A 72,089-nucleotide genomic window follows, 5' to 3' on the forward strand; every position below is an offset into this window, starting at 1 on the left:
TATTACTGTACACTTTCGGTCTTGGTATTTAAGACTACACGTCATTCATTTCGGGATTTTCCCTCAAATTAAAAAGGGTTTTATGCTGATTTAAAACCACGATTATATCATTAAGTATGGAAAATACTTGTTTACTCTTGGTCCTAGGGTTTAGGACCACATAACTTTTATAAGGAAAATATTGGATTTTTCTTGGTGACACACAACCCATTACAAAGAGCGATTTCCAAACTCTTTATCTCAAAAACTTATGAACTCACCAACCTTTGTGTTGACACTTTTTCAAACAACTTGTATTCTCAGGAAATCACTAAACAGGTAACCAAGTGCTTTTGAGGATGAGGCGTTAGGGCGTCAAACATTTCACATTTTGTCAACATATTGTAATTGATTTGGAAACATGTAATACATACAATGATGTAACTTTTTCAATTATATATATGTTGGTTGTGTTTGCTTAAATCACTATTGCAATTGTTTTTATGATACTATACATGAAGTCCTCCACCCCCGAACGTTTCCATCATCCTTGGTTTGGGGGTGTGACACGCAATACCTTAATGACTTTCAATTTGGAGTAGGTGTGTCGGTGGTGCTGAAGTTGTACTTCATAGTGTTAATAGGGTGTTGAGTGCACGACATGATGTCGACTCTCTTGCAATGCTTATTGTGGATTTCTCAAATGACTTCAATTTAGTGGATAGATTTGCCTTACTTCACAAGGTCAGGATGAGATGCCCTTCCATTTCGTTATGGGTCGAATTCTTATATGCCATGCAGCAAGGTTGTATTTGGGAGATAAGCATATTTGGTGCACTGCTAGGGTCCAGCAAAGTGACCCTTTGGGACCACTTCTTTTTGCTATTTTACTACACCCACTTATACATCAAATTAGAGACAATTGTAAGCTTCTTCTTCATGCTTGGTACCTTGATGACAGGACAGTCATTGGACATTCATAGGAGGTGGCTAGAGTATTGGACATCATTAGGGTGGCAAGCCTAGGATTGGGGCTTAAGATGAATATCAAGAAAACTGAGCTATTTTGGCCTTCATGCGATGGTAGGAAGCTTCGTTCAGGTTTATTCCCTGTAGACATTGGCCGACCGTCAGTGGGGGTGAAGCATCTTAGGCGAGCTGTTAGTAGAGACGTGAGTTTTATTAGCGGGTTAGCCATGAAGAGGGCTGCCAAGGCTGTTGATTTGATGCGCCTTCTACCACAGTTACATGACCCCCAAAGTGAGCTTCTTTTGCTTCGATCTTGCGTGGGCATCATCAAACTTTTATTTGGTATGAGAACGTGCCAACCCACTCACATGGAAGAAGCTGCTCTGTGATTAGATAAAGGGTTACATGAGTCGATTGAAGATATTGTGGTTTGTGGGGGTCCGTTCTTTGGGGACCTTCAATGGCGACTGGCTTCGTTACCAATTAAATTTGGTGGTTTGGGGTTGTACTCAACAGTAGAGGCTTTCTCATATGCTTTTGTTGCCTCACGGGCTCAATCGTGGGTGTTACAAGACCACATCTTACGAAATAGCGGCATATGTGGTATGGATTCAGATTATGTTTGTGCTTTAGCCTGTCTTCATGATACGATTCTAGGCTTTGACTTTAGCGGTTTCACTAATAAGGACACCGCCCCTACAAAAACCCAACATTCATTGGCGAGTGCCCTTTTTAGTAAAATTGTCCAAGACATGGAAGTTCACTTCGACATGATGATTAGGCAGAAAGCTATATTTGAGTGTCTAAGGGCCCCACATGCTCAGGATTTTCTTATGACTAGTCCTATTGATGGTCTTGGCCAGCATATGTCTCTAGTGGAGTATCATGTCATCCTCAAGTATCACCTTATGATCCCTTTATTTTCAACTGACGAGACTTGCCCTGTTTGTTGTAAGGCGTGTTTGGACTCGTTTGGAGAGCATGCAGTTCATTATAAAGAGCTCCTAGGTTTCAAGTACCGACATGATCTGGTTAGGGATGTTCTGTTTGACATATTTAGATTCGCTGGGGTTTCTGCTAAGAAAGAGGCACCTGTGAACTTTCTAAATGACCCATTGGAAGGAAGATCAACACTTAGACCAGCTGATGTTTTAGTATTTGGATGGGCTGGAGTAAAACATGCATGCGTGGATCTAACAAGGGTCTCCCCTCTTGTGGGCTTGGGGAGTGGAGTTTCCACAGTGGGGCAAGCTGCTTTAAAAGCTGCATCAAGCAAAGTGGCAAAACATGAGAAAGCGTGCATGGAAAATCAACACACGTTTATACGTTTTGCATTTGATACTTTCGGTTTCCTTGTGCCAGAAGTTGTGGAGCTACTCAATAGAGTCCAATAGGTCATGCATTGTAATGTTATGACTCCAAGATCTATAGATGTTGTTTTTAAAAGAATTATTTTTGTCATCCAAAAAGGGGTTGCGGCACAGCTTGTTGCTCGTTTACCCACTACGCCTATGTAATTTTCAAGTTGTAATCAAAATCATTAAAACAAAAAAAAAAAGATTTTTGTATTGTTTGGAAGTTATGTGGGAATAGGAGAGAAGGAAGAAGCACAATTTTTCTACTACTTTGTTTAATCAAAAAGAAATCCAGAAGACCCGCTCTTATTTTATCTCGTCGGAGGTCCTCGCTGTTCTGCTATCATTACTTTCTTCTATCCAATCGGTATGATCCTTTATGTTTTTGTTCATGCATTATTATTATTATTATTATTATTATTATTATTATTATTATTATTATTATTATTATTATTATTATTTTTAATCTCAAAGAGACCATCTGTTTATAAAAAACCTTCATCTGCAATGTTAAATTCCAAAATAAACCGCCAAACCCTGACAGTTAGACAGTTGCAGCGAGTTAGATCTTTCCACATTTGACCAATGTTTGAAAACCCGGGTCGACCCGGCCGGTTCAACTGGTTGGACCGTGATCCAAGGTAGAAGACGGGTCAATTGAGAACGGTTTTTTGTAAAAATACGGACCAGATCGAACTGGGCTGGTTTCCCCTAAACGGTGGTCGAACCGCTACGTTGAACTAGTTAAAACCAGATTGACCCGTTTTAATATGGCTTGGATACAAATAGTGAACGCCAAAACTATGTTTTGTTTTGTTTTTTGTAATCTATGTGGTTGTTTATTGTTTTTAGATTGATTTATACCATGTTTGATATGTTTTTCAATGTTTAAACTTTATGGACATCAAATTATTGGTTTTATATGTTTATGCATATTGCTCGAAATTAAAAATTAAAAAAAAAAAAAAGAAACATCAACCGGGTTGACCCGTGAACCGGTCATTACACCGGATCAACTAAAAACCCGGGTTATAAAACATTGCATTTTACACCATGCACCCTGTTTATACTTTATAGATATCAATCCTTGTAGTTTTTGCTTAATATAATCCTTGATTGTTTTGGTGTTAATGAATTTAATTGAAAATATATTTATAAATTCTTAATTAAATACTTGTGGTAATAAAAACTTATTTATAAAAATAAGGATTTTATTTATTTAAATGACGATCTAATTTGAACAACAAAAACATTAAAACAACTACTAATACTGAAATAACGCGCTTCTAATATGTGCCCGTATCTCACTTACAGTAGGAGCTTGGACGGGGTTCTATGACTCACTAGTAACAGGATAGGGGCGAGGCCCAAGACAGGTGAGGCTGTAGGACAAGAATATAGTAGGGTATGTTCAGCTATGTGTTATATGCTATTTTGTATTATGTGATTAGCAGGTGGGGCTTAGAGACAGATGGGGCCTGGAGCGGCGATGCCATTATAACGGGCATGGCCCGAGGTAGGGGCGAGGCCCGAAATAGCGGGTGTGGCCCAGTATGTGCTATATGTGTTTTGTGCAGGGTATGTGGTAGGTTGGGGAACTCACTAAGCTTCGTGCTCACGGTTTTCACTTTTGGTTTTAGGTACTTTCCGGTAGCGGAGGGAAGAGCTCGGGGTGATCGCATGGCACACACCATTAATTAGACAGCCTGGGATGTTTTACTCTGATAATGAGAAGATGTTTTGAATTAATACTCTGAACGTATGTTACGAATTATTACATGGCTTTTATAAATATGGTTTTAGTAATATTTAAAGAAAATTTTCAGTCGTGATTTTTGGGGTGTTACAAGTTGGTATCAGAGCCTTGGCTTGAGGGATTCAAACATACTCTCGGGTGTGTCTGAACTCAAACTAAGGAATTGGTATAGAAGTTTTTAAAATGAAAAGACAGTTTTGTAAAAGAGTTTTGAGAAATGAAACAGTTTTAGAAAAGCGAAAAGAATTTAGAAAGAAAAGAACTTTGATAAGAGAAAAAGGTGTGGTGCCTGCAATCAGCCGAGCTCAAGTAATTACCCAAAAATACCCATACAAGTTTATGTTATGTTTATCAGTTAGTAGAACAGCATGCTAGATTAGGACTAAGGATCTAGGGAGGATGCCTTATGTGCCTGTTATATGTGCTTTTGAGCTGCATGATAGTACTGGTTAGAGAGTAGTAGGGTAGCCTGTTTTGGTTATGCTTGAGTATATGAGATTATGTTGCATGCTAGTACAGATTCTTGATATGCGATTATGATTGCTTGAGTATGTTATGGTTAGATTTTCCCTTGTCTGAATGCTGCTTGCTTTGTGCATTGTGGGATTCTGAGTGATGGGAGTTATCCATTAGGTGAATACGTCACGTCACATGTGATCAGGGTTGAATAATCTCAGAGTGCTAGATTTGGCCCTATTGCACAGCTCTCATTTGAGTCTAACCGTTGTAGGGATGAGTTTCTTACTCGAAGGATTATTTGAGCCTCGTCACATGTGATGGTATTCAGGTGATGACTAATTGGCATCGCAAAGAGGCCTTCAGCAGCTAATGAGTGGTTTGAGTGGAGTCAGAGGTTTCCCTAGGGTAAGCCTAGGATGAGATAGTGCTGGGAGCAATAGTAGTAGAAAAAGGGACCTGGTGGAGTCGAAGCAGTTCTTGAGGAAAGTACGGATAGATGTGGAAGGTAGTTTGGGCCCGTACTACTGAAAGCAGACGATCCGTACTTGATTCGAGAAAGACTGAGATGAGACCGGGAAACTTGTAGTGTGGTGCATGATCCTTCAGCAGTGATGAGTATATTGATAGTTATTGTGATATCTTTTCAGTATGGTAACATTGCGTGAGAGACAGTGGGCGGGTTAGGCGCCGGAGAGGGATCAGGCTCAGATTCAGGGACCGAGCAGCTCGAGGAGCGTATGAGAGAGTTTGTATCAGCGGAGGTTATGCGCAACATACTAGATCAGACTCCTGTGATCTTTGGCACGGTCAAGGAGGGTATACTGGAGATCTTGGATGAAAGGCTAGGAGCCTTCCGTACCGAGATGATGGCCTTGATGGGAGCCCATACTTCGACATTCCGAGATTTTAGAGCTTGCGGAGCACCATATTATCATGGGGCCAGGGAACCCATTGCCAGCAGTAGGTGGTTGGCCGATGTCGCCAATGCATTCCATACGAGCCGGTGTCCTGATAGGGACAAGGTCAGACTCGCCTCCTATCTTCTAAAGGACAGAGTGCGGGATTGGTGGGAGGAGGTTGGACATGCCATTGGTGATGATGCCGCGTTGGACGCGATGACATGGAGAGATTTCTCGGTCAGGTTTAGGGTTGAGTTTTCACCAATTATTGAGGTGCAGCAGTTGGCACGGGAGTTTCAGGATTTGATGTAGACTACTGAAACTGTAGCGGAGATCACTGCCAAGTTCAGGGAGAGGGCCCTTCTTGTTCCGCAGTATGTCGCGGATGAGGATATGAAGAAGGCATGATACCACGAGATGTTGAGGGATGACATCAGGCAGTTTGTGAGCAGGTCCAGCTACAAAACGTTGGAGGATATGATCGCTCGGGCTAGAGAGAGGGATATTGATTTGGAACACATCTGGAAGATAAAGCCAGATAAGGTTCAGGTAGCCACAGGTTCGGGCAAAAGGCCCAAGGGGTGAAATTCAAGATCGAGGGATTACTAGAGCCGTTGCCGATACGGGAAGTGCGGCAGGACGCACAAGGGAGTGTGTAGGAGTAGTAGTGGTGAAGATTCAGGCTGCTTCAAGTGCGGCCGGACTGGTCATTTTAGCAGAGATTGTACTGCTACCACCACACAGGGATTAGACCTGATATGTTTCCACTGCAGTCAATGGGGCCATAAGAAGGCACAATGTCCTCATTTGCTTCCGGCAAGACGGCTGATAGCACCTGCCCCTGCAACTCTGAGGATCATAGACGGCCGTCAGGGCCGAGCAGAGGCGCCTGCGGTAGGAGGCAGGGCTTTTTAGATGACTATCATGGAGATGCGAGTAGCTCCGGACGTTTCAGGTTTGTGTGTTTTTCGTTTTCTGTTTTCTTTATTCATGATTATATTGTTATGGTTCTGCATTGTTATTGGTATAAGTATTTTTAGAATTGGACGGCTTGCTTGTGATTTAGTTATATGCCATCTGCATACCTTGGATAATAAAATGGTAGTTAGGGGGTTGTACCCTATGGAAGCAGGTTACTTAGGATGCAGTAACTATAGCATACTTGCGTGGAACTCGGTAGTGGTCCATTGGATTCAGGATGGTGTTATTGAGTGATGGATTAGTTAGAACCCTACTTGTGGCAAGCTTGGGATTTTCAGCAGATTAACTGTGGTATAGTAGAGAAGATTGGGAATTTCTCTCAAGCATTGAGTAGCGAGGTATAAGCAGGATCAAAGTAGGGGAGAACCCTCCGAGTGTACAAGAGTAAGAGCACGCAGATCCAGAATGAGTACATGGCCTCTGAGAAGGAAAGGAAGTAGCTCAGTGATTGATGGATTGAGGAGTTTAGCGTTGGGAGTTTGAGAAACTTCCCAATAGTTAGTTCATGTAATCAAGATGGTTAGTATCTGGTTTGGAATTCGAGTTGGAGGATCGCCTATAGGACTCGAGAGAGTTGGAATGAGGATTTTGAGAACGGTTGGCATGGGATGTTTTCGTGTTAGTAATCAGAGGCAGAGACACTATGTAGAGCATGGTAGAGCGGCGGGAGAGCCGCAACATTTTTCCATCAGCGAGCCAAAGGTGGAAGGTGTTATAAGACCATGGAGTAGCCGTAGCATTCACCAGTGGTCAGTTAGCATGGAAGGTGTTGTAAAACTACGGGTAAGCCGTAGCTTTCCTTAGCAGCTTAGTTAGCGAAGAGTGGGCAGGAGCCCGTATCTCCTAGTTAGTGGAGTTTGGGTGAGGCCCTTACCTCCTAGTAATCAAGGTAAGGATCAGGAATAGGTAGTTGATGAGAATAGTATGGAACTAGCCAGCATAGCACTAGAAAGGTGAGGCTTTGGGAGAGGGCGCTCCAGGATGTAGTTAGGTGAGACCCGTGGGTGAGGCCCATATGTGAGTAGCCGTATAGGTGAGACCTAAGAGCAGGGTTGCTAGGTAGTATAGTCGGGTGAGACTCGTGGGTGAGGCCCGTGAGTTTTAGTAGCACAGGTGGGACCTGGTAAGGACCTTAGGGTCAAGTTAGGGACCGAGGATCCCATGACTTGTAGCACCAGAGTGGCAGGGTAGATGGAGTAGTATTAGGTGGTCGGAGTTTCTTCGGAAGTCCCTGGGAGCGACTGAGAGATTATGATGGGACTAGCGACTGGTAGGAGTCCGGTAATCCAGACATTGATAGATTAGTAGGGACTAGGGTGGTCTCGGTTCATCTGCAAGGTGGATAAGTGATAGAAGAATTTTTAGTCAGTGCCAGTGATGGTAAGAAGATGATGGTATAAAACAACTAATTGATCGGGGAATGTTATGCATCCCACAACATGGTTGGATAATCTCAGAGGGAAGGGTTTGACTCTGTTGTGCAGCTCTTGTTTGAGTCTAACCATTACAAGGATGAGTCTTTTACTCGAAGGATTATATGAACCATTCGCTGTGGTGGGTGCTCGACACTAAGATATAGTAGTAAGAAGTATCCAGTGAGTACTGGCAGTAATGACCCGCACTATAAACAGCGGGAGTAATGGATTCGGTGAAGGATAGGTCCTTCCCAGTGACAGGGGAAGTAGTCGGTTATGGAATGTTGCTTTGGGAAGGCCAGTAAATGCGCAAGGAAAAGGAGGTGAACCCCTAGGATGTCTAACATAAGTACTCGGGGAGTACCGGAAGGATTGTTGGTTGAAAGAGTTATATTCGCAGGATTGTTATTTGCAAGGTCAAGTGTCATTCTGAGTGACTGGGCGGAAGGCCAATGGAAGTGGTCAGCGGGTGTTAGGCTTTTCAAGCAGAGTGTTGAAAGCAGATTGCAGGGCGTTTGGCCATAGAGAAACTTCGAGGACGAAGTTTAGTTTAAGTGGGGGAGAGTTGTAACACTTAGAATCAGAAAGACCAAGAAAGGAAAGGAAAACCCTAAGTCAAAGGGGTCAACTCGTCGAGTCCATAGGTGAACTCGACGAGTTGGAGCTGGTCCGTGTTGGGATTTAAGTGAACGACTCGGCGAGTCGGAGGGACTGACTTGGCGAGTCGGGTCTGGGTTGGGAAACCATGATTTTCGGGCTTGGTGCCCTATTTAAGCCTCATTTCAGGCCTTCACCCCAGCCTCCATCACTCCCTTTACCTTCCCTCAAAACCCCAAGCCTCCATTGTAGTACTCTCAAGCTTTCTTTGCCATTTGGGTGCTTAGAAGCAAAAAGGAAGAAAGGAACCTTGGTGATTCAAGAAGTGGCAGTAGGCTCTGATTTGGTGTGCTATTTCAGATCATTAGAAGGTATGGAGCTCATACCTTGGTTGTTATTCATTTAGATTCCCTTTCCTAGTTAGATTTTATCATTTTGGGCCATTTCCAAGGCCAATTCATGTATTGTGTCTTTATGAGCAAACAGAACTTCGGATCTAGAGTTGTCTTGGCCTAGAAACCCATAAAGTATTAGTCTTTGGTGTGTTGGTGAAGCATGCTTGTCTTAAACCCTAGCCCTAGAGAGTATTAAGCCTATAGCTCCTTGGTTTCACGTAAAGTTTGCAACTTTACGTGAAGGATGGGCCTTAGAAGAGTGGATCTATATCTTGGAGCCCCTGCATGGCTCGAAAATCCACTATATGGATTAAGAACTGAAACCACTTGGCGAGTCTGTTCTTGGACTCGACGAGTTGTGTGCAGATTGGCAGGAACTCAACGAGTTGGAAGAACAACTCGGCGAGTCTGTTGAAGATTGTCGTGGACTCGATGAGTCTGTTCTTGGACTCGACAAGTTGGATCTCAGAACCTCAACCTTTTCTGGTTAAGACTTAGATCGGTGAGTTGAGTGGCGACTCAGTGAGTTGCACAGGATGGGACTCAGAGATAGTTGAACTTGACGAGTCGACGGGGTGACTCGGTGAGTTGAGGCTTATTGTTAGAGTTTCTTAGTATAAGGACTCGACGAGTCAACGGGTTGACTCGGCGTGTAGAGTCAGTCAGGAAGGTTGACTTTGACTAGGACTTTGACTTTGTCAAGAGTGGACTTAGTTGGCTTCTAGAGTTCAGTTTGGATCTAAGTGAATTATTGATATTGGTAGCTCGGGAGCTAATGGAGCAGCAGTTCAGAGAATTGTCGGTCAACATCCAGAGGGTTACTAGCAAAGTTCAGCAATGTAGATGAGTAGGAAGACCCGGGGGTTAGCCATAGGCACTCTTTGCTATTATGATATTCAGGACCAAGGTGCAATGTCGGGCGGGTGCCCAAGGAGTGGTTTGCATGATAGAGTATACTTGTTGTCTGTGTGATGCATGTATGTGTCTGGTAGGGAGGTAAGTGTGGGAAAGGTCCCATATCTCACCAATAGTAGAGTATGGATGCTATTCCATATCTCATTAGTAGCAGAGCAAGGGCGAGGCCCGAGATAGGTATGGAGTAAGTGTGGGCAGGGGGGTCGTATGTCACTTACAATAGGAGCTTGGACGGGGTTCCATGACTCACTAGTAACTGGATAGGGGCGAGGCCCAAGACAGGCGAGGTCGTAGGACAGGAATACAGTAAGGTATGTTCAGTTATGTGTTATATGCTATTTTGTATTATATGGTTAGTGGGCGGTGCCCAGAGACATGAGGGGCCTTAAAAAATAGATTTGTATCTGAGCGGGGCTCGAAGCCAGGTGGGGCCTGGAGCGGCGGGGTTGTTGTAGCGGGCAAGGCCCGAGGTAGGGGGCGAGGCCCGAAATAGCGGGTGTGACCCAGTATGTGCTATATGTGTTTTGTGCATGGTATGTGGTAGGTTGGGGAACTCACTAAGCTCCGTGCTTACGATTTTTAGTTTTGGTTTTAGGTACTTCCGGTAGCGGAGGGAAGAGCTCGGGGTGATCGCATGGCACACACCATTAGTTAGATAACCTGGGATGTTTTACTCTGATAATGAGAATATGTTTTGAATTAATACTCTGAATGTATGTGATGAATTATTACATGGCTTTTATAAATATGGTTTTAGTATTATTTAAAGAAAATTTCCAGTCGTGATTTTTGGGGCGTTACAGATCGATTGAATTGGGAGGAAGAACAAGAAGAAGTAATATAGGCGTTAATAAATCCTTTCCCGTAACTGATCCACGGACAATACCGACCTATCATGGTCACTCTTTCCCGATCCTGATCCGGATCCCGTCTCAAATCGATTCTCCATCACCATACTGAACATATACGAAAGAGATATCAGATAATTTACATAAATGATGGAGAACCTACTCCTGACCAAACCCTAGGGGTTGTGACTTCCTTGATACGCGTATGGGTCCTGTGCGTTCAGTAGTACGAGGCCATACTACCTTCCACACCTACCCATATTTGTCTCAAGTATCACCAGAACACCCTAACAATATACATATACATAGCGAGCGCTTAATTCTCACTCCTAGAGGAATGTTAAATATCTCATAACTGGCCTCCCGGCCTCTCACTACCCACCCATCCACCAACTGCCACACGACCCTCTATTGGTGCCAGTTAACTGTTGCATGAATACAATCTCATACCGCACAGCTTAAACAATCTTAGACTAAAAGATTTAATCCCACAACGGTTGGACTCAGACAAGAGATGTGCAGCAAGACTAAATCCCTTACCCTAAGACTATTTAACCCATGTAGCATGTGACTTGGAGCATTCATCCAATAGTTAATTCAGTCACGAAAGAGTCATACAACAATTAATGAGGTACTTTACATAAGATAAAGGATCAAAGATAATACAATTCTATCATACGGTTCCTGAGGATCCCTATCTTATCACTAGCATGTTGTTCTAACATATCACAAATCAAATAACTACATGGTATTTTGGGGTCTACTTACTGGCTTCGGCTGATCGTACACTTCGCATCCTCTTTTACTTATTTTGAAAACCATTTAAAAAATCATTTTGAAAATCTTTCCTCGATTTGAGACTGGATTCACACGAGTGTTCCTCCAATTCACTCAAACCAAGGCTCTGATACCAACTTGTAACACCTATAAAATTCGAGCCAATTTAAAATTTTTAAAATCATTTAAAACTATTCAGTCATTACAATTTGTTTTCAAAATAGTTTAAACATCAGAGTTCCCAGAAATCAGAATCATCAATCGAGGAAGTGTACAATCACGCCTTCGCCTTCCTGTGGCCATCCACTGAACCTAAAACAATTAACTGAAACTGTAAGCCTGAAAGCATAGTGAGTTACCCCCAAAATACCAACGCCATACGGATAACCATATCATATAAACATATAAGCAACAAAACAACTATGGATAATGAGCCTTCAGCCTGATTGGACCGCCTTGCAGGCCTTCAACCTATTTGGATCGCTCTTTGAGCCTTCAACATGTCTGGACTGCCTCGCAGGGCCAACAACTTATCCGGACCGCTCGCTTGGCCTTCGGCCTAACTGAACCCCTTTGTAGGGCCTTCAGTTTATCCAGACTGCCCTGTGTATGTTGGCCTTCAGCACAAAGCAGGACTACCTTAACCAAACATGTGCACATACATATCATATATAACATTCAAGGCGATCTAACATATCACTAATCATAGAAACATCCTATTACCAGGGTACAAACCTAACTAGGTCATTAAGAATATCACCATCCTAACTACCAAGATGTAAATCAATAACCATATCATACAATAAACCCGGATACAAATCCGACAAGTGTCGGCATTGGTGCCTTAGACCCATTAGATATAGTGAGGCTAACTCACCTCGCAACTGACGTGCTGCAGTGATAAGCTCAACTCTCAGATCACTGTCAAAAACTCCACCACCTATATCCACCATAAAACTGTTGGAATAGCGTCTAAGGCTACAACTATTTTAGGCAAGTATTTGACACGATTGTGCATGGTCCTTTTGGGTTGCCTTCTACATAGCAACTTGGTAGGATGATTTATTATGAGAGAATAGATATTATTAATATATTATGAGAATAATATAATGAATAATAATATTGTTATTTGATTAATATAAGTCATAGATTAATTAGTATTAATTTAGTGACTTAAAGAGATTAATTAAATAAGAGGGTATAAACTATCAATTGTTTGATAGTTACACTTTAGGCTGTAAATCCTTATTGGAAAGAGGGTGGACGATTTCTAGGGCTAGGATAAGCCTAAAATCGTCCATGGCTTATCTTTGGTAAGGATTAGGATTACTTAGAGTCTAAGTTATCCAATTAGGGTTTAAGGGTGAAACCCTAGGATCCTTACAAGTATAAATAGACCCCTTGGGATAGGGAAATCGGCACCTCCTCTACAGCAAGGATACCCTGGCCGATTTCCTCCTCTCTCTTCTCTCTCAAATCATTCTATTTAATAGTTGGTGTTTGTAAGCCATTAGAGGAGTGACAATTGTGACTCTAAAGCTCTAAGAACAAGAAGATCAAACAAGTGTTTCAAGGTTTGCTTCTAACTCTGGTTTGTATTATTCTTATACCTAATTAGCCATTAGAAGTCTTGGATTCAATGCATGTTTAATTATAGAAACCTAGATCCAAGCATTAGGGTTTGTATGTGCATATAGGAATGTTCTTATGTACAAAACCCATCAGCGGTATCAGAGCCTAGATTGGTTTCTATTAAATTGATGCTTGATTGTTTGAATGTCAACTGCAAAATTCGATTTTTGTGTTTCTGAGTCATGGACTCGGCGAGTCCCATAGTGGACCCGGCGAGTTGGCCTGACTCGACGAGTCCAGTTTGGGTACTCGGCGAGTCCGAGCGTCAGGAGGAGCCAAAATCAGGATTTTTTTTCATATTTATCTTATGGAAACTTACCTTTATCATATTAGATCAACCCAAATCCGATTTTGTGATATATATGACTATATTTTTGATCTAATTGAAGATATTTATCAATTAATAAAATATTTAATTTCGTTATATGATAATTATTAATTATTTTGATTAAATTGGTAAATTGTTTTTCAAGAAATCATAAATAAATCAAATATGGATAATTATGTGATTAATTGTTAATTTGAATTATTTGTTATTTGATCCTTTATGTTTTAAATGCTTAATACTTGCCCTCAAGTTTTGAAATTTATGTTTTGTGATTAAAAGTTTAATTTAGAAAATTTAAATTTCAAACCCTAGAATTTTTTCAAGTTTAAAATCCAACCCTATACTAATATAATATTACAAGATTAATATCTATATATGTATAACTTAAATGCTAGTCTTACCGTTAGTAGGTCTCATTCACGAAGCCGGTCTATAAGGTGGGTATAAGGTTGCAGCCTATAAAATGGCGCTTAATGGGTGTACACTCACACCCACCGCTTGCTTGATCGGTGGAGGGTCGTTAGCCGAACGGGTAGGATAGGGCAACCTCATCCTCTCATTAAAAGTATAATATGAAATACAAAGTAACTACATGTTTTCTTCAAATTTCCCAATCTTAGTTACTTTAGGAAAAGTAAATTGATGCAATCCCATGAAATTACACTTTGCACCTTGCTAAGAAGTTAGTGGAGCGTGTGTGGTTTACCGGCACACTAATTGGTTCTAAGCGAAGGTGGCAAAGGGTGATTCATTGTTTATCATAGTTCGATGGAGCGTGTGTGGTTTACCGACGCATCGAATAGGTGATCGTTACAATGAAGGCACTATGTGAATTTGCACGGTAATTCACACCCGCTTTGTGATCCTCGGTATCCCAGTCACAAACAAGAGGGGCATATCGAGATTTAAACATGCCATTGAAAAGTTTCAATGAATCTCATCCGAACCTAAGAATTCTCAATACATTTAGGACTTAAAGTTATGTTTTTCATGGTGGAGAATTAGTGAATCGTTATTCACTTACCTTCAAAATTGTTTGCATATTAGATTACGACATCCCTTTTCTAATGTGTAAATATTGTTGTTGGATCCTAGCCCTAATTTTTCTTATTGGGTGATAATTAGGGATTCACATTCTAATCAATCTTTGTCCTTTCTATTGTAGATGTCGAACGCTAACAACACTGCTCCTAGTTCATTCACTTTGATGAGCCTTTGTCAAAAGGTCACCTTTGATGGAAAGAACTTTAGTGAATGGATAAGATACATTCGCACGATTGCTCGCTATGAGGATAAGGAGTATGTCCTTGATGAGAAACTCGAGAAAATCAACCTCGAAATCGCTACTCCCGCCGAAATGACCGCTTTTGAAACTCACGAGCGTGATGCAACGAAGGTACATTGCATCATGATCGCAACTATGAACTCCGAATTCCAAAAGTCCTACGAGGACATGTATCCGTACGAAATGCACCAAGACTTATTGGAGGGTATACCATCAAAACGTGAGACAAGAGCGTTATGAGATTTTCACTAACATGATTTCTGCTAAGATGGGTCATGGAGAGTCTCTTAACGTGCACCTGCAAAAGATGCAAAGGTATGTCGACCGCCTTCGCAAGTTAAATGTTGACTTTGGGGAAGACTTGGCGATCGACATGGTGCTTCACTCTTTGCCTCCAAGTTACAATCAATTTAGGATGACCTATCACATGAACAAAGAAGAGGTCACCCTAAGCAAACTCCAAGGTCTCTTGAGGGTCACTGAGAGCAACTTCAAGGACAAGTCTGTTGCACCAACTCCCAATCCGCCCGCCACTCCTGTCTTGGCAATTGGACAAGGAAAGGGAAAGAAGAGGAAGGCTTCGTCTAAGAACTATCACAAGGTTAAATCCCGAGATGGTGCCTCTTCTAGTGGGACCAAAGTTGATCCCGCTAAGCCATGCCCTAACCCGAAGGAGGCAGAGTGCCACCACTACTACAAGATAGGACATTGGAAGAGAAGCTGCCCAGAGTACCTACAAGCCATCAAGGAAGGAAAGATCAAGCCATCTTTCGCAGGTATACACACAATTAAATATAACGATTCATCTCATGATATTTCTTGGGTTCTTGATACCGGTTGTGGTTACCACATTTGTTCTAATGTGCAGGGGTTAAGAAGAAATAGAGACGTGGAGCATGGAAGAATAAATCTAATCATGGGGAACAGAAGATCATCGCCTGTGACCAAGATTGGAGTGTATTCTTTAGTGCTTAGGAATGGTTTGTCCTTAGATTTGAACAATTGTTGCTATTCGCCAGAAATGGCTAGAAACATCATTTCATTTCATGGTTTGTTTAGACAAGGTTTTAGATTTTCTTTTAATAATGAGAATGGTTCTATTTTAGCTTATCTGAATGGTGTCTTTTACTTTGAAGCTATACCATGTAATGGAATTTATGAAACTGTTAAGATTGTTGATAACTTAGGAAATGATGTTTTATGCATGGATTCTTCCAATAGTATGGATAAGGCATCCTTATGGCAATGTCGTCTTGGACATGTCAACAAGAAACGCATAGCCCAACTCCAAAAGGATAGAGTGTTGGAGTCATTCGACCTTAGGGAAGATGACACATGCGAGTCTTGTTTACTTGGAAAGATGACTAAGTCACCCTTCGCTGGTATGTGCGAAAGGGGTGAGGGTCTATTGGACCTCATACATACCAATGTGTGTGGACCGTTTAGATCTACCACGAAGGATGGAAACCGCTTCTACGTGACTTTTACCGATGACTATAGTAGATATGGGTATATCTACTTAATCAAGCAAAAGTCAGAAACTTTTGAAAAGTTCAAAGAGTTCAAAAATGAAGTGGAGAATCAATTGGGCAGGAAGATCAAGATGCTTCGATCCGATCGAGGAAGAGAGTACCTAAGTCTTGAATTCCATGATTATCTCAAGGAGTGTGGAATAGTTTTACAATTAACGCCACCTAGGACACCACAATTGAATGGTGTGGCAGAAAGGCGTAATCGAACCTTGTTGGACATGGTTCGCTCTATGATGAGTCGTGCTTCGCTATCTATCTCTTTTTGGGGGTATGCCTTAGAGACTGCCGCCCATATCCTTAACCGAGTCCCTACTAAGAAGGTTGCCAAAACACCTCACGAGATGTGGACGAGGAAAGCTCCTTCGTTAGCACATATCAAGGTTTGGGGTTGCGAGGCTTTCGTAAGACGAGATACTCACGACAAGCTCGAACCTCGTAGTGAGCGATGTATTTTCATCGGCTACCCACAGAAATCCTTTGGATATCTCTTCTTTAGACCGAAGGAAAATGTTGTCTTTGTTGCGAGGAGAGGAGTTTTCCAAGAGCGAGAACTCATAGGCCAAGGACACAGTGGGAGGAAAATCGAGCTTGAAGAGATTCAAGAATCGATCGGTGAAGGAACCTCTACCGCTGGCGCTCAACCCGAGGAGGAAACTCCGGTTGAACCAATTGACATCTCATTACCTCTTAGAAATTCCGAAAGAGTTAGAGTTCAACCCCAGTTGTATGGTTTTCATATTACTACCGAAGGGGACACGTATATTAGTGATAGTACATTAATAAATCTTGATGAACCTAATAGCTATAAGGAAGCCATGGCAGGCCCGGAGTCTGCAAAGTGGAAAGAGGCAATGGATAGCGAGATCCAATCCATGTATGACAACCAAGTTTGGAATTTGGTTGATAATGTGCCTGGACGTAAGACAGTTGGGTGCAAATGGATCTTCAAGAAGAAAACCGACGTGGATGGAAAGGTACACACGTATAAAGCGCGATTGGTTGCGAAGGGCTTTACTCAAACTCCTGGAGTTGACTATGAAGAGACCTTCTCACTAGTTGCGAAGATAAAATCTATTAGAGTGATGCTAGCTATTGCCGCATTTCATGATTATGAGATTTGGCAAATGGGTGTCAAGACCGCTTTCCTTAACGGGAAGTTGGCTGAGGATGTTTACATGGCTCAGCCAGAGGGGTTTGTGGATCCGAAGCATCCGAATAGAGTGTGTATGCTTGAGAAGTCCATTTATGGACTAAAGCAAGCGTCTTGCAGATGGAATCTTTGCTTCGATGAGAAAGTCAAAGAGTTTGGATTTGTACGAAGCGAAGATGAATCGTGTGTATATGTCAAAGCCAGTGGGAGTATAATAAGCTTCCTCGTTCTATATGTCGATGACATATTACTCATAGGAAACGACGTCCCGACTCTGCAGGAGGTTAAGTACTGGCTCGGGAAGTGCTTCGCTATGAAGGACCTCGGAGAGGCTTCCTATATTTTGGGAATAAGGATAGTGAGAAGTAAGAGACTAATAGGACTTAGTCCAAAACACTTACTTAGAGAAGGTACTAAAACGTTTTAGTATGGAAAACTCAAAGAAGGGAGAATTACCAATAAAAAGCAATGCCAAGTTGAGGAAGACTCAAAGTCCGAGTACCGAAGTCGATATAGTTGAAATGAGCCGAGTTCCATACGCTTCCGCAGTTGGCTCAATCATGTACGCTATGACTTGTACACGCCCTGATATAGCATTTTCTTTGAGCATGGTTAGTAGATATCAAGGGAACCCTGGTAGAGCCCATTGGATTGCGGTGAAGGATATCCTTAAGTACCTTCGGAGGACGAAGGAATGGTTCTTAGTCCTCGGAGGGAGTGATGACTTGAAGGTGCGAGGGTATAGTGACGCCAACTTTTAGACCGACAGGGATAACTACCGTTCGCAGTCGGGCTGGGTCTTTACCCTAAATGGAGGAGCAGTAACTTGGAAAAGTTCCAAGCAGGAAACCGTAGCTGATTCAACGTGCAAATCAGAGTACATTGCAGCGAGCAAAGCGTCGAAGGAGGCAATATGGCTGAAGAACTTCATTGGTGATCTTGGAGTTATACCTGCCATAAAGGAGCCCATGGAGATTTTCTGTGATAATGAAGGAGCAGTTTCCTTGACCAAGGAACCAAGAGATCATGGTAGATCACGACATATCGACAAAAAATATCACTTTATTAGACATCGTGTAGAAGAAGGACAACTCGTAGTGAAGAAATCATCAGAAGATAACCCAGCAGATCCGCTTACGAAGGGACTGAGTAGGGTTAAGCATTTGCAGCATGCTAGGAGTATTGGGATGAAGGATGATATTAGCATAGATTAGATAGTATTAGAAACGTATAATAGATAAATGTAATTAACATTTGATGATTAAATAAAGAAGTTTTATTTATAAGTAATGTTACTGTCTTATGTTAATTGTTTAACTATTGTTTCACTTTGCATGTTTTGACTTCCAGAATAATTGAGTTTATTAAGAATAATCGAATTGCTCAAATTGTCCACAATTGTTCATATATCGGAAGTAGATTTGAATGAAGATTGTCATGAATATGTGGGTAGATTGTCTAAATGGTTTTAGACATAGCAAAAGATTGTTGCAACGTTCATGAGTGCTTATGAACTGGTTTTGAGCATTGGAACAAACCCACGCTTGCTGGAATCACCTTATGGAATGTGATAAAAAGGGTGATAGCAAGACGATAATATCATATAGTCTTAAAAACCTAGATATATGGTTTGTTATTTTCTAATTGATTGTACATTGATAATGCGAAAACGCATTGGTAACTCAATGTTATAAAACACATTATTGTGTATAGTTGGTTAATGAATAAGTAAATGCATATAAGTCAAAGTTTATATGTAACTTTTATCCTAAGAAGGAAAAAGTGATATCTCGGCCGCTCGATGATTTGATTTGACTTATGTGTCGGGCCCGGTCAGAACTGAATTGATGTGTTCGATTAAGTTCTATGTCAAATAAATCGGAGATCGAGAAACCAAATGCTAGACTAATCATTCCATAGAATTGTCAGCATGATATCTAACAGAGGATTGTACGATCTCTTATCTAAAGGACAAGATTGATTAGATCAAAGTTTGACAGCGTCTTTGAGAGCTACGATTGCAAATCGGATTGTACTTGTGCATATAGTTACTAGACTTATCCAAGTGGGAGACTGTTGGAATAGTGTCTAAGGCTGCAACTATTTTAGGCAAGTATTTGACCCGATTGTGCATGGTCCTTTTGGGTTGCCTTCGCCATAGCAACTTGGTAGGATGATTTATTATGAGAGAATATATATTATTAATATATTATGAGAATAATATAATGAATAATAATATTGTTATTTGATTAATATAAGTCATAGATTAATTAGTATTAATTTAGTGACTTAAAGAGATTAATTAAATAAGAGGGTATAAACTATCAATTGTTTGATTGTTACACTTTAGGCTGTAAATCCTTATTGGAAAGAGGGTGGATGATTTCTAGGGCTAGGATAAGCCTAAAATCATCCATGGCTTATCTTTGGTAAGGATTAGGATTACTTAGAGTCTAAGTTATCCAATTAGGGTTTAAGGGTGAAACCTTAGGAGCCTTACAAGTATAAATAGACCCCTTGGGATAGGGAAATCGGCACCTCCTCTACAGCAAGGATACCCTGGCCGATTTCCTCCTCTCTCCTCTCTCTCAAATCATTCTCTTTGCTAGTTGGTGTTTGTAAGGCATTAGAGGAGTGACAATTGTGACTCTAGAGCTCTAAGAACAAGAAGATCAAACAAGTGTTTCAAGGTATGCTTCTAACTCTGGTTTTGTATTATTCTTATACCTAATTAGCCATTAGAAGTCTTGGATTCAATGCATGTTTAATTAGAGAAGCCTAGATCCAAGCATTAGGGTTTGTATGTGCACATAGGAATGTTCTTATGTACAAAACCCATCAAAAACCGTATCCATAAATTTCCAATTTCCCAAAATGCTCCCAGGAGTCAAATAGTCCACCCTTGTTCAAAGTCCAAGTCAATGGTCAAGGTCAACAATCCATGTTGGCCTAAACTCGTCGAGTACAATTAGCCACTCGTCGAGTTCCTCGCATAACTCTCCAACTTGCTGAGTTACTTGAGTGACTCATCGAGTTCCTAATATTTGTAGCCGTAAAATCCTTGCCAACTCGTCAAGTTTCCCTGCAACTCGCCGAGTTCATGCGTGCCCAAAAGTCGGGAAAACCCTAGATGACTCGCCAAGCTCACGAAAATCTTCATCGGACTCACCGAGTTGACCAAGCAACTCGCCGAGTCCCTTCAGTCCATATCCAAACAGATGCTTATTAAGCCATCTTAAGGTTCCATATTGCAGATCCAGCTTCCCAAGGCATGTTTATCACGTAAAGTTGCAAAGTTTACGTGCATGCAAGGCTCTAAAGACTCTAAATGACAAATCCAAGGTTGCAATGGAGTTTTACACTTAAGGAGGAGTTCATACTTGCCAAAATTGAGAGCTTTATGGACTTAGAGACCAAAGAGAGTTCATATCTGAAGTTACAACTTCAGATTTGAGCTCATACCCAAGAATAGCTTCATAATATGCTAGAAAAGCCCTAATCTTTAACCAAATGCGATCTAGAATGAAATGAGGCCAAGGTAACGACTTGATACCTTCCAAAAGATGCCAACTGAGGTAGATTCCTAATTCCCACACGTTCCTTGCTTCTAGTCACTTGTTCTCCAAGCTCTTCTCAGTAAGAACGCTCTTCCAAAGTTTAAAACACACAAATGGAGCACACACACGTATTAGGGTTTTATGAGCTCTCAAGGGACTGCAAGGGGGCTGAAGGAGGCTTTTGATCCTTTAAATAAGGTGCAAGACCTCGTAAATTAGGGTTTCATCCTCCAGCTCCTACTCGTCGAGTCCTATGTTGGACTCGACGAGTAGATCACTTAAACACGTAGCCCAACCCGCTGCTACTCGACGGTAGACCTTGAATTATGAAAATTAAAACCATAAATTAATACTTGAGAATCGGGGCGTTACAATCGGTTTGAGTTTTTAATGTTTAACAATTATAAAATTTTAATTAAGAAGAATATTAATGATCATAATATTTTCCATTTATACTTTTTTTTGAATCATATTATTTTTGGTTAATAGAATTTTGAATCAAATTATTTTGAATCATAGTATTTTCAATCAAATCATTTTTGAATCATATTATATTGGATCAATAACATATTTAATTAAATATAGGTTTTGTTCAAAAAAATTATAGATTATTATATATTATGAATCATTTAATTTTGAACCATTAAAAATATAATTGAAGATTATAAAATATTTGAGTCAAAATATTTTTAGATCATAACAAATTAAGGATGATAAAAAGTTGAATCAAAATTTTTTTTGAATCATAAATAGTTTGAATCATCATATTTTGGATCATATTATGTTCAATATATATATATTTTAAAATTAATATTTCTTAAATTGAAAATAAATACTTCAAAAACTTATTTTTGGAAAATTCTTTTTACAAAGTCACTAGTATATTGAGCAGAAGCATCCCTTAAAATTTTATGATTTTTAGAGAATTTTTTTTCTGGTAGTATCCCTTAAAATTTTATAATTTTTTTTTTTTTTTTTTTTTTTTTTTTTTTTTTTTTTTTTTTTTTTTTAAATATGTGGGAGCAAATGAGTTCTTGGAGAATTATGGTTGAGTGTGGCATGACAAAATTGTCAATGTCTATGCATGCAAGGTATATTTTATAATTTTCAGAATTATATATATATATATATATATATATATATATATATATATATATATATATATATATATATATATATATATATATATATATATATATATATAATTTTTTATATTTATTATCTACACATTTTGGACACTTTTTGTAGGAGGGTTTGTGAATGCCCTTTAGTTGATGGTACAATTTAAAGGAGATGATTATACCTCCTATAACTCCATGTAAAAAAGACACCTTCAAGAGATGCCAAAGGAAGTCCAAGAAGAGTCGGAGTATGTTTGTAACCAATATGAAGACATATAGTTGTTCTTTCAAATTAAATAAACTCAAAGTCAAAATAATTAAAAGATAGATGAGCCTCATTAGAAAAAGCACTAGTGCAACTAAGATTGAGAATAGTGAAAATGAAAGAAAGAATGTCGAAAACAAGATTTCTTGATTATGCATCATACTATCCAAAACAATTATAATGTTTTGTGATTAAATTATAGATTTGGCCCTTTTGCTTTGGTTTATTTTAAAAATCTTAGTCCAAAAAGAAATATATTTTTTTTAACATTTGTGCCATTATTTTACTGTTTTTTTAAAACTTTTGATCCTTTACAACAGGAGCATCCAATATGATAAGAATAAATCTTTCAAAATACAATGTCCTAATTGAAAAAAATATAAAAATACAATCATGGTGATCCGACGCCCATAATTGCTAATAAAAAATAACACACTAGACATTTTTTTTTTTGAATTGTACACAACATATTTCCACTAATCTTTGTGAAATTTGGTATAACACAATACCAAAAAATTAAAAAAAAAAAAAAAAACCCTTAAAGTTTAAAAATTAAATCAAATTTATACAAAATTTAAAAATTAGGCAAACAATATAATATGTAAATGAATTTATAAACTTGTAATAAGCAAGTCAAAAACACAATCTTGGTAATCCAACGCCCATAGTTAAGAATAAAAAATAGCGTACCAAACAAAAAAAATTCTTGGAATTGTACACAACATATTTTCAGTAATCTTTGTGAAATTTATTATAACACAATACAAAAAAATTAAAAACAAAAAAACACATAAAACTTAAAGTTTAAAAATTGAATCAAATTTGTACAAAGTTTAAAAATTAGGCAAAAAATATAATATGTAAATGAATTGATAAACTTGTAATAGCAAATTAAAAACACATAAACCTTAAAGGGTTGTTTGGTGGCATTTTAAATTTTCAATTAAGAGAAAAACTCAAATTTTTTTATATTCAGAGCGTTCGCGTTCGATAGGCATTTACTTATTCAACAACCTCTTAATTTTTAAGAGAATGCGTTGTATCTAAATAAAAAAAAAGGAATGTGTTTTAGAAATACCCTAAGTTTTCACCAAAACTTTTTCCTTCTTCATTTTCTATTTCACACGACCACCATCTTTCCTCTCATCATATCTTCGACCTCTTAAAAATTTAAATTCTAAAAATTCAAAGCCTTTAAAAAAATTCAAATCTTGTCAAACATCCATTAAATTCATTATCTTTTTATACGATATAGCAAATTTGTTAACAACTTAAAAACAATTTAAATAATTATTTTATAAAATCAGTGATAACCTTCTCATTTTGTTTTACCAACTTTATGATAAATTTTCTTTATTATTTTAGAATATTTTTAGTCCAAAATATTGTTTGGGACAATTTCGTATATGCTCTTAATAAACGTCAAAATATTATATTTCTCCACGTGTCACCTTATTAAGCCTCATCTATACTAATAAATAAAACCTATTTTCTGCTACATGTCATGTCCTCATTAATTTGGACACATGACATTTTAATAGATTTTTAGAATTTATTTATTTCTACATGGAATTTTCTGATTTGTTCACATATCATAACTTATTTCGGTTACAATTAAGAGAAATAAATGCTTCCTTGAAAAAGAAATGATATATTTATAATGCAATAAATGACATAATTAATGAGAACTCTAAAATTGATATTGATATTAAATTTAATGTTTAAATATTGATATTAAATTTTTATTTTTATTAAACCCGTGTAGTACACGGGTCTTACATCTAGTATTCTAATAAAAGAATATATTTATTCTTCTTTTGTCACGTGTCACCTTATTAAGTCTCCTAATTAATATCATGCCACTTGTCAACTTATTCATTCTCCATTTCAAATTTCAAATTTTAAAATTTCTCACTCTAATTACATTAAATTAATAACATTAAAATAAAGTTAATACAAATTATAAGATCACGCATTTATTTAAATAAATGTTTATAATTTTATATAACTAAAAAAATATCTCTCAGTTAATAATTTATTTAAAAAATTGATTAATAATTTTGAGTTTTTACTATGAAAGTTTAATTAATTTTGTAACTGTTATTCCCACGGGTTACAAACTAGTTTGTAATACTCATAATACCCTTCCTATTTTCGTACAAATCCCTATGAATAAGTTCTTTATGAAATTTGTTATCATTTGCTATTGATTTCTAAGGGGCGTTTGTTTCGCATAATGTTTTTTGAAGGAATGGAATTTGTCCAAAGAATTGGAATCCAAAGGAATTAGAATCTGAATGTACTAGAAGTTGAAATGCGTTTGGAGGACAACGAATGGAATCTGTTTTTTAATTTGCTGATTTTACAAAGAAATTAGAAAATAAATTTTATAATATGACAGAAATACCATTTATATTTTTTAATAAACAAGACAAAGTTTTATTTAATTACAACATCTTTTATTAAACTATTCTATAAAATATAAATTAAAAAAATAAATAACATTTCGTTGAACACAATTAAATAATAATTTTTTTTTTAAATTGAAATAAAATTATTATATATCATAATATAAAGCAACAAGTCATTTATTATATAATAAATATAAAATACGTAGATGATATTTGTTACCAAAATCTTACATTGAAGGATAATTATGCAATCCGAAGAAGAAAATATAATAAAATAATCAATTGAATGTAGATTCTTGATGCATGGGGAATGAATTGAAAATCTTTCATATAAGGAATTATAAAGTAATTATGGAAATTATATTCCATTCCTTGTGTAAACCAAACACATTTTGTATTGGATTTTAGTTTACAATTCCTTTAAATTCCTTAGGAATCCAACGAAACAAACCATCCCTAAGAGAAACCGAAACAACTATTGTACATTGTAATATCTCTTAATTCTTCATTTCTGAAAGCTCAGTGGTTAGTTTCCCAAATGATTATTGTTACAAATGTTACGACTTTTTGAGGCATTTAATCTTCCAAAACTCCACAAGGATCTCCCTTCTAAAATTGTTATTGAATAGTTGAACTATTTATAATTGGTTTAACATTCCTATTTCATTAAGGATCAACTAAGAACTTACAATTCCAACCTCAAGCAGAATCTTTCAGAAGAAATCCCTTAACAAAAAGATGGAGGGTGGTCAATGAAGTGAGATGACCAAAAAAAGAAGGAACAGGTTAACCACATCTAACAACAAGAAGCTAGTTTCAACTACTATAATTTCCTAATTCATGAGGAAGAACACCATGAAATTGGTCAAAACTTGAAAGAAAGATCCAAATTTACCAAATCCTTACAGTTACAGCCATTAAAACGAATGTTTCCTTCTAGACTGTTGTTATGAACATCAAAAGTAATAAGGGTGGCAAGATCATTTATAGTAATATATAGCCATCTGATTATATTAATAAAAGGGTGCTCATGCTACCTATTTTACCTATCTTGAACGAAATTAGACCACTAAGCATATCCACAATGGGAGTTCAATGAGGGTTAAATAGAATATACTTCAATATAATATTAAGAGAGAAAGTGGAGTTGCATGCTCATTGAAGGCATCATACGATTTATAATGTAAAATTGTGAGGATTTTAAGAAATTATGAGTTTCTATCATACTTGGCACTCTATTCGAATCTTAAAATTAAGATAAAGTGTTATTTGCTGTATAATGAAAATTGGGGTAAATATCCATAAAGAGAATTACCTAAACACTCAAGACTTTTAATTTTTGTAGATTCCATAGGCTTTCTTGAGGTGGTTTAAGGATATATCTAGTTCTTGAAGACAACCGTTTCGGTATTAGGGGTTTTCCATATTTTCTTATAGAGGGAGGGAGGGGTATTATGGGTATTTTATATTTCTTTATAATTATAATGTTAAAAAAAAAAGTTAGGCAAATCTAATATTTTAAATTTCAAATGATTAGTATTTGAAGATAAGATTGAGCAAATAATACTTTTATGTTTATTAAGGATATATGTTCTCCCATTTATTTATCCACGGTGGTGGAACTTTGTGCCGGCGTCTGTAGAATTCGCGTTGCTGAGTGTTGCCAAACATAACCAGATAAATGACAAATCCATTTTCTTTTACCCCACCCGAAGAACTAACAAAAGGCCTCCTCGATGAACAAAGCCAAACAAAAGCATAATTGATAATACTCTTGTTGATCATCTAAGTTCTTCGGGCAAAGAAGAAGGAAACACCACTTGACTTCACAGTTCACTCCTCCTCTCTTCAATCCCACTCGTAATCAGACCCAAATCATGTTCGATTCGAAATTATATTTTCTAATTTTACTTCTTCTACTACCCCTATCATCATCAACGTCATCGTCATCTCCACAAGCAATAGAGTCTTTGGTCAAACGGTTGGATACCCAGAGACCATCTCCATTGTTACAAGAATCTGCTGCTAAAGCTCTTCTCAAGAGATTGCTTCCTACCCATTTCTCCAGTTTTCAGTTCAAGCTAATCTCCAAGGTTAAATTCCCCATCTTACTTCTTATTTTTCTTGTTTTCAAATAGAGGGCTTTCACCCCCACCTTGAATGTGTATCGAAGACGCATACCAATCGAACACCAATAACTTTGTATTTGTACGCATTTTGTAAATTAACATAGTAATCAATCTAACACCAATGATTTGAATTCATCTGAACTGTTAGGATGCTTGTGGTGGATACAGCTGCTTTCGGATAACGAATTATCAGAATTCAAGCAACAAATCTCCAGAGATAATGTATGTATATGTATATTCAACTTATAGCTCCCCTTCTCCCATACGAAATCTAAAACCTTCCGGATTCGATTAACCATCAAAATTGTTCAATTGGAAAAGATCAAAACAATTCTTCTCACTCTTGATTTCCATCATCAGGATTCAAGGGACAACAGCAGTTGAAATTGCATCTGGGCTCCATTGGTACTTAAAGTATTTGTGTGATGCTCATGTGTCATGGGACAAGACAGGTGGCATTCAAATAGCTTCAATCCCTCCTCCTGGATCTTTGCCACCTGTAAAACAACACGGGATTATGATTCAGCGTCCTGTTCCATGGAACTACTACCAAAACGTCGTCACTTCTAGCTGTAAGTATTCCATAAAAATGCCCCAATTTCATCATTTCGCTTATGCCACTGTATTCAAAAGATGATAAACACGATTTCATATTCTAATCAACATTCAACAGATTCCTATGTTTGGTGGGATTGGGAAAGATGGGAGAAAGAAATTGATTGGATGGCACTTCAAGGAATTAATCTGCCTCTTGCATTTACAGGGCAAGAATCCATTTGGCAGAAAGTTTTTATGGTGAACTGAATTCAAACTCTCTTTTCTTTTACACATTTTCAATTAATAATTTTATAAAACTATTTCTGTTTCATCACAGGATTTTAATATCAGTGCACAAGATTTAAACAATTTCTTTGGTGGACCCGCTTTTCTTGCATGGGCACGAATGGGAAACTTGCATGCGTGAGTCCATTTATTCATCAATCTTTATTAAATCATTTACACTGTATATATAAAGTATATATATTACATTAACATGATCAAATCTTTCTTAATTTATCCTTTTATAACAAATGCATCAGATGGGGTGGCCCATTATCTCAAAACTGGCTTGATCAGCAGTTGCTGTTACAAAAACAAATATTATCTCGGATGATCGAGTTAGGCATGACGCCAGGTCATCATTTTACAATATCAAAATCATTCTTATTTAACTTTTAACAATTGTTTCTATCCATTTACATATACATATGTTTTTTTTGATATTTATGCTTTATAGTGCTCCCTTCATTTTCTGGAAATGTACCTGAGGCGTTAAGAGAGATATTCCCATCTGCAAATATCACTAGGCTTGGAGATTGGTATGTTATCTTTAATGTGACACTTTTTTTTTTTTATTTATTTTTTTTTATTAAGTGGTACATTTATTAATATGTTGTATGCTTAATGTTTTTATAGGAACACTGTTGATAAAAATCCTAGGTGGTGTTGTACTTACCTTCTAGATCCTTCTGATCCTTTATTTATACAAATTGGAGAGGCGTTCATAAAAAAACAAATCAAAGGTGACAGATGTCTCCATTAACCCTTTCAATTTCCCTAATCCTAAAACTCTTCACTTTATTTGTTTTTTTCTTTTTGCAGAATATGGCGATGTGACAGATATCTATAACTGGTAAAGCTTCTATTATCTATTATCTTTATTCATTTATAATACAAAAATGTTATTATATCTTTAGTGATTATGATCTTGTAAACAGTGATACATTTAATGAGAATTCACCTCCAACAAATGATCCAGCTTATATATCATCTCTTGGATCTGCTGTTTATGAAGCAATGTCAAAAGCAGACAAGAATGCTGTATGGCTTATGCAGGGTTGGCTCTTCTATTCAGACTCATCATTCTGGAAACCACCACAAATGAAAGTATGCTTCCTCAAAAGAATTCTTGAAAGAATTTATGACTCTGATTCATGATTTTTTTTTTTTTTTATATATATATTATATAAAAAAATTGTGTAACAGGCGCTATTGCATTCGGTTCCATTTGGGAAAATGATAGTTCTTGATCTTTTTGCTGAAGTAAAACCCATATGGGAATCATCCTCTCAATTCTATGGCACCCCTTACGTCTGGTAAAATTTGATCATTTTACACAATTGCCCCTGGATGTTTTTGTAATTTACATGAAAAAATGAATTGTTATTTTACATAAATCAGGTGTATGTTACATAACTTTGGGGGGAACATTGAGATGTATGGTGTATTGGATACACTTGCATCAGGTCCTATTGTTGCACGTGTCAGTGAAAATTCAACTATGGTATGGTTTAATAAAGTAATAACATGATTAAAATCTAGATAAATTACAATAATTTAAAGAAATTAAAATAATACATTCTTGTTTTTTTTTTTTTTTGAAGGTTGGTGTGGGGATGTGTATGGAAGGAATAGAACACAATCCCGTTGTTTATGAGTTGATGCCTGAAATGGCATTTCGAAAGAATAAAGTTCATGTTGAGGTGAAAAAAAATATATATATATATATATTTTTTCATAAAAGTTTTACAGATACGAATGTCTGAAAAATTTAAACTATATTTAATACAGGAATGGTTGAAAGTCTATTCTCGTAGACGTTATGGCAAAACGGTAAAAGAAGCTGAAGAAGCATGGGAAATTCTTCATCGATCGATTTATAATTGTAGTGATGGAATTGCCGTACGTGTTTCCTGTTTCCTGGCTTCTGTCGACTGTCGACTGTCTACTGTCAACTGTCTGTTGTCTGTTGTCTACCGGTTTAACTTTGTTTATCTTTCTTATTAGGATCACAACACGGATTACATCGTAAAATTTCCCGATTGGGACCCATCTTTAGACAACTACTCAAGTTTCTCCAAACAAAGCCTCATCACAAAATATATCAACCGAAGACATGTTTTAAGTGAAATTAAGTCTCCATTACCTCAACCACATTTATGGTACTCGATTCACGATTCCATTAACGCATTGAAGCTATTCATTGAAGCTGGGAAGGATCTTTCTGGAAGCCTCACTTATAGGTATTTTTCAACAACACATTTGTTTTTTTTTTTTTTTTCTTTTTTTTTTTCGAAGAGTTAAAATAGAAATTGAAATATTACAGGTATGATTTGGTAGATCTAACGCGACAAGTGTTGTCAAAGTATGCGAATAAAGTCTATATAGATGCAATCACTGCTTTTCAACATAAGGATGCGAAAGCTTTGAAGTTTCAAAGCCAAAAGTTTGAGGAATTGATCATCGACATTGATGAACTTCTTGCTGCAGATGATAACTTTCTTCTTGGAACTTGGCTCGAGAGTGCAAAAAACTTGGCTTTAAACGCTCATGAAAAACAACAGGTATAATGAAACATGTTTCATCATTTATTAAAATGAATCAATGTATAACTTTTGATTTTTGTTGTTTTAGTATGAGTGGAATGCAAGAACACAAGTAACAATGTGGTATGATACAACAAGAACGAATCAAAGCCAGCTTCATGATTATGGTAACAACTTAAACTAAATCGAAAACTTTTTGTTTTTTTATGGGGGTTAATATTGTCTTTTTGGGTTTTTATGAATAGCAAACAAGTTTTGGAGTGGATTATTGGTTGATTACTATCTGCCACGAGCTTCGATGTATTTTAAATATTTGTATGAAAGCTTGAGAGAAAACAAAAAGTTTGAGGTGGTTGAATGGAGAAAAGAATGGATTTCATACTCAAATAAATGGCAACAAGGTACAAAGGTTTACCCTGTGAAAGCTGAAAGGGATGCTCTAGAGATTTCAAAGTTGCTTTTTAAGAAATATTTGGAGTAAAGTTTATATTATTCTTCATTAATGAAAAACTGGAGACTTATTGTTCAGCTAGTTGAAGAAAAAGTGAGAGGGGTGAGTAAGTAATTGTTTCAAAGTGTGTAGGTGTTTTTTGGTGGGTTTGGAAATGAGTGGTGGTTTGTGTAAATTTATTAAATTATCTCCAAGGGCAGCCTACATGAAAAGCTTTGATTTTGTTTTTATATTTGTTGTTAAAAATAAAATGTTGTCTATATATATATATATATATATATATATATATATATATATATATATATATATATATATATATATATATATATATATACTAGCCGTTTACCCGCGCTAAGCGCCGGGCGGCAAAAAGTTTCTTTCGGAAGATAGTTTTAATAGTTTCCTTTAGACGTGAGTTATTCATTGCGGCCATTTGGTAGACTATTATGTGTCGAATAGTTCATTTCAACATATAGTTTCTTGCTAGGTGTATAGTCATACAATACGATAAAAGTTGGGTCTACATCTCAAATAATTCATCTGATAGTTCATACTTGATTTTAACAATATATAAATAACAAGAATCTGCAACCATATAGTTTTGTACATTTATAACATGTCCAATATATAACCTACACCAATCTGCAATCATGTTGCTTCATCTGCTAGCCCTGCATTAAACATTAAATAAGCATCTAAGATACATATTTGAAGAAATTGTATAATAATAAGTTGTTGATTGTACCTTGTTAATCACATAATACTTCTTTGTACACAACGTTTGATGTGTAGATTCCATCATTATGAAACGTTTTTTCCGGCTTTACTAATACCTTGGTATTGACATGTGATATTCCTCTGGACAACGCCACATAAAGCTGGCCATGTGAGAATACCGATTCTGGTAGATAAACACCTACATTTGGAATTGTTTATCCTTGAGCTTTATTGATTGTCATAGAGAAACTAAGCTGAATTGGAAACTGCTTTCTTTTAAGTTTGAATGGGAACATCTCATCGTCAGACGGACATAGAGGAATTCTTGGTAAAAACACTCTTTTTCCAGCATGTTGGCCAACCGCTATCTCTGCATCAATGACATTTTGTTGGAAAGCTCGACATATCAATCTGGTGCCATTACATAACCCATTTGAAGGATCGATATTTCGCAAAAGTATTACAGGGCACCCAGTTTTTAACCGAAGATAATGAGGGGGGTACACCATTAACATTTAGCGAGTTCAAATACTCCATCGGATATAAGTTATTTTTGTCATCTTCCGCTTCATCAAAACTATAGTAAACTTTTTGCTCGCCAGAAAATCGTTCGATCAACTTATTATTAATCTCATCAACACTTTCATTTTTAGTTGACAGTATCGCCCTCGAAATGATAAATTTTGAGTCGGCGCCGTTGGATTCCAAAGAAGGAAATATTGCATCAATCAGAGCGTCCACTGATTTAGTTTTATCAGTGTACCGAATGGACATGTTATCAGGTATACGAATATAGGACTCGTCCAATGTTTCCTCCTTTCCATCACCGACTCGTAATAAAAAATCAGAAAACCATGGGTCATTTACCGCTCTCATGTTGATACTTAATCGAAGCCTTTTAACTGAAGCCCATAGAGGTGACATTTGTAAGCTAGAGTCGACAATTTGTGCTCGAGTGCCACGTCTCACGACCGGTAACACTTGTCTAAAGTCACCTCCTATAACCATTATCTTTCCACCGAAAGGGAGCTTCTCATCTGTGATGTCTTGCATTGTGCAATCAACTGCTTCTACCGCCTGCCTCTTAGCCATTGCTGCTTCATCCCATATGATTACCTTTGCCTCTCGAAGTATCTGAGCCTTCCCACTTTGTTTAGTGATCTTGCACATCGAGTTATTATCAAGATTGAGCGGAATTCCAAATCGTGAATGAGCTGTTCTCCCTCCTGGCATGTTGTTAGCCGCAACACCTGACGTGGCAGTTGCAAGTGCAATAAGACCACGAGCACGAATATTAGCCAACAAAGCTTTGTACAAAAATGTCTTTCCAGTTCCACCGGGACCATCTATGAAGAAGACACCCGAAATATTTTGATCCACATGCCTCATTATCTCATCATATGCAAACTTCTGGTCTGGATTGAGAGAGTCTCGCGCATGTAAGTCTTCATATTCCACATTTATAGAGTATTCTTCTTGCACCTCACGATAGCCTCTTGATTGTAAATCGATGTGTGCACTGACCTTTGGAAGGTCGTAATCACTAAGCTTTTTACTCATAGATTCTAGGAAGACTCTAATGTCGATGAGGACCATATTTTGCACTCGCTCGGCGCATCCATATTGTTTCCTGTAATCTTCAGAAAGAGAATCATAGTGGTCGTCCCATAACTTGCGAACATTTCCTGGTTCACAAAAAATCAGCATCGTCGCAAATAACCTTCTAAGTGCGCTGGGAAATTGAAATAAGGAAGCCTCTTCAAGACACTGTGATAAATTATCATCCGTCTCTATTAAACCTCTTTCAAGAGCTGCTTTTCGAAATGTAGGGTGTAATACACCATTTGCTGTGTATAAATCTTCAAAGCAGGTAGGCCCGGTGATATGACATAAAAGCAGGCATAGGTAGTATCTCTCTCCTTCAGCTGGATTAGCATAAACAAGTCGACCAACCATTGATTTATGTTCCCGGATCCTCCAACAATGGTTGCTCCGATTCCATGTAAAATGTTTGGGAAAATCCTTATACAAATATTCTCTCGCTTTGGAATCTTCTTTATTCTTCTTGAAAAATGTCGTCAACATTGAATCTTTTTCTTTCTCTCTATCAACAATGTCTTCCATTCTGTCAACGTCTTTGAACCTAACCAACTGTTGATTCGGGAGATGTATTTGCAACGCCATCACACAAGGGTGGATTTTTGATAGAGGAAAGCTAAAAACTCGCCATAATGCCTCGGGAGGGGACACATAACGTGCATCTTGAAACTTTTTTATCTCATTAATAACAACATTTTCTTGGTCTTTATCAATATGGATAACTTGTTTGTCATGGCCCTTATAAACATATTTGAAGAGGTACTTCACAGACTTTATACTCGAACAAACCTCAACGTTGATATGACAATTAAACATTATTAACAACTTCGGGTTGTATGGAGCCACCCATCTGTTATCCAATGATGTATTTCTTACAGTAACCTCAATTCCATTATTTCTCCTTCTATATAATGGATATGAGTCCTCTCCTTGTGATGTCTTTTCATTGAATTGCCTAGGATATCTGAAACGACATATTTTTGGCACACCCTGCATACACGGACTTTTTTCTCGTAAGCTAACATAGGGACCGTGCATCATGTGACTTTTGACAAGATCATGCATTTCAGGAAACCTTATTGGGTCGGGAATTTCCGCACACACAAGTTTGTCATAATCGTCTGGATTATTCATCTTATATCCTGGGGTCATTATTAAGAGGAAATGTGCATGTGGCAATCCACGCTTTTGAAACTCTATCACATACACATATGACCCCACCACACCGATTATATGTCTCTGCAATAATTGTACCTTGAGATCCTCTAACTTAGCATGAAAAACTCTTGCAACAAGGTCCGGTCGATCTTGAGTTGACTGTCCAGGCAATAACTCATCATCGATTTCTTTCCATTTTGGGTTGCAAGTCATTGTAGGAAATATATCAGGCCTCCCATCATCTTGAACTAAAGCCATGGCATCCAGAAATCTTCGGCGCATGTCACGTGGACCTCCAATGAAACTTGCAGGTAACACAACTCTCTGTCCAACCCTACTTGGTTGAGCCTCACCGGCATTAAAACAATCAACAATGCCCTGGTATAAATCAGCTCTAATTTTGGTTTGGTTCTTTTCAACAAAAACCAAACGTGTAGTCTCAATCTTTATATAGGTATCTACTGCAAACTGCTGGAACAATCTCCCTCCCATCAAAATCACATTATCATTCGACCGTATCTGGAACTTGTAACAATAGTACTCTCGCATACTTACAGTGTTTCTGCCTTTTTTTGAAGTAGATCCTGTGATATCATAATTTATGTGAAAAATATAAATTTAATATCCAAATATTTAAGGCAATACGTGTTACATGTTTTAAATATGTAAAAGAATGTTAAAGGCGTACCTTCTGAACCTTCATCATTGTCTTCATTGTCACTAATAATTTCATCCATGGCCACCCCATATCTTGGTATTTTAGGATGTCATCCAGACTCACCATTAGGAAAGAATAAAGGATACGGCAAAGGATCATAACAACCAAAGTGAGGTTGAATTTCAGTACTATAGTTAGACCTCCCGTAGACAATAATACTTCTTTTATATGCAGTGATGTTGTCATTTCCTTCAACCCAAATACCAGCAACCTATGCAAAGGTGTAGTTCAATATGGTGATTAATATGATATGTATAACAATAAATATGAGACATTTAATTTTAAAATGAATAAAGTTAAATGTTACTATTCACACCTCAGATGTGGTAGGCTTATTGTACACCCTTTGGTCAAGCTCCACCGATGCATTCAAAGTCACTCTATAATTATCAAGCGGTCCTAGATCAGAAAGTTGTTTAAATGTTCTAACGTACGGATTCGAAGCTAGAATACGTGTTAGTTTTTGGATGATTCTTCTATCAACATTCTTCCAGGAGGATCTTTGTGATATTTCAGCTTCACCGTCATAAAAATACAACTGTAAATACCTCGATTTACCATCCCTTGAAATTAGCTGATCGATATTATGATAGAGTGTTCCGTGCGCACAAAAAGTGTAAACTCCAGAATTCATATTGGCCAATTCTTTATCCACATTTACACCTAGTGATGCGAAAGAAAAGTTTGAGTTATACGCCCTTATATTGTACCTGAAGCTTTCTTCTAGCTGCTCTTGCCTTGTGAAGAGTTGGTGCAACTCTGTGGGAATAGGGGAGTGTGCCAGTTTTGTCTTCCCACTCATGCAACAAAAGGTAGGGAATTCATATTGTAGTCGCTTTGCTCCACAATAAACACAAGGGTTTTGAGCCTTTAATATACGATGTTCCATACGGATATTTTCATAAACAAAATCATACGGATCGTCCTGAAAGGCGTATACTCTTCTTTTTGTCATCATAGTTTGTTCCTTTCTTCGTTGATAATATTCTTTATTATAAGTACTCGTCCTCTGAGCAGCACTTATAACACTCACAGAGGAATCTTCGTTGATATTTGTTTCGTTTGTCTCCATTATAGTGCAACTTGTGAGTGTTGTAGGTTGACTACATCCTTCACCGTTAGCTATTCTTCTCTTTTTGTTTTTCTCCTTTTTTCGTGCATAATAGTTTCTATTGTATCTTTTTCGATTTTCTACAAACATATTATTTGGATAAATAGTTATATATTATAAATGCAAATATATACTCATATAAACGACATACCTTTTTCTATATCTATCGGGTTTTGGGAATCATCACAGTTTTCGTTTCCCTTATCTACAGTCCCCATTGAACACTATAATGGAAATGTTAAGAATAAGCACATATTATATCATCAAGAATGTAACATTTTGTAATGTAGACCATGTGATTTAGTAGTCATGTATGTGTGTGTTTCAAAAAGTAATTATGAATTCATAAGTCAACACAAGAAAAATAAACCATACATGAAAAAATTCACCATAATATGTCTAACATTAATGTAGATCAACAATAAAAGCAACGCACTCGTAAAAGTTGTCAAAACTTCAAAAAAAAAAACACCACCAAATGTCTCACACGGAATTAAAAATTCTTCTAGGCATATTTATGATGTTAAATGCTTCCGGCATCCGCGGTTGGAACTCTACGTTGCTTAGTTTGGTTGATATCAAAATGTTCACTGAAAATAAGATAAAAACTATTAAAATGTATTGATTTAGGTATTTTAATATCACTACAATTATTATAATTTTCTAGAAAAAACGTACTTGAATCCAAATGAACCAATTTCACCCGAGAAACAAATATTATATACTTTCTCTCTATCGCATAGACAGTCCTCACAATTTGATGGCGTGTTCGGTCGGTTATATGTAGTTTCATCTTTATTATACTCCCTCTATTTATAATCAAATATTTCCAAAGTCACCTAATTTTGCTTTAGTGTAATCATAATAATAATAATAATAATAATAAAGATAATAAAATAATAATAATAATAATAATAATAATAAACACTTACGGCCCATCTTGGAGATATAAAGTGAAAGAAGTTAACGTCAGTAAACCAGAGTAACGGGAATAGTTTCGCTTGCCTCTGATGATTTTTCCAACAATATCTAAAAATAACGATAATTAAAAGGACAACTTGTTATTATTTTAAAAACTTTAGAATGCTGAAAATATATACAATTTATTAAATTTACCGATCATCATTTTTCTCTCTGTCCGATCTTCTACTAAACTTTTTATTGAGGGAACCAATGGGAAAACCGGAAACCATTATATGATAGCATCGGCCAAACGATTAAACCGTGTGTTGTTGCTGATCTTAATCATCAAATCACCACGTAATAAACTATATTCTTGATATCTCGGATACTCAGCATAGGTTGGTTCGATTTGGAAATGGTTTAAAGAAAACACACCACCCAATAGATTCCCTCCATAAATAAAGCGCATCATTTGTTGTGGAACAACTGCTAACAATTTCTCTCTCTAATAGAAAATGTAATATTTTTATAAACAAAAATACTTGTGATAAATTATGAAAATGAATATAAGATATAAATAGTTTTGTAAACATACATTTTGATCAATGAGAACCATGAAAAGTTTGTTTGCTCTTGAGTCCCTCCAAATGAAATCAACACGAACGGATGTCAAAACATACCACAAATGGTAGTTTAGTAGCAACGAAAATGCATCAATGTAAATATGACCATTCATGATTCTACAAAACGAAAGTCGGATGTGATTGATGTAGAATTGATTTATTTAATTATTTATATTAAAAACTATATTGATTTGAGATTACCAAAGTATAATAACATATGTATCGTGCTTTTGAAATATCCAAGCAATAAGAGTTTTTATTACATGGTAAAATGTAGATATCATATTGTATTAAAATTAAAGTAAATAATTTAGTACTTAAAAAAGCTTGAAGTTAGTGTTAAATTTGTTGAAACATTAAACAATATAAATTTTATAGTTCACACCAATAATTTTTATGAATAAAAGCTTCGGGTTTTAAGCAAATACTCATTAATTTGTGATGTTCAAAAAACTGTTGAATTTGTTGTGATGCTCAAAAACTAATTACATTCTTTTTAAACTAAGATTTGGGCTTATAAACTTAAAGGTGTGGGCTTATTTTTTTTGTGATTATATATCTTAACGTTAGTTATGTTATATTTAAATAGAAAAACAGATAGTTGTATTTTCGAAAATTTAGTTTATCAAACATTAAAATATTAAGAATAATAACATGAAAAATGGCGCTTTAATGTGGATAGATTTTCTAGGTGATTTATTATTGGAAGCTGTAAGGTTTATTTATATTAAAAACTATATTGATTTGAGATGCCCAAAGTATAATAACATATGTATCGAACTTTTGAAATATCCAAGCAATAAGAGTTTTTATTACACGGTTTATTTATTAAATATTACAGAAAACCTAAAGCATATATTAATAACAAATAATATTTATTAATAAAAATGTAACTTGTCAAATAAAAAAAAGTCTAATTGTATAAATTATATTAAATTATTATATCTAAAACCCATCAATAATAATAATAATAATAATAATAATAATAATAATAATAATAATATAGTATTGATAATGAAGAAACAAACTGTGGTGTTTTTTCTTTGGCAAGTTTCAAAAGAACATGCGAGAATACCACAATCAATTTGATAATTAAAAGATATTTACTGATTAAAAATATTCAAAACAAATATCCTAACTTATACATATACAAACCACACATATGCAGAATGTTAGAAACAAATAAATACACACCTAGAATTCAATTATATACATGTATTATTTGAGATAAAGAATAAGAAGATTGATCAATTTAGATAGAATACAAACAAATACATACACACATATATACAAATTATATACATGTATTATTTGAGATAAAGAATAAGAAGAGTGATCAATTTAGATAGAAGACAGAATAATATCAACAGTTGAAACAAAAGAAGTTTATCACTTCAAATAGAAGTAAGAAATAAAATATTATACACATTTGAAGTTACAAAATATAAAAGAAGTAAAGAGAACCTGAATCCGTGTCAAGAAACGCAATGAAGCAGTGTAGCAGTCTTCCCGATTCCAACTCAATGATCAAATCGTCCCAAAACCTCAACTGTGAAATTTTGATGTGAGTTAAAAATGAAGAACATAACTTAAATTTATAGGTTGAATAATCTATTATAGAATATAATGTTGTATTTTTGGATATTGATAATCATTCCAAAATTAAGCAAATTAAAATCTTACCATGAATATTAAAATCCATACCAAAAATATTTAAAATCTTACAAAATTAACAAATATAATAATTATCAAAATCCCTACCAAAAATATTTTAAAATCATATGAAACTTAACAAATATACTCAAAAATTTAAAAACGAATATAATATTTGTCGATTTTATTTTTGGAAATATATTGTAATCTAAAAAACAGTTTAATAGATCGGTAGTCAAAACATATAATTAAGTCACTTAATCTTTTACACATTACAGAATTAAAAAGTCGATACGTGTCATACAGAAACATAATAAGTGAAAAAAATAAAACAAAAAAGAAAGGGCTTACAACATTTAAATAAAACAAAAAAGAAAGGGCTTACAGTTCTTTGTTCTGTTGGAGAAGCAATTGCAAGACCAGAAGCCAAAGCTGCAACATGGAAGGGTTTATTATGATTACACTAAAGCAAAATTACAAAAAACACAAAAACACTTAACAGGAACTCAATGTGCCTTGGATTTTGGATTTATTTTTCTAAATGAGCACCATCATTTCCAAATGCAGATGCAGCCTCACTCTGGGCTTGCTGTTAAGAGAAAAATACAAACAAAAAGATGTAAAATTGGTTATGAAATTATAAACCAACAAAAAATTCATTAAAATAGTTAGCTGTAAATTTTAAAATACCTGCAATAATTTGATAAACTCAGCACGTTCTTTTGCAAGAAGCTCATTCTTACTACGAACATCAAATTCTTGTACAACACTACAAAAGGTAAAATAGTCACTTCAACAACAAAATGGAGGGTAAATTGATCATTTGAAACAACAAAAATACTTACCAACAACTAACAACACCAAACCTGTAATTTTACTCATAATAGCATCTTCCCCTTACCATTTATGCCCTTGTAACTAAAAAAAACATAATACCCATCAGGATTTTAAGTTTAAAAAATATATGTCAAAGAAGCAAGCTTATTTCTCCCTGAAAAGAATCAAATAAACAAACATTAAAACAACACAACACACTATATTTTTTCTTGATTACTGCTTCCTGTTTAAAAATCATATAAAGCAACATACTTTTATTTATGAGTGAAAAAAGACATTTTAGATTTTTTTTTTATTAAATAAAAAAATGCTAACCTTTAATTTCATTAGTTTGCTAGAATCTAAAATCCGAGCAAGAATATTCAAAACTGTAAGCTTCATTTTTTGTTATCCGGTATTGTTGTTGATCTTTCTTTGATGTTACCTGTAGCATGAAACCAGCATTAGCCAAAAGTTCAATAACTCCAAATGAAATTACATGTAACAAACGCAACCTAAGAGCTAAACATTACTTCTTGTAAGATCAAAGAAAAAGTATGACCTTGATACACAACTTGTCCATCTGCTAAAAGTATGACATCATCAAATAGGTCATAGGTCTCATTTCGCCTGTTGTGACTCGCTTTTTTTTTTGTCCCCCCTGAAATACCCCTAAACATTTCATCTCCTACTACAGTGTTTTCAAGACACTTCAAGACCTAAAATATGCATATCTCACATATTCACTTATATTTGATACATTTTTAAATATAACACGTGTCAATGGGACAAAAGTTGCAATTTTTATCTGTCTTATTCTAGAGCTATTACCTTGATAACATACTCGGTGACAACACTTGCCTCTTGACCTTCTAGTGATGATGCCTAAAGAAAAAGAAATATTAAAGATTAGATCAAGAAACAGAGTATATATATACTTCTTATGATGATACTACACGTATAACAGAGTATATATATACTTCAGTGACTGAATATTATTGTTGAATTAAATCAGGAGCCATAGACTTTTTTACCTCATCAGGAGACCAAAAGGTTTGCAATTCCTTCTGAATTAAATCAGCCATAAACTTGACATAACCTTGTCGCTGATACCAAGACTGAATAATAGCAACAGGAAGCTTTGACAAAATCTTGTCCTCCCTGAATATCTTTACTATATTATAGATTTGGAAGAAGTTTTTGGAAGAAACGATGATCATTGTGTCTAGAGGGTACCTGTGGTGGCTGAGGGAGGTTACGAAGGTGGTGGTAAGTGGCGGATCTGTTCATCAGCAGCGGCTTCTCGAGATGATTGACGCAGATCTTTAGGTTTTTTCAAGATCGAAGATGCTGAGAGGTGATTCGTCGTTAGCAGCGAAGTCCTTCTCCCCTCTGTGTTCGGTATCTTTGATAGCTGAGACCTGAGAGCGTGTTAGGGTAAAAATTGAAGGCGGGAAAGGGGCATATTTGGTGTTGTCGATGTCAATAGGATGATCCTTGTGTCTAGAGGGTACCTGTGGTGGCTGAGGGGGGTTACGAAGGTGGTGGTAGGCGGCGGAATCGTCGTCAGTAGTGGTTTCTCGAGATGATTGACGTAGATCTTTAGGGTTTTTCAAGATCGAAGATGCAGAGAGGTTGGCAAGGGGCATGTCGATGTGAATAGGACGAACAATGAACACATAAGCGAAATCCTCCTCCCCTCTGTGTTCGGATGAATAATGACCATCTCCGGATCTGTTTATGGTGTGCGATGTCTGGTGGCGATGGAGGGGACAACGTCGGCAGGGTGGCGATGGCGACGTCTATAGGAGGGTGGTGGTAATGGAAGCGTATCGGAGATTGAAGAAAGTGAGGAGGCAGACGGATTTGGAATAAACGATGTTGATAGTGTCAAAAGGGTATTAGGGTTTGGTATAATGATACTCGTGTATACGTATACATTGTAAGCTTAATAGATTGTACTTTGTGCTATAAAATGTATACCTCTTAATTTTCAAGACATGGGCAATATGTTTAATAATATAGTTAAGATATATATATATATATATATATATATATATATATATATATATATATATATATATATATATATATTAGTCCCTGTATTCTGCAATAAGTCTATGGTTGAGCATTGGTTTTGGTTAGAAATACCGATTTGCATTCAAAAATAAAATATTTTAGAGGTTAAACATTTTAAAATGATCTTGATTGTAGAAAAATATAACTGTCAATTTTATTCATTTGGTCAGAATTATGTTTTATAGACAACTAGTTGTGAGACATATGTATTACATGAGTTGATTAAAAAAAATAAATATAAATATAAATATCTAAATATTTGAAAACTTCGATTTTATAAGAAAATAAAAAAAATATTAAATTATTATAATAGAAATGTTTTTTTTATCTTTTAAATTTAAACAAATAAAGAAAACACTAATGAGTTTTAATTTTGAAATTAAAAGGTAAGTTCATTAATGGCATTGATATCTATTTATTATTATATTTATTGTAATTATTATATTAAAATATTATGTAGAATTTAAAAAAAAAATAAAAAACTTTTAAAATATCATATGGAAAAAAAAAATTTAAAATAACAATAAAATAACATTTGACAAATTAATGAATATAACAAGTGACAAAAAAACCCTTGATTTATTAGGGAGGGTAACGTTTAACATATTTGGTTTAAACATCCATAGCATTTATCATAAAGAAATGTTTTATATTAATAGATGTGAACATTAAAATCGGTTCAAACATGTTTCAACTTTTGGACTCAAACTTGACCGGTCTAGGATCGATTGGTGTGGGTCCAACCTAGACCTACGATCTTGGATCAGTCCCTATGGGTATGGGTAGCTATGATTGTGAAAAGATTATTGTATATGTGTTTGTTGTATTGGTAATTTGGTATCATAATTTATTAGACCAATTAAATGCATCTCTAAATAACCATCATAATTTAAATTGAATACATAATTCATTAAAGAGCATAAATTGAAGAAATGAAATCTTTTTGGTATATAGATCACTAAAATAAATGATAATATAATGTGTTAGGATTTATTTATCTAGACAATATTTTATTTAGATAAATAAATCCATAAAAGAAAAAACTTTAGGGACAATTACTATACATGAAAATGCAATAATAATTTGAATGCTTCATGAATAAAAAAATAAATTTGAGGGGCCATTTATAAATAAAAGGAAAAAGTTTAGGGAACATTATGAAAGGTGTTATTGGCACCCAAAAATTGAGTAATTGCCCTTAAAATAAATGATAATTAGGGCTTTAAACGAATTGGACGTTCAACGAACTGTTGAACTGTTTGTGAACTGTTTGACGGGAAGTTCGTTTATTTAATAAATGAACGAACATGAACATGAATTCTCGTTCGTTTAGTTAAACGAACGAACATGAACAATGGTCTCATTCGTTCAAATACATTCGTAAACGTTCATTTATGTTTATTTATGTTCGTTCATATAAATTCATTTTATCTTCATATATATTTAAATGTGTTTGATTACATTATTATATTATATGTTCATTTATGTTTATATATATGATTGTTTATCTTTGTTCGTTTATATTCGTTTAGCATGTTTACGAACATAAATGAACGAACATAATTTGTTAAACGAAAAAACACGATAAAAAAAACTCGTTCATGTTCATTCATTTGTTCGGTTAACTTAAACGAACGAACATGAACAATCATCGTTTGTGTTCATTCGGTTCGTTTACAGCCCTAATGAGAACATATTTGGTTTTGACTTAATAAAATGTTTTTCACCATGGTATGTTTAAAATCCCCCGATAGCAACACATAATTTCCGCTTGTCCTATATTCGTTACCAATATTTTTATACAAATTAAGTTATTTTACCAACAAAAGTTTCGTACCTACGCCTATATATATATATATATATATATATATATATATATATATATATATATATATATATATATATCGATAAATTAATAACCTTGTTAAAATTAATAATTTTTCCGGTTCCAACTTAGGACCGATACAAAATTAGATCTCAATCGATAAAATAATAAAATAATAATTTTTGAAATCCCAATGTTAATATATTGGTCCTAGCAAAACTATAATTAATAATTACTAATATATTCTAAAATTCTAGAAGTGTCTAATAAAAAATGAATCTATAGTCACTTATTTTTTTGTAAACTTCAAATCTATATTGAGTTCATTTTTAAATCTCTCAATTGCACTTAAGAGTTCAGGCAGTGTATTCTCGTATTGTAACAAAAAATCGTGAAGAGTTGTTGCCGCTTGCAATGCTTCTTTCCAAATGATCGGTTCCAAAGGTACCGAATCATCATCAATTTCATCATCAACTGAATTTTGAACAGTATCCGTGATAATTTCTTCAATGCTCTGAACATCATAACATTCATTATTTTCACATGGATAATCCAACAACTCATTCACATCCATTTTGTGCCGATACTGCATTCCCGTAATCAAGTTCTCAAGCTCACGAATGTCTTCACTAAAAATTACATCGTTTAAATCATTTGAGCCGGTTGGATTAGCCGAACAAATTTACAGTGTCGAAAGCAATTTGCTATGGACTCTTGTTTCACATTTCTCCAAGTCGAGACGACCAAGTTGATGGCATCTAAAACATTAGTCTTTTATGGGGGAGAAATGTCCAACTTATAACTTTCCAAAATCTTACGATAAAACTTTTTACGCTAGTACATTTTAAAGGCTCTAATTATCCCAACATCACATGGTTGAATTTTTGAAGTCATGTTTGGCGGTAAAAAAACAACTCGATGTTTTGCAACCCTTAAATATTTTTTGAATGGGCTGAACGTTTATCCACTACCAATTCAACTGTGCATTTGATCATCTAGCCAACGAACATATTCTTCAAAAATCAACCTAGTCATACATGCTCTTTTGTTGGCATGGTATTCACAATCTAGGCTATTCATGTTGACATTCTTAAAATAATGTGGCTTTGCATACTTACCAATGATCCATATAGGAATTTTTTTCCGAGCCATCCACATTGTAACAAATAACAATTGTAAGTCTTTCCTTGTCCTGTTTCTAACCTTTAAGTTGTTTTATTGCAAGTAAATGGCGAGCTTGTAACCTGTAAAACAAACCAATTTCATCCATATTAAAAACATCTTTCATTGGAAATTGATAATTTTTTCCCTTATAGACTCCAATTTATTCTCCATGTCATGTGTGTCGACTGAGCCACTTTCTCCGAATCGACAATACAATATGATACCATGCCTTAACTTGAATTTTTCAAGCCAACCCTGTGAAAGATTATTCTCAGAAGAATCTTGTGGATACAAAAGCTTCAACGTCTCAACCGTCTTCTCTATGATTAATCTCTTGTTATATTCACACGCTCTTGATGTTGGAGAAACCATTCATAAACAACTTTCTCCATGTCCGGATACTTGGGTGCTTTGTGATGCTTGGAAGATCCATCTTTGTCAAAGTTAGCCGATAAAAACTCCGATGATCTCTTAAGAATGTTTGATATTGTTCCTTGACTAACTTTCAAATCAAAATTTTTGTCAACCCACTTCACAAAATCTTGTTGAGTGAATCCTTGGTGATCTCTATGATACTCGTTTAATAGTTTTCGGTGTTGATTGGTCATTGTTGATGAGAAGAACTTAACAATGAGGAAATCAAAAGCCATGATGGTTGTTGAAACCATTTAATATTCCATGTTGGATATTATCAAACATGTTACTCATGTTCCTATGTAAAACCCATGAGGGAAAATGTTCAGGTTGGTGACGAGGTTGAAAAACCTACTCATGAATTCAATGATGAAGATAACCGGCTAGTTGCTTTTGATTTTAAAGATCGTGCTGCCATAAGACAAGTTCTTCCCTATAAAATCTACCATTTTGTTCAAAACTATAGATCTATCAAGGAGATGATTGATACGCTGACGGTAGCATATGAAGGAACTAATGAAGTTAAGGTTGTCAAAAAGAACAATCTACATCGAAGGTATGACCACTTTTTCCAGCTATTAAAATGAATCTCTTACTCAAGTTTTCTGTAACGTCCCGATTCTCAAGTATTGATTTAAATAAGAATTCTTTTGTTTCCAAGGTCTACTCAACGATTTGGTTGCCCTACTCGTCGAGTAGCAGCGGGTTGGTTCGCAGATTTAGTGGCCTACTCGTCGAGTCCATGAAGGGACTCGATGAGTAGGAGCTAGCAGATGAAACCCTAAATCTCGGGGTTTTGCACCCTATTTAAAGAAGCACAAGCTCCTTTGGCCTCTTTACAGTCCATTGAGAGTACAGAAAGGCCCTAACTCAAGTGTGTGTGTGTGTGTGTATTCTTTAGGGGTTTAAGCTTGAAGGGAAGTTTTGGTGAAGGGATCACTTGGGAAGCAAGCTAGTTGAAGCAAGAGTTAGTGGGTTTCAAGTTCTGCATCAGAAAGGGCTCTCTTGAAGGTATCAGATCGTCATTCCCTTGGCTCATTTTCTCCTAAACCCTTTTGTGCATGAGTTTAGGAAAGGGTTCTTGTGTTTAAGCTAAGATCTGAAGTTGTAACTTCAGATCTGGACTTCCCTTGGCTTCTAGATTCATAAAGCCATAAGCCTTATCCAGTATGAGCCTTCTCTCAAGGATGTGACTTCATTGCAAGCTTAGTTGTACCATTTTAGGGTCTTAAAGCCTTTCATGCGCGTAAAGTTTGCAACTTTACATGATAAGCGTGCCTAAGGAAGTTGGATCTGCAATTTGGGGCCTTGGCATGGCTTAAAAGTGTCTGCATGGTTAAAGGGATGAAGGAACTCGGCGAGTCGCATAGTCGATTCGGCGAGTCATATGAAAATAAGCATTGAACTCGACGAGTTAGATGAACAACTCGGCGAGTCCGATGAAGATTGTCGTAGACTCGGCGAGTGGGATGAACAACTCGGCGAGTCGGTTAAGGTTTACCCAAATTAATGAGTGTGTGTGAACCTGTCGAGTTGCAAGAAGGAAAACTCGACGACTGGACTTAGTGCTTCGATCCCGAACCTTAGGAACTCGACGAGTCACTCCGGGGACTCAGCGAGTGGACGAGTATCTCGAGGAACTCTGCGAGTAGTCGCGGGTACTCGACGGGTAGGGGTCAACATGGATTGTTAACTCTGACTTTGACCAGGGGTTGACTAATTGAATTATGGGGTACCTTGAAAGGTTGAGAACTTACGTGTATGGTTCTATTATGATAATAGGTGGTGGAGTTGGTGGTCGTGATCTAAGAGTTGGAGTTTAGTTACCGAGCCGACATTTGCAAGGTGACTTATCCTCACTATACTAAGGGGTCTACGGCACCAAGGCCGGCCCATTGAAAATGTTATCCTAGCAGTGTTAGTATGTTGAGTATGAAGTCAATGTTGCATGCTCAGTGGTTATGCCAGTTAGGTAGATCTGTAGGACTACCTGTGTTATTATATGATTATCTGCATGCTCAGTGGTTATGCCAGTTAGGTAAATCTGTAGGACTACCTGTGTTGTTATATGATTATATGTATGCTTAGTGGTTATGCCAGTTAGGTAGATCTGTAGGACTACCTGTGTTATATGATTATCTGCATGCTCAGTGGTTACGTTATATGTTGATATGTTATCTGGGATGGGTTAAGGTGGGACTGCTTCGTGCGGTAACCAAAAACCCTGGGAGCATTCCACTTATGGGCTAAGGGAGACTCGTACTGTGGACTCGATGGCAAGCCAGATGTGATCTGTGGGCCCACAAGGCAATCCAAACTCACAATGTGGGCCCAGGGGGTAATCCAGTCTACAAAGTTGTGGACCCGTTGCATTCTGTTCAGTTTGTTATGTTATGATGTTGCTGTCATGGTTATGTGAACTGTATGTGTATCAGTATTTTGGGGGAACTCACTAAGCTTTCGGGCTTACATTTTCAGTTTATTGTTTCAGGTACTTCAGGGGATCATGGAAAGGAAAAGGCGTGATCGTACAACTCCTTCTGTTTTGTTTATGGTTCTGGAAAAACTTTGATATTGAAGTATTTTGAAAACAAGAAAGTAATAAATGTTGCTTTTGAATGTTAAGAAAAGTTGTAATTGGCTTGATTTTTTTTGAATGTTACAATCCTGCACAAACCGGGTGTTATCACCCCTGATCCTCTCCAGCTTTCAGTTCTTAGGTCGCATACCCTCAACCTGAGCATCTCTAATCAAACTCACAAGCGTAGAATCCACCGCTATCCTCATACATATTGTTGGGGTGGATGACCCAACTGACTTGCGGCTTAAGGCGTCCGCCACTACATTTGCTTTACCAGGGTGGTCAAAGATCTCACAATTGTAGTCCTTGACTATGTCCAACTGCGCTGCCTCATATTCAGGTTTGGATGATCCATGATGTGTCTCAAGCTCTTATGATCCGTATATATATGGTACAATAGACCCCATAAAGGTAATGTCTCTATATCTTGAGAGGGAACACCACCACTCCCAGCTCTAAATCATGTGTGGGGTATCTCGTCCCATGTGGCTTCAACTTCCACGATGCGTAGGCTATCAGCCGTCCTCTCTACATGAGGACCCCCCAAGCCTGTGATGGATGCATCACAGAATACCACAAAATCCTTGATTCCCTCTGAGAGAGTAGAAACGGGAGCCTCACACAAACGTTGACGGAGGGTATCAAACTCCCTCTGCTGCTCAGGGCTCCACCGGAAATCCACCCTCTTCCTCGTCAGATGAGTGAGGGGTATTGCAATCTTGGAGAAATCTCGAATAAATCTCCGGTAGTACCCTGCCAATTCCAGAAAGTTACAGATGTCCGAGGGAAACCTCGGCACCTCCCACTGCATGACTGCCTCGATCTTGGCCGAATCAACCAAAATCCCCTCCTGGTTGACGAGATGTCCGAGGAACTGGACCTCTCGTAACCAAAACTCGCACTTTGAGAACTTGGCATACAACCGTTCTCGTCTCAAAACTCTTAACAACTCCCTGAGGTGCTCCTCGTGCTGCTCTCGAGTCTTGGAATACACCAAGATGTCATCTATGAACACAATGACCGAGCGATCAAGCATCGGTCTGTAGACCTGATTCATCAGGTCCATGAATACTGTTGGCGTGTTGGTGAGCCCAAACGGCATCACCACAAACTCGTAATGACCATAATGAGTTCAAAACAATGTCTTCTCCATGTCCTCCTTGTTGGATAAGGTGTCTAAGTCCATAACTTATTTGGTATATACTTGACCCGACCGGCATGGTCCATTTGGGTTGCATCTCATCCAAACTATTATGGATAATTTTATGAGAGTTATACACATATGTTTATTAATATATTATAAGTTATAATATATTAATATGAAGTTACGTTATTTAATTAGTTTTAGTCTTAAATTAAGTATGAATTAATTTAGAGATTAAAAGGAAGACTAATTAGGTTATGGGCTATTTGTTTTATATAGTGTGGGCTAATACTCATTTGTTAATGGGCTAGGCTTATGTGGAAGTCCATGGATGCTCCATGGAGCTTTTAACCCATGGATCCTTGGAAAGGAAAAGACATGGGTTATTAGGGTTTCACCCTAACCATGCACACTATATAAGCATGCTTATGGAGCATGAAATGTAGCCTAAGGAAATACTAGTGAACTAGTGTGTGTGTGCTTGTGTGTGGCCGAATTTATACAAGTGTGTATACTCTCTCAAAGTTTTCCAAGAGTTTGTGGTGTTTTGTGATTCCATTTGAGGCATTCACACTATTGGTGCTTGGACCTCAAACTCCTTAGTACCAAACTCACCAAAAGGTATGTAATCTCTTCTAACTCTTTTATGTTGAAATGTTCCCCATGCCATGTTAGATATGTTATAAACCTTGGAAAATTTAATATTTTGCATGTATTTAGACAAACATAGATCCAAGGTTTATTAGGGTTGCATGCACACTTAGGAAGTCTTAGATTGCTCAAAACCCAACAGTGGTATCAGAGCCTAGGCTTGCTTGTTTGATACTTGATGCAAAATAGTGAAAAAAAAGTCGGAATCGTTGCTGTCTGCATGGTGGACTTGCCGAGTTCATGGGGGGACTCGACGAGTCGAAGGCAAACTTCAACCTACTCGTCGAGTAGGTTCATGCACTCGACGAGTAGGATCGAAAGAGTGCAGATTCTCGACTTTTGCTGCTGGAAATGGACTAGAAACATTACCCTAAATTGTTTTGGTGTTATATAACTTATTTTAGTTGGTGTAATGGTTGTTCTAATCCATTTACAATAGCATATATCAAAATTCCATGATTTTATGTGTTCATATAATTCTTGAATTTTTGATGATCATATTCATGTTCTTATGAATTTAGAAAATGATAGGAATTATTTGCTGAATTGTTTAGGATTAATTCTTTATCATTTATGTGTTTTAATGGAGTCCATAATTTGTCCTCAAGTTATGGATTTCCAAAGGTCACTCTTATTTAACACACACTTAAAACACATAAGTTACATGAAAATGAAGAGTCTTCATTTTTATGAACCTTTAATTCATAAGTTATGAAATGAAGAGTTTTGCAAAGTTACAAAACTTGCCCTCAAGTTTTGGAATTTGTAAAGTTTCACACACTTTAATAAACTTTAATTCCAAACCTTAGAGTTTTAATATTTAAAATTCAACCCTTATACTGTTTATAACATTAATGGTTAATTATTATATATATATATATATATATATATATATATATATATATATATATATATATATATATATATATGTATAAGAATAAGTCGTTTTACCGTTAGTAGGCCTCATTCACGAAGCCGGTCTATAAGGTGGGTATAAGGTTGTTGCCTATAAAATGGCGACTTAATGGGTGTCCATTCTCACCCACCGCTTGCTTGATCGGTGGAGGGTCGTTAGCCGAATGGGTAGAACAATGACTTTAAATCCTCATTAAAAGTATAATGATTATTATAAAGTAACTAAACTCTTTTAATTCCCAATCTTAGTTACCTTAGGAAAAATGTGAACATGGTGCTAGTCGATGGAATTCACACTTTGTACCTTACCAAGTCGTTGGTGGAGCGTGTGTGGTTAACCGGCACACTAACTAGGACTAGTAAGGATCACGAAGGGTGACTTAATGTTTGTCATAGATCAATGGAGCGTGTGTGGTTAACCGGCACATTGGTTAGGTGATAATATTAAGGGTACCAAGTGAATTAGCATGGTTATTCACACCTTGTTTTGTGATCCTCGGCATCGCAGTCACAAAACTTGAAGGGCACAATCGAGATTGAAACATGCCATTGAAAAGTTCAATGAATCTCAAAAGAATCTAGGAATTTCAAATCCAATTAAACCTAATAAATCATTTCGTTTTCGTGGTGGAAATTGGTGAATCGTCATTCACCTACCTTTCAAATATATTATTACTTAGATTACGACATCCCTCTTCTAAGTATAATATATTGTGATTGGGTCCTAGCCTTAATATTACATTTGGGTGTCTTATTAAGGATCCTATATATCTAATCTAAACTTACTCTCTTCTTTCAGATGTCTTCCAACACTAATGCTTCGGGCTTTAACCCAACTAGTTCTTTCTCTCTCATGAATCTTTGTGGGAGGGTCATCTTTGATGGTTCCAATTTCATGGATTGGATTAGGAACATCAGGATGGTTACTCGTTACGAGGACAAAGAATATGTCCTCGATAAGGAGTTAAAAGAACTTGATGAGTCTACTGCTACTCCTGAGGAGATCGCTGAATTCAGGACTCATGAGAGAGATGCTACTAAGGTGGCATGTATCATGATGGCCACGATGACAGCCGAGCTCCAAAAGTCATATGAAGATTTCTACCCTTTTGAGATGCACCAAGACCTGATGGAAAGGTACCATCAGAGTGCTCGTCAGGAGCGGTATGAAATAATCTCCTCCATAATAACTACCCGCATGAAGGACAGTGAATCTGTCACGGCCCACATGCAAAAGATGCAAAGGTATGTGGACCGTTTGCTAAAGCTGAATGTTAACATCCCTGAGGAGTTGGCAATTGACATCATTTTGCACTCTTTGCCTTCTTGTTATGATCATTTTCGAATGACGTATCATATGAACAAGGAGGAAGTTACCCTCAACAAGCTTCAAGGACTCTTGAAGACCGCGGCATCCGGTCTTAAGGGTAAAGCGGTTGTTACCTCTACTACTCCTACTCCAACATCTACCCCTGTTTTAGCTATCGGGCAAGGCAAAGGGAAAAAGAGGAAGCACCCTTCGAAGTGTACCAAGGGAATGTCTCTTGAAGGCTCCTCATCAAAGACTAAGAACGGTTCTGTCACTCCTTCTGCCATTCCCAAGGATGCTGAATGCTTTTATTGCCATGAAAAGGCACACTGGAAGCGAAACTGCCCTAAGTACTTGCAGGATCTAAAGGATGGGAAAGTGAAACCCACCCATGCAGGTATTTACACTATATTGTCTAATTACTCAACATATTCTAACTCTTGGGTGCTTGATACAGGATGTGGTATTCACATATGTTCTGATTTGCAGGGCCTAAGAAGAAGTGAGAATGTGGAGCACGGGAAGATAAACTTGATCATGGGGAATAGGAAGGCTTCACCTGTTTCCAAGATTGGAGTTTATACTTTGTTGCTTAATAATGGGTTGAAATTAGATTTGAATAAATGTGTGTACTCGTCTGAAATGGCAAGGAATATTATTTCTTTTCATGCTTTGTACAAACAAGGTTTTACCTTTTCGTTTGATAATGAATGTGGTGGTATTAATGCTTTCTTTAATAATGTATTTTATTTTAAAGCATTACCTTGTGATGGTGTGTATGAAGCTGTGTCGATTGTAGACAACTTAGGAAATAACGTGTTGTATATTGATTCTTCTACTAGCCTAGATAAAGCATCATTGTGGCATTGTCGTCTTGGACATGTAAACAAGAAACACATAGGCCAACTCCAAAAGAGTGGAGTCTTGGAATCATTTGACCTTAAATCGGATGATAGTTGTGAATCTTGTCTACTTGGAAAGATGAAAAAATCACCCTTCACTGGAACTTGTGAGAGGGGTGAGGGTTTGTTGGACCTAATACATACTGATGTATGTGGGCCATTCAAACCGCCACAAGGGATGCTAATCGGTATTATGTGACTTTTATTGATGATTTTAGTAGATATGGGTATGTCTACTTAATCAAACATAAGTCAGAAACCTTTGAAAGGTTTAAGGAATTCAAACAGGAAGTAGAAAATCAATTGGGCAGGAACATTAAGATGCTTCGATCCGATCGAGGTAGTGAGTATCTTAGTACCGAGTTCCTTGACTATCTTAAGGAGTGTGGGATTGTCTCACAATTGACTCATCCCAGGACACCACAGCTGAATGGTGTAGCTGAGAGGCGTAATCGAACCTTGTTAGACATGGTTCGCTCTATGATGAGTCGAGTTTCGTTACCAATCCCTTTTTGGGGGTATGCCTTAGAGACTGCCGCCCATATCCTTAATATAGTCCCTACAAAGAAGGTTACCAAAACACCTCATGAGATGTGGACTGGGAAGGTTCCTAATTTGAACCACATCAAGATTTGGGGTTGCGAGGCTTTCGTGAGACGTGAGACTCATGATAAGCTCGAACCCCGAAGTGAAAGGTGTATTTTCATCGGCTACCCACAGAAATCCTTTGGTTACCTCTTCTACAGACCCAGTGAGAATGTGGTCTTTGTAGCTAGAAGAGGATTCTTTCGCGAGAGAGAATTTATAAGCCAAGGAGACAGTGGGAGGCAAATTGATCTTGAATAAATTCAAGAATCAATTGGTGAAGGAACCTCAGACACTAGCAATCAACCTGAGGAGGAAACTCATGTTGATCCAGCTGACGAGTCTGTACCTCCAAGGCGTTCTACACGGGTTAGGAACGCACCTTCGTTTTATTATGGTTTTCATATTACTACAGAAGGTGATACGTTTATCAGTGATAGTACATTGGTAAATTTTGATGCACCTAGCAGTGTTGAGGAAGCCATGGCAGGCCCAGAGTCTGCTAAATGGAAGGAGGCTATGGACAGCGAGATACAGTCCATGTATGACAATCAAGTTTGGAACTTGGTTGACCATGTACCAGGCCGTAAAACAGTCGGGTGCAAATGGATCTTCAAGAAGAAGACAGACATGGAAGGAAAAGTGCATTCTTATAAGGCTCAACTGGTTGCGAAGGGTTTTACTCAAACTCAAGGTATTGATTATGATGAAACCTTCTCGCCGGTAGCAAAGATTAAGTCTATTAGGGTTATGCTAGCCATTGCAGCATTTCATGATTATGAAATATGGCAAATGGATGTCAAAACCGCTTTCCTTAATGGAAAGTTGACTGAGGATGTGTACATGAATCAGCCAGAGGGTTTTGTAAGTGCAGAGTACCCTAATAGAGTATGCAAGCTTGAGAAATCCATTTATGGATTAAAACAAGCAGCTTGTAGCTGGAATCTTTGTTTTGATGAGAAGGTAAAAGAGTTTGGCTTCTCGAGAAGCGAAGATGAGTCTTGCGTGTATGTCAGAGCTAGTGGGAGTATAGTTAACTTCTTGGTACTGTATGTGGATGACATACTACTTGTAGGAAATGACATCCCAACCTTGCAGGAGGTTAAGTCCTGGCTTTAGAAGTGCTTTGCTATGAAGGACCTAAGGGAGGCTGGCTATATCCTAGGGATAAGGATATTAAGAGAAAGGAGTAGAAGACTAATTGGACTTAGTCAGAGTATCTACTTGGATAAGGTGTTGAAAAGGTTCAACATGGAGAATTCCAAGAAAGGAGATTTACCGATCCAAAGCAATACCAAACTGAGTAAGACTCAGAGTCCGAGTACAGAGGCAGAGATAGCTAAGATGAGCCAATTACCGTATGCTTCCGCTGTTGGCTCGATCATGTATGTTATGACTTGTACCCGCCCTGATGTGGCATTTGCTTTGAGCATGGTCAGCAGGTATCAGGGGAACCCTGGCAAGGCTCATTGGATCGCGGTAAAGAACATTCTCAAGTACCTGCGGAGGACTAAGGATTGGGTCCTTACCCTTGGTGGGAGTGATGACTTGAGAGTATTAGGGTATAGTGATGTTAGTTTTCAGACTGATAGGGATAATTTCCGCTCTCAGTCGGGCTGGATCTTTACCTTAAATGGAGGGGCAATTTCTTGGAAGAGTTCCAAGCAGGAGACGGTGGCTGATTCGACTTGTGAATCAGAGTATATAGCAGCGAGTGAAGCAGCGAAGGAGGCGATATGGCTAAAGAACTTCATCGGAGACCTTGGAGTTGTACCAGCTATTAAGGAACCTATGGAGATTTTCTGTGACAACAATAGTGTGGTTGCCTTAGTCAAGGAACCAAGAGATCATGGCAGATCCCGACACATTCACAGAAAATATCACTTCATAAGACACAAGATTGAAGAAGGACTCCTTGTGGCAAGGAGGATATCGTCGGATGAGAATCCTGTAGATCCCCTTATGAAGGGACTGACGAGGGTTAAGCATTTTCAGCATGCGAGACGCATCGGGCTGAGGGACGATATTAGTTTTACAGATTAGATAGTTTTCCTGAAACTTGTAAAATGTAATCGACGTTTGATGATGAATAAAATTTGTGATTTATTTATGAGTAAAGTGTTACTATCATTGTCAATTATTTACTATAGTTTCAGTTTTGCATGTTTTGACTTCCAGAATAATTAATTTATTCAAACCTCCACAATTGATCATACGTCGGAAGTAGGTATGAATCAAGATTGTCATGAATTGGGTTTGTAGATGGCTAAAAGGTGTTTAGACATGGCAATGGTTGCTGCAACATTCATGAGTACTCATAAGTTATGAGTATTGGTATAAACCCACGCTCACTTGTATCACTTCATGGAATTTATCTCGAGTGATTGTGAGACGATAACATCATATAAATCTTTAAACCTAGAGATATGAGTTGTTTCCTATGAGTTGGTTGTGCGTTGATTGCACGAAAACGCATCAGTAACTAGATGTTATAAAACGTGCCTTTGTGTATGATTCAATAAGTAGTAGAACAAGCATATCAGTCGAAGTTTATCTGTTCCTTCTAGAAATAGAAGCGATATCTGGGCCCCTTGATGATTTTGTGTTGACCCATGTACCGGGCCCGGTCAGAACTAAACCGATGTGTTCAGTGAAGTTCTTCGTCAAACAAATTGGAAAATCGAGAAACAATTGCTAGACAATAAGCAAGACATAGTTCCATGTGTTTGTCCGGCTGATATCATGAGAACAGAGGATTATGTGATCACTTGTCTTTAAAAATGGCGCTTCATAGTTCGACGTAGTTTTCGAGAGCTACAATTGCTGGTTGGTTCCTGAAGTTATAGGCAAATACAGTTATTAGACTTATCCAAGTGGGAGTCTGTTGGATAAGGTGTCTAAGTCCATAACTTATTTGGTATATACTTGACCCGACCGGCATGGTCCATTTGGGTTGCATCTCATCGAAACTATTATGGATAATTTTGTGAGAGTTATACACATATGTTTATTAATATATTATAAGTTATAATATATTAATATGAAGTTACGTTATTTAATTAGTTTTAGTCTTAAATTAATTATGAATTAATTTAGAGATTAAAAGGAAGACTAATTAGATTATGGGCTATTTGTTTTATATAGTGTGGGCTAATACTCATTTGTTAATGGGCTAGGCTTATGTGGAAGTCAATGGATGATCCATGGAGCTTTTAACCCATGGATCCTTGGAAAGGAAAAGACATGGGTTATTAGGGTTTCACCCTAACCATGCACACTATATAAGCATGCTTATGGAGCATGAAATGTAGCCTAAGGAAATACTAGTGAACTAGTGTGTGTGCTTGTGTGTGGCCGAATTTATACAAGTGTGTATACTCTCTCAAAGTTTTCCAAGAGTTTGTGGTGTTTTGTGATTCCATTTGAGGCATTCACACTATTGGTGCTTGGCCCTCAAACTCCTTAGAACCAAACTCACCAAAAGGTATGTAATCTCTTCTAACTCTTTTATGTTGAAATGTTCCCCATGCCATGTTAGATAGGTTATAAACCTTGGAAAATTTAATATTTTGCATGTATTTAGACAAACATAGATCCAAGGTTTATTAGGGTTGCATGCACACTTAGGAAGTGTTAGATTGCTCAAAACCCAACACTCCTCTCTGACCCGGACCTAGTGATACCCCGACCTCAAATCAATCTTGGAGAACCAAGATGCACCCTGCAACTGATCAAAAGATCATCTTTCCTCAGGAGTTGATAACAGTTCTTCACCATCAACTTGTTCAACTCCTTATAATCAATGCACATCCGGTGCGATCTGTCCTTCCTAACGAAGATGATCAGTGCTCCCCATGGAGAACTGCTAGGTCGAATGAACTGCTAGCTCAACAGTTCCTGCAACTGCAAAGATAACTCCTACATCTCGGGTGGCGCCAACCGATACGATGCCTTGGAGATAGGGGCCTCACCAGGCACCAAGTCGATTCGAAACTCGATCTGCCTCTCCGGAGATATCCCTAGCAACTCCTCCGGAAACACATCTACAAACTCCCTGACTACTGGAACCTATGAAACTGAAATATGATCTGTGGCTCGTGTGTCCACCACATACGCTAGAAAACCCGCACACCCGTGCTAAATATACTGCCAAGCCTTGGCAGTTGAACAGAACCCGAATCCCACTCTGGTTCCCTCGCCATATAAAATCAGTTCTCCCCCACTTGGGTTTGAACTACTACTTGCTGGCCCTCACAATCTATCACGACACCCAATCGACTAAGCCAATCCATCCCCACGATCACGCAGACTTCCCCCATGGGAATCGGGATCAAATCTATAGGAAAGGACACTCCAAAGATCTCCAACTCGCATCCTCGGTAGACCGAAGAAGCAAAAACTTTGTGTTCGTTGGCAATAGAGACTCGCAACAGACACTCTAGCGCGCCCACTAGAACACTAAACTCCCTACTAAAAGTATGAGATACGAAAGACCGACTTGCCCCGATTCAAATAAAACCAATGCATGCAATGAGTTCACTAAAAACATACCTAAACACATGTACAACAGATAAGCATATCATAGATATAATAAATGAGATAAAGAATAGAAACATACCAGCAACCACATCCGGTGCTGCCCTGTCCTCCTCAACTGTAAGCTGGAAGGCACGCCCTTGAGCCTTCGGAGGCTCCGCCTTAACTGGCCTCCCATCCCCAATCCTCAATGTAGCTGGCGTTGGAACCTGCACCGGTTTCGCTGCGAGCTGTGGACATTTGGTCTTCACGTGACCAACCTGATGACAATGATAACATATCCTCATATCCGATACAGGGGCAGACTGGCGATAGTCCCTAGCATAGTGCCCCTCCTTGGCACACTTGTTACACCCACTACCTGCTCAACAACCTCTAGAATGACTCTTGCCGCACTTTCCAAAAGTGAGGCTCTACTGACCCCCGGTCCTAGAATCAGCGGTCTTAGACCGCTTCGACGCCCGCTAAGACATTTCTGGGGCCTAATGCTGCTCTTTCAATTGCTGCTCAATCTCCAACTCACACCGCCTAACGGCCTCCTGTAGGTCCAAAAGAGTATCACATCGCTGTGTGCTAACAAACTGACAGATGTCCGTCTTGAGCATGCTCAGATAACGATTCATCTGAGCCTTCTTAGAAGCAAACTCTAGGCAGAACATCACCCTCTCGGTGAACATGAGGGTGATCTACGACACTGACTCCCCATCATGTCTAAACTCAAAAACTCCTGTGACAATCGTTCCCGCTCAATCCATGGAATTTATCGGGCGCAGAACATATCCCTGAACTGCTCCTAAGTAACACCAGCTCTCTGATCATCAGTGTACGACCCGGTCGTCAATCTTCACCAGTCCTTGGCCCCGGACCTGAGCAGGTTTAGAGCACACCCGACCTTCTGGTCAGTAAGACACGAGCAAGTAAAGAAACACCCCTCCACATCTAGCCTTGATGGGGCCCCGAGTCTCATTAAAAGTAGTGGGCTTCGTGTTATCGAAGTCCCTGTACTGGAAGCCCCGAGTGGCTCCTACTCCCCCCTGCTGCTAATTCAGCCGATGTGCTGCAGTGATAGCCGTCTCCGCAAGGGCTGCGTATCTCTCATTGAAGTACTCCATCATATCGGTCTTGATAGACCCAAATAACTTCGGAATCTGACCCCGGATAATCTAGACCACCTCCTCGCGGATTATCTCCTTGACTCGATCCTCCGTCAAAACTGGCCCCTGCTGACCGATGACCTCAGGCGCTACCGAGGCCTCCTGATCACCCTGTCCTGATCCCGATCCGGATCTAGACAGAAAACAGCTTGTAACCACCATACTGAAAATGTAACAGGAAGATATCAGACAATCTGCATAAAAAACTGGGAACCAACTTTCAACTAAACCCTAGGGTTTGTGACTTCCTTGCTACGCGTATGGGTTCTGTGTGTTTTCAATAGTACGGGCCCATACTACCTTCCACACCTACCCATATTTTTCTCAAGTATCATCACAACACCTTAACACTCTACATGCATATGGTGGTAGCTCGACCTTGCTCATCCATGAGACTTCCACCAACCCCCACAGGGCTAGTGTATGCTAACCATACATAATGTTGGACCCTATAGACTTTCAAATATCAGATCCTACCCTAATCCCTAATCAATAAGAAAGAACATAAGGCCAAATCAAACATTCTCAGGCTATAAGATCTTAATTATGCACAACCGTAATACATACACAAGCAACTACAGTAATGATGTCAATCTCATATAAGGAAAACCCTAGGCTAGCAGACATCATATAATCAGGCAATTCTTATAATGTAATTTCTGAGAATTCCTAGCCTAGTACTAACATGATGCTTTAACATTTTGCATAATCAAATAATTGTATGGTATTTTGGGGTTTACTTATTGGCTCCGGCTGATCGTACTCCTTGCATCCTCCTTTACTTATTTTGAAAACCATTTTTTTTTAAAATCGTTTTGAAAACCTTTCCTCGATTTGAGACTGGATTCATACGAATGTTCCTCTAATTCACTCAAACCAAGGCTCTGATACCAACTTGTAACACCTATAAAATCATGCCAAATTAAATCTTTTTCAGCACATTTAAAAACCATTTAATCATTACATAATTTGTTTTCAAAATAATAATCATCAGAGTATCCCAGTTTCCAATCATAAAACATAGTAGCAGGAGGAGCGGTACGATCAGGCCTTCGCCTTCCCTTGATCATCAGAAGTACCTGAAACAACAAACTGAAACTGTAAGCCCGAAATCTTAGCGAGCTACCCCAAAATACCAATGCCATACCAACATAACCATAACATATAACAAATATAGAACAACATGCATAATGAGCCTTCATCCTGACTGGACCGCTTTGCAAGGCCTATAACCTATCTGGACCGCTCCCGAGCCTTCGACATGACTAGACTACCTCGTAGGGCCTACAACCTATTCGGACCGCTCATCGGGTATGTTGGCCTACAACACAAAGCAGGACCACCTCAACCTAACCCCGATACCGAGCTAACAGATGATACCAACATATAACCATCATATCTACCAGGATTTCGAGCTAACAGATCATACTAGCAACAATCCCAAGTAACAAATCAAAGGGTCGACCTGGGTGCCTTAGACCCTTGAGTACAATAAGGATAACTCACCTCGCAATGCCGATTTGAGCTGAAGAATCGAATTCCCGAATCACTACCTCACCAACAATCCCGAACTATCCAAATAATAAATACCAAGTCATTACACAACATAACAATCTTGACCAAGGGGGTCCACATAATCCATCATGTCCGTTCTCCTTATTGGGCCAAGGCCCAATGCCAATTCCATAACCTTGAAAGTCCTTATGTAAAGACCATTATTGGTCCAATTTACCAAATTGGGCCCAACTCCCTATTTGGGCCTAATTCCAAGATCCATTGCCAAGACACTTGGCCCAAAACATAATGTTCATAAAGTCCAACAAAGGCCCAAATCTAACTAGTCCATAAACAGGCCAAAACCCGAAGCCCAATTGCCAAAGGCCCAATAAAGGACATACGCGGGGCGTACTCATCAGATGTTGACCACCATCGGGTTGGTTGACCCAGTACGTTGGGTGTACTGGATTTCTGCTAGGTGTAAGTAGGGTTTCACCAAAACCCTAATAAATGCTTAATGGCTTAAGCACTTAAGCCCAAACTCCAGGTCCATTGCCCAAATGTGCCATAGGACTATAAAGTCTCGAACTTTACCACTTTGGATGTACAGAAAGTTCTTAACATATGGTCTTAATCCATTAAGACCTTCCTACTTCATGCATGAGACAAATCTAGCTATCGGGACACCATTTTTATCACTTAGGACCACTTCTAAGGTTTAAAAGGACAAATCATTTTGTCCTAATAATAACATGCACCATTTGGGAATTTTGGGACAAAAATGCTTCCAAAAAGCTAAAATGACTAGATCTAACTCATACAAGTATTAAAATTCCAAGCTTTTACCTTCTGGAGCTTCTAGGGCATAAACCAACTTCAGATCTACAAGCTTGATCTTCTTCTCTAACTCCTTGATGTAACAACCTCTTCTTAAAACACTCAAGAACACTCAAAAAGCTCAAACACTCAAGGAAATGGCTAAGGTTTGGTGAAAACGGCTCTAAGAAGTGGAGGCTGGGGTAAGGGAGGGTATTATGCTCATAGTGTTGCTTATATAGTCCACAAACCCTAAATATTAGGGTTTCCTTTTTCCATGAGTACGCCTTGCGTACACAAGTGTACGCCCAGCGTACTAGGTGATGGGTTTTATACAAACAATCCTATGTGTGCATGCAACCCTAGAGTTGGATCTATGTTATCACTATTAGTTATACAACATTATGAACATGTGAAGAACCCTAACAAGCTTCTAGGGATTTAGAAATTCACAAAGAAAGATGAAATACATACCTCTTGTTGTTATATTGTAATAACAACTCAAATCCTGAATCTTCTTGTCTTTGAAAGCAAGCGCCACAAGTGTCCCACCTCTAATGGCTCACAAACAAACCTAGCAACCAAGGATTACTATGAAGAGAGAAGGGAAGTGGAAAATTCAGCTCTAAGCCTCACTTGGAGTGCCTTAGACGAAATCCAACCCTATGAGGGTTTATATAGGTGATAAGGAAGGTTTAGGATAAGGCAGATGTATCTTAGATAACCCTAATCCCTTAACTTCCTCCCTAAGGCTTCCAAGGCACCCTTAGAGCCCAAGGAAACCCTAGGACACTCTAGATTTCTTTCCCCACCTCTAAGGGAGGTTCTAGAATGCTTCAATGCTCAAATTTTGAACATTGTCACCTTTAGTCCCTATAGTTTCAATTAATTCCTTTAATCCTAAAATTAATTTCTGATTAAATATTAATTAAACAATATGATTTCTAATCAATATATTATATCCATAATACATTAATAAATCATATATCTTGATTTCAAATTAATTTATTAACAAATTAATAAATTAATAAATCATTCTTCTCTTTCCAACAATTATCCTATTCGATTGCCACGTTTGAAGGCAACCCAAAAGGACCATGCACAATCGGGTCAAGTACTTACCAAATATGGTTACAGGCTTAGACACTAATCCAACACTAGGGCGCACCTAGTATGCTCAGCATACCCTTATGTATGCGCAGTGTACTCCTCGTGTTCCCAATAATTGAAATTTAGCCCTTAGACTTGCATGGCTTCACCCTTCAATCCCCATGACTATAAATGAAAAATATTGGGATGTTACAATTCTCCCCCACTTAAACTGGGCTTTGTCCTCGAAGCCTATTGCGGTGAACAATTTGGGATAATGCTCCCGCATCTTGGACTCTGGCTCCAAAGTCTACTCGTATCCTTTCCGATGTTGCCACTTGTCTCGTTACATAGTTCAAGTGCCCTCTAACCTGAACACCACCCAACGATACAACCACCTACTCATCCAATATGCGCCTTTGCAGCTGCCAATCATGAAAAGCGATACGAATCCAACCGAACCTTTTCAAATGGTCTATCCTACATGCTACTTTGCTAACCTGACAAAATCCTGATGATCCAAAGTATCGGAAACCCAACTTTCCCTCTTCTTGAAGCGAACCCTTTGTGCTGACAGGATAGTGCATCCTTCAACTTCCATAATATCATACAAAACCAATCCACTAACATCACGAACACTTATGCCTGGCCCAATCAGCCTCAGGCTGGAATACCAGGCATGCCTACAACGGGTCTAGTCATCCCTAGGATGGAATACCCTTGTATAACCCACACATATTTGGCCCAATCAACCCTCAGGTTGGAATACCAAACATATCATGTCCAATCAATCGTAGGGCCAGGTCATCCTCACGATGGAATACCCTAGATTGGAATACCTCTATGAACATAACTTGTGTCTACTCATAACTTGATACCCAAGGATCTATCATTACGTCTCATCCACCATCCTCTGATTTGACACAACGAGTACAACTCTCCCGATAACCTATCGACATTGTTGTCGTCACTTCAGTTGCCCCAACGCTCCATCATGGAGATTCTCACCTCCTCCATTGCCCTTAGAGGGCCTAACCAATGTCCTTCACAACACCAACAAGCGTCACAGTACTGAAACCTCACCCCACACTATCCACTTGCAAAAGAAGTTTCTATCCCATAACACATATAATGTGTTTCCATAGACGACCATGAGAAAGATCTAACCCGGTTCCCAGAATCTGAATGACAAGACATTCCAAACCCAAGCCTTCCTAAAGCTGATGATTACCCATTCAGATTTACTCCCAGTCCCCAACTGGATTATTACCCGATCCCTGAAGATTAGTCATTTGAGACACTCGATCCGAACTGATAGGATCACCAACATCGTCAATACTACATCCGATCTCTAATAACAACTTCTGATCCAACCAAAATACATCGGAGTCTTCAACCAACTCCATCAGCATGTTCAATATTTGGGGACACACCTTCTGATTGCAATTGCATAGCAGCATACTTAATACCCAAACATAGATCTACAAACAAATACATAGTATTCACCATGATTGCACTGCCTCACCAGGCCTTCAGTCTATCCGGACCGCTCTAAACTGTTGAGTATCTCTCTGGACCACTCCTCCTGGTGATCTTTCCCATGCTGACTGTTCTCACCCACTTGGGGTTCGAAACTCTTGATCCATTCCGTGGACTCTAACCCCGGCCTAACCCTAGGCCTCATGTCGATCGTTCACCCTCCCGGAAATCCATGGTCTGTTCACTGACCCGCGTGTCTATCACATATGCTAAATAACCTGCACACCCATGTTGAAACTACTGCCGAGCCCTGACAGCTAACAAAACCTCAATCTATCAATCCAAAAACCCTCAGAGTCGAGCACACAAATAAATGTGAACAAAATCAAAAGTTCGTTACCCTTTCAAGTCATTATCCCATTTATTTATTATGGCATGCTAGTAACTATCATTTTTATAATTACAGTATTGTACTTTTAAAAATCTATCCTTTAATAATAATACACAAATAAATGAGAGTATGTTGATATTTCTTGTATTTATCCCAAAGTTACGTTAAACTATCAAACTATTGAATGTACTCTAGTACTTTTAGTGTTTTATATTAGACCTGATTACTAAGTTTCTTGTAGTTTAGTTAGTTATTGTTGTGTACCTAGACATAAACCACCTGGATGTGATTGTAACCTACTTTATTGATATTAATCTTTTTTTTTCTTAAATTAATTACAATCCATGTTTTTAAATTATAAAAATAACACTTTCTCGATGGAAATAAAAAGTTCCCATGTTGTTAAAAACAAGGTTGTCAAAATCGCGATCTTGATCATAGGATCGTACGATCATACAATCATATGTATGAAAAACGAACCGGATTGTATACAGATCGTATTTAAGGTATGATCGTAGGATCGGGGTCCGATCCGATTCTACCTTCCCTTGATTTATTTTATTTTATTTTATTGCAAAAGGAAAAAAAAGTGAATTTACCATGTTATGCCTTTTACACCTTACGAGTTTATCATTTATCATTTTGTGTTGTGAATTGTGACCAGTTTTGAAGTTTTCAAAGATTTTGAACGAAAATTTAAATGTTTTAGATATTTTTCATGTTTTAAAATTACAAGTTAAAATTTTTTTTTAGGATCTTAGAATCCTGATCCCGATCTTACAAACCTAAAAACAATCATACATACGATTACGATATTGAGAGCCTTGGTTAAGAGGATTATCAATGTTCACCTACATCTAATTATTCCTAGTTGTACTACTACTCTACACGAATTTGGATTTTTTTTATAATGTAATTATAATACATACAAATCAAATTATGCAATAGCATTTTTCTTATTCTGACATAAAATAGGTTTATATTGGATGGTTAGAGACTAGGATTTTTAGTTTAAGGTTTAAGATTGAAGTCTTTGCAACAATAAAAAATATTAATGGTCAATCAAAAATCAGTTTCTTTGACATATTATTTTATATTTACATGGGTGTTATAGTTTTGGAAAATCTTTAAAAAAAGTTTTTACTGTTAGGAGAGTATCACCCAAAAAATTGTACAAAAGAACAAACAGAAAGAAAATTAGCTGAGGTCTGTGTTTAACACGGTTTTCTTAAAACAAATTCCCCCTATATATGTGTTTGTTTCCCATGATACAACAACAGAAACTGACTTTTACTATGTCACCCGAACTCTTAGTTGGTCCGAAAATACCTTAGTTGTAGCAAGAGTTGGAAAACGAAGCAAAATCCCAAGAAAGGAATATAAGTATTTTGTTTCATTCGGTGTGTCTCAATCAATCACATAGGTGTAGTATATATATACTGTAATATGTAACTGATGTATTAAAAACGAAATTATAACAACCAATTTAAAGAGTACAATTAATTGAGAAATCAAAACTAAAATATGTGATTAGTGGCTCTTAATTTCGTTTTGTAACTGTTAACTGAAAAGAAAATAATTGCAAAAAGGTTATCAAACTTTTCTGGTCGACCGGTGGTGCATTTGTACTTGCATGACGCGTGCATGTACACAAATTTAGTGAACCAAACCCAAACTCGCTCGCATTTGCACCCCCTACTTGTGTGCAAGATAGAGAGCCTTGGTTCTATAAGTCTTACAAAGTTAGGTAGGCTTTGTATTTATAAACCCATTTTCTTTTTATTTCCCACAAATGTGGGATGAGTTAAAAACCCACTTGGACGTGTAATTTCTCATTCATCTTCTTATTATTCTCTTCTTACTACCTTATTTTGACAAGTAATTTCTCATTCATCTTTAATCCCTTTTGGACGTGTAATATTGAGATGAAGGTATCTTGGGAAATTAGTAAAACTAATTTTCCAACAATCCCCCACATGAATGGAATTGCTTCAACAATTTCAAGCTGCTTAGGTAAAATCCATCAGTTGAATCAAGCATATGATAGGTAGGTGTTACCCTTTGAACCTTCCCTTAAGTTACATATTTATTGTACTGGTAGATAGTAGACTCAATGTCCTTGAACTTACCTACTATTTGTGTAAATAACCAATACATGTCTCACACGATTCTCCCTGACCTATTTAGGTTCTAATTGATGTGCCCGTTATGGTTATGGACACTTATCTGGTTCTGTAAGAGCTCTTAGGAACTTGCTCATTCAATTCCCTTTGAAGCTCCCCCACTTCTCTCTCATATATATGATTCTATCATAATCATTAAAAGCTAAAGATTGGTGATTTCCAACTTATCATCAACTACTATAAGATTAACATGCATCATTGTTTGTTTATAGAAATGATTTGGGTTAACCCCCACAGTGATCCACATATCTTATATGCAAGTAGATTGTCCCATTAAACCTAGATCATGGGATCTCCGGTCAACTAGGTTGAGTTTTCCTTTGTAATAACTTATTCGTTCATGGGTTTTAATCCTATTCCTCTTCACAACTTTGCAATTAACACCCTATTTAACCCTTTGGTTAGCATATCCGTAATGTTATCCTTGGACTTTATGTAGTCAATTGAGATAACTCCAGTTAAGAGTAGCTGTGGAATGATGTTGTCGAGACTTACCATTATACCTAGCACTTTATGCCTACGGCCTATCCAATTTCCAATTGACTGTCGCAATGGATTGAGATTGCAGAACTGGTTTAGGCTACCCTGATATATCTTTTAGAAGTTATCGTAGCCATTCAGCTTCTTCTCCACTTTTATCAAGTGTTATAAAATAATATTCCATGGTGAATCTAGCTATAACTGGTTTTTATATTATGATTTACATGATATAGCTTCACCTTCAAGTGTGAACAAACCGATAAGCACTACTATTTTGAGTCGACCGATGGTCCATTCATATCGGTGACTTGTAATCAATTGGTGTCCTAGCCACATTAGTATCTCCAGAGTTGAACTTCTCAAGGATTTTGTGTTCTTTGCTCGCACAAAGGTTCAGTTTTGGTATTTTTGATTCATGGTAATCAATTGGTGTCCTAGCCACATTAGTATCACTAGAGCACACAGGTTCAGTTTTGGTATTCTTGATTCATGCAGTTTTGGTATTTTTGATTCATGCAAAGGAAACTGATAAGCACTAACCGATGGTGCATTCGTATCTGTAGGACACACGTTCGCACACAAGTTCAATGAACTGAACCTAAACTCGCTCGTAAGAGTAAGCATTGGTTTTATAAATTTTAGAAAGTTAGCTAGGCTTTGTATTTATAAACCTATTTTCTTTTCATTCTCCTCCAATTTTTCTTTTCATTCTCCCACCAACGTGGGATGAGTTAAAAACTCACCTAACCCATATATTATTCTTTTCCAACTACCTAACTTTGATAAATAATTTCTCATTCATCTTTAATCCATTTTGTACGTATGATATATCAAGGCGAATGTATCACGAATGAGAACACAAATATGTAACCATTAGTCCGTTTTGATTATATTTAGAGTCTAAAATTTGTGCTCAAAAATGGGGAAGAACCCATTTTTGGAAATTAGTAAAACTAATTTACCAATATTTACATTTTGACCTCATATTTAATTAAGCCTTTAAAAAACAAAAAAAATTCTTACAATTAAACTTAAAAACTAACATTTGTTTACGATTAAGATCCAAAAACCGGCAAATGTTTACAATTTTGGTTTTTTTTTTTTTTTTTTTTTTTTTTTTTTTTTTTTTTTTAACCCAATAAACCGGTTATTTTTACCCTGATAACCTATTACTTTTGGGTTTTTACCCCGAATATAAGTGTTTTTTCACTATTATAGAAAATTTTGGTTATCAATGTCGCATTCAAGAGGAGAACAAGGAAGAACTTAATGCCAAATTTGAAGAAACGAAAGAGGAACTTAAAGGAGAACGTGAAACCACATGGAATTGCTAAGACTTTGATAAATTGGACTTTTGTGATTTGAAATGGTATATGAATATCTAGTTTTGTTAGTCAAAATATTAATGCTTTGATTATGAACATATAGTTGTGTAAGAATTATAGTTTTGGAATATAAAATTTCAATTTCATTTTTCAAAATTTGGTTATAGAATGGAAACATATTTGACACATAATGAACACAAGCTAATTGTAATATGTACAACAACGAAATTCTGACGACTAACATCAACGAAGTAGCGAAGGAGAAATTACTTGTTTCCCGACAGATCACTAAAGTCGTTGCTAATGTAATAACATTTCTTGTTAATTCCATCACTGATGACCAGCAACAATGGTTTTACCAAAGGTTTATTTCAGGTCATTGATATGTGGTGTTATAGCCATTATTCACGAATTTTCGATAAAAATGTCATACCTCAGTTTCTTGTAGTGTTATACAAACAATCATTTAAATTTAATAAATCAATCATTAAATTTAATATTGTTCATATTTTATAAAAATGATTTTTGTATAGATCTCGTTAACTAAGTAAACAAAAATGTAACGTCATATGTAAATTCTAAAACTTCGTTGACCACGAAAACTAATTACAATTAAAACAATATTTACTTCATAAAATAACTTCACTGTTTAAAAAGATTGATAGAATAAGTTATGTTTTAAAATGTGTTAGTCTAGAAATAGTCAAATTTGAATTTTGATGACACAAAAACGAGTTACCTCAGTCAAAAAATAGTAATAAAATTTTAAGAAAAAGAAGACAAACGCAATCTAATTTTGAATACTAGCTAAAAAACAAATGATTGTTAACTGAATAAATAAGTAATCACAATTACAAAGTCAACCCTTGACCACTAAACTTCTTGTTGCCTTGCGTTCAGACAGTTTTGATATTATCAGAAACAGAAAGAGCAATTATTATTATTATTATTATTATTATTATTATTATTATTATTATTATTATTATTTAGAAAATATGAAAACATAATGTCTTGTATAAATTTAAAAACCCAATTACAATAATTCAAAAAGAAAAACAAAGTCTAACATGTATGAATTTGAATCTTTGAAAAAACTTGGAATCTGACTATCCGTCATGTTATTTTTTAAATGATTTGCCTTGAATTTCTAAATTCCTTCACCTTCATTTTCTTTCACAAGCATCACTTTATGAGTTTTCTTCCCTTAAAAAACATCAGGACGTAGGATTTTACAATAGGGGTTGCACGAGAGTATTAGAGGTTGCATGGTAGTAGAAAAAATAAATTTTTCGAAAATTTTCGAAAAACTTTCCACTACAGTCAGAAAAGTTAGAGATTGTCAGTACCACCGTGAACCACCCTAGGTCCACCCCTAAAAGCATGTGCCAAAACAGAACATTTATGGATGTTTGAGATAACAAGTTGATTATTTCAATCAATAAATACTTTCAACATATACTTTCACTAGTACAACGTTGCTTTATAATATAGTAAAAAATATATACAACAATTAATAATCAAGGACGCTATACGCCCATACTTAACGAAATATAAAAGGAAAATGAAATTTTAGAAAGAAAAAGAGCAACAGTTATAATAAGGAAACATCCTCATAATTTTGTCACTTAGACTTTCCTTTCCATGACCTTGAAGTTTCTTAGGGATTACACTCCCAACCTAACTTTATAAGTTTTCCGATTCTATCCAAAAAAAGGGAAATTTAAAAGAAATTGAAGACCAAATTACGTGTGTATAAAACAAGTAAGACCAAAACACAAGTGTGTACTTGTTTAACTTGTCGCAAATATTTTTTTTTAATGGTCTGAGTCGACCTAAACATAAACCACCTGGCTGTGACTCTAACCTACTTCATTGATATTTATCTTTTTATTTTCTTAAATTAATTACAATCCATGTTTTTAGATTATATAATTTTTTTCTTTGAAACCGACAAATATATTATTTTTAAATTATATAAATAACATTTATCGATGGAAAAAAAAAAAGTTTCCTTGTTGTTAAGAGGGTTATCAATGGTCACCTACATCTAATTATTCCGTTTTACTATTGTTAGTATGGATTTTTTTATAATCCATACCAATAATATTATGTAACAACTCATTCTAACATTAAAAAAAAAGTTATATTGCATGGTTAGAGACTAGGATTTTTAATTTAAGGTTTAAGGTCCAAATCTTTGTAACACCAAAATAATATTAATGTTCAATCAAACTCAACTTCTTTGACATAATATTTTACATTTACATGGGTGTTATATATATATTTGGAAAATCTTTGAAAAAGTTTTTACATTTTGATCTCGTGTAATTAAGTTTTTTAGTTTTTTTTTCTTAAAATTAAACCTAAAAAATTGGCACTTGTTTATAATTAAGTTCAAAAAACCGGTAAATGTTTACAATTTTAGGTTTTTTTATTCCGATAAACCAGTTATTTTTCTAAGTTTTACCCCGATATAAGTGCTTTTTCACAAATGTAATCAAAATTTAAGTTAATCCGATACAAAATATGCATTTGGTTATTTCAGTACACATATTATATAATAGTTAGCCTAAACACTTAAACTTTGATTACATTTGTGAAAAAACACTCATATTCACTTATGACTAGTTTACCGAGGTAAAAACCTAAAAATGAACGACTTACCGAGTGAAAAAACTAAAAATGTAAACAATTGTCGTTTTTGGGATTTAATTGTAAACAAGTGTTACATTTTTTGATTTAACTGCAAAAAGAATATATATATATACTAGCCGTCTACCCGCGCAAAGCGGCAAACGGCGAATAAAAAATATGTTAAAACATTTTCAACGATGGTATGTAATTCAATGATTCATATTGATTTAGGTTCTCGAAACCTTAAAATATTGAACAAAATCTATATAGAACCTTATAATAAGGACAATAATCACCGTAATCAGGAAGTCCATGTGATGAAACTTGATATTATAAGGACCAATGATGAAAAATGTTTCATTTTTAGACTAAACAAGATGAAAAATATACAAACTAGCTTAATCATGTCAAATCTTGTGTTTAACCGTTTTTTATTGCAAAAGTAAGATGCCAAAATATACAAACTAATGATAATACAATGTTCTAACTGACCCTCTTGGTTGAGTTCTTTGAACCTGTAAAGTCAACATATTAAAGAAACATAGTAAAAACATTTTTAGGAACAAACCTGATATAATAAAACCTTCATCCAATATATTTATATGATAAAAATACAAAAAGTTAGAAATAATGAAATTAATTACAAGTAAGGATTACAATAAAAACCTGTTAAGAACGAGTTATTTGTAGGAGGGATATTTAAATCAACATGTATTTTGTGATGGTTTCAAATTTTGAATTATCCGAAATTCAGGGAATGAGATAGAATTTGTTGAGAAATATAAGGATTTAAAACACAGGTTAAAATTTAATATTATTTTATTGATGACTACTTGTACTATTAACTTAATGATTTGAACGTCTTAAAAAAATAATATTATTATATTCAATCTAATTTAGAAATAATGGTATTTCTTTTATAAGATACTATATATATATATATATATATATATATATATATATATATATATATATATATATATATATATATATATATATATATATATATATATATATATATATATATATATATATATATATATATATATATATATATAAAGGTCAAA

The 72,089-nt window shown here is 36.6% G+C and overlaps 2 protein-coding genes, 1 long non-coding RNA gene and 1 pseudogene across 3 annotated transcripts; 1 reads left to right on the forward strand and 3 right to left on the reverse strand.

The window, feature by feature from the left end:
- Positions 1-26,209: 26,209 nt before the first annotated feature.
- CYL1 (alpha-N-acetylglucosaminidase family / NAGLU family) lies at positions 26,210-30,801 on the forward strand. Its single transcript, XM_078989742.1, has 18 exons — positions 26,210-26,719; positions 26,904-26,977; positions 27,116-27,327; positions 27,429-27,550; positions 27,630-27,715; positions 27,835-27,929; positions 28,032-28,113; positions 28,211-28,317; positions 28,397-28,427; positions 28,513-28,681; positions 28,781-28,890; positions 28,976-29,078; positions 29,179-29,277; positions 29,366-29,476; positions 29,582-29,817; positions 29,901-30,138; positions 30,209-30,287; positions 30,366-30,801. The coding sequence occupies exons 1-18, from the start codon at positions 26,504-26,506 to the stop codon at positions 30,599-30,601; spliced, it is 2,406 nt and encodes an 801-aa protein (XP_078845868.1). The 5' UTR covers positions 26,210-26,503; the 3' UTR covers positions 30,602-30,801.
- A 418-nt stretch (positions 30,802-31,219) lies between these two features.
- Positions 31,220-34,782, reverse strand: LOC145039488 (uncharacterized). The gene is made up of 4 exons (XM_078987542.1): positions 34,734-34,782; positions 31,753-34,629; positions 31,329-31,487; positions 31,220-31,242 (listed from the first exon to the last, which is right to left on the reverse strand). Exons 1-4 carry the CDS (start codon positions 34,780-34,782, stop codon positions 31,220-31,222), a joined length of 3,108 nt encoding a protein of 1,035 aa, XP_078843668.1.
- A 3,937-nt stretch (positions 34,783-38,719) lies between these two features.
- On the reverse strand, positions 38,720-40,540 carry LOC145038429 (uncharacterized). Its single transcript, XR_013679370.1, has 6 exons — positions 40,432-40,540; positions 40,206-40,314; positions 39,744-39,971; positions 39,554-39,642; positions 39,439-39,485; positions 38,720-38,949 (listed from the first exon to the last, which is right to left on the reverse strand). It is a non-coding gene; the product is annotated as an uncharacterized LOC145038429 (long non-coding RNA).
- A 3,522-nt stretch (positions 40,541-44,062) lies between these two features.
- On the reverse strand, positions 44,063-45,605 carry LOC145039489 (CENP-B homolog protein 2-like; annotated as a pseudogene).
- Positions 45,606-72,089: the final 26,484 nt, after the last annotated feature.

This window comes from Lactuca saligna, chromosome 4 (assembly GCF_052625555.1).
Source record: "Lactuca saligna cultivar CGN05327 chromosome 4, ASM5262555v1, whole genome shotgun sequence".
NCBI lineage: Eukaryota > Viridiplantae > Streptophyta > Magnoliopsida > Asterales > Asteraceae > Lactuca > Lactuca saligna.

Excerpts from the sequence above, each read along its gene's own strand:
- CYL1 (XM_078989742.1), top strand. The coding sequence starts at position 26,504 with ATGTTCGATTCGAAATTATATTTTCTAATTTTACTTCTTCTACTACCC. Across the intron at positions 27,930-28,031 it reads CGAGTTAGGCATGACGCCAG|TGCTCCCTTCATTTTCTGGA; the intron begins GTCATCATTTTA and ends TATGCTTTATAG. Across the intron at positions 29,079-29,178 it reads TCAGTGAAAATTCAACTATG|GTTGGTGTGGGGATGTGTAT; the intron begins GTATGGTTTAAT and ends TTTTTTTTGAAG.
- LOC145039488 (XM_078987542.1), bottom strand. The coding sequence starts at position 34,782 with ATGGATGAAATTATTAGTGACAATGAAGACAATGATGAAGGTTCAGAA. Across the intron at positions 34,630-34,733 it reads CAATGATGAAGGTTCAGAAG|GATCTACTTCAAAAAAAGGC; the intron begins GTACGCCTTTAA and ends ATGATATCACAG. Across the intron at positions 31,243-31,328 it reads TGTGTACAAAGAAGTATTAT|GGCTAGCAGATGAAGCAACA; the intron begins GTGATTAACAAG and ends TGTTTAATGCAG.